This window comes from Ovis canadensis, chromosome 3 (assembly GCF_042477335.2).
Source record: "Ovis canadensis isolate MfBH-ARS-UI-01 breed Bighorn chromosome 3, ARS-UI_OviCan_v2, whole genome shotgun sequence".
In the NCBI taxonomy this organism is placed as follows: domain Eukaryota; kingdom Metazoa; phylum Chordata; class Mammalia; order Artiodactyla; family Bovidae; genus Ovis; species Ovis canadensis.
In genome coordinates this window covers 170,545,160-170,616,640 of record NC_091247.1, presented here as the reverse complement: position 1 = coordinate 170,616,640, position 71,481 = coordinate 170,545,160, and the positions used below count along the sequence as shown (strand labels likewise).

The window sequence follows — 71,481 nt, the reverse complement described above, 5'->3', positions numbered from 1 at the left end:
TACTGAATCTTCATTGCTTCTCGTGGGCTTTCTCTCGTGGGCTTGCCTTCTGTTGAGGCAAGATGGAGCTACTCTTTGTTGCAGTGCATGGGTTTCTTATTGCAGTGGCTTCTCTTGTTGTGGAGCAAGGGCTCTAGGCATGCAGACTTCCATAATTGCGGTGCATGGCATCAGTAGTTGTAGCTGGTAGGCTCTAGAGTACTGGCTCAGTAGTTGTGGTAGAGGGACCTAGCTGCTCCATGGTATATGGGATCTTCCTGTCCCAGGGATTGTACTTGTGTCTCCTGATTGGCAGATGGATTCTTAGCCACTAAAGCCTCAGGGAAGTCTCTTCACTATTTATCTGGGGAACTGTTTTTATATGCTATATAGTTTATTGAAAAATGTGAATATTTTCATTAAAAAACAGAAAGATTATTTATGGCACACATTAATAAGGTATGTCCTAATAATTTCTTCACCACCCTTATGGCAGAAAGTGAAGAAGAACTAAAGAGCCTCTTGATGAAAGTGAAAGAGGAGAGTGAAAAATTTGGCTTAAAGCTCAACATTCAGAAAACGAAGATCATGGCATCCAGGCCCATCACTTCTTGGCAAAGAGAAGGAGAAACAGTGGAAACAGTGCCTGACTTTATTTTGGGGGGCTCCAAAATCACTGCAGATGGTGACTGCAGCCATGAAATTAAAAAATACTTGCTCCTTGGAAGAAAAGTTATCACCAACCTAGATGGCATATTAAAAAGCAGAGACATTACTTTGCCAACAAAGGTCCGTCTAGTCAAAGTTATGGTTTTTCCAGTAGTCATGTATGAATGTGAGAGTTGGACCAAAAAGAAAGCTAAGCCCCGAAGAATTGATGCTTTTGAACTGTCGTGTTGGAGAAGACCCTTGAGCACCCCTTGAACTGCAAGGAGACCCAGCCAGTCCATCCTAAAGGAAATCAGTCCTGAATGTTCATTGGAAGGACTGATGCTGAAGCTGAAACCCAATACTTTGGCCACCTGATGCGAAGAGCTGACTCATTTGAAAAGACCCTGATGCTGGGAAAGATTGAAGGAAGAGGAGAAGGGGATGACAGAGGATGAAATGGTTGGATGGCATCACCAACTCAATGGACATGAGTTTGAGTAATCTCCGGGAGTTGGTGATAGACAAAGCCTGGCGTGCTGTAGTCCATGGGGTCTCAAAGAGTCGGACACAGCTTAGCGATTGAACTGAACTGAACTGAATAATGTTTTCATTATTTAAAAACATAGTCTTTTAGCAATATGTACTTTTGTAAATATAGTGCTAGATGGATCACTATTTATTTCCAAATCCCATAGTAACTCAAGAGAAGTCAGTAGACACACATATATGTAGTAGAATATGGTGAAGAAATAACCATTTTAGATATGTAGGATTAAGTTCACTTTCTCCTATTCCACATAAAGTAAACTCTATTTTCTTATCTAGCTGAAATATATACACAGCTCCTTCCCAAGTTCAGGACTAGTTTGAAACAGGGCATATATCTAAATTACTTAATCCCTAAAATATTTATTTGTTTATTTGTACCTTAAACTATTTTATAACAAAATCACTTTTTTTGTAGAAGCTAAAATCTTGATAACAAAGCAGAATCTCCCCTTTGTATAGAAAATTAAGATTTCATGTGCTAAAATACTCTTCCACTTATTAAGGCCTTGTTGCTGCCGCTGCTACTAAGTCACTTCCGTAATGTCCGACTGTGTGCAACCCCATAGATGGCAGCCCACCAGGCTCCGCTGTCCCTGGGATTTTCCAGGCAAGAACACTGGAATGGGTTGCCATTTCCTTCTCCAATGCATGAAAGTGAAAAGTGAAAGTGAAGTCGCTCAGTCTTGTCTGACTCTTCGCAACCCATGGACTGTAGCCTACCAGGCTACTCCATCCATGGGATTTTCCAGGCAAGAGTACTGGAGTGGGGTACCATCACCTTCTCTGTATTAAGGCCTTAATAGGTGCCTAAAGTATTTGGAAATGTGGGTGTATGTGTGTAGGTGTAGTGATTACAGATACCAAAATAACCCTCATTATTATAAACCACATTTTAGTAATAGAAAGTACAAACCTAATTAGTGGTGCAACATTTTTAATAATTATTAAGAGATACACACACTTGAGAGATATACCACGTTTTCTTTTCTTTAAACAAAGGGAGGGGTGAGGATGGGAGTGATGGAAAATAGAAGGGGATTTAAATGTTAAAGGGAAGTTAAGTGTGGGTTCTCCATTTCTATCTTATCTCAAACACAATTTGCATATTAAATAAGGTGAATATCTGAAAAACTTAAGGTTTCTATAACCTCTAAGCAAATATTTTCCCATCAGTAAGTCAGGTGTAAGTTCAGGTAAGCCAGGTATATATAACTTACTATAGAAATGAAAATGAATTTGTAAAGCATATAACATAATTAGCTATCAGTAAATTATAATAATGTTTATTAATATTATCCTACACATCTAAAAACTACAGATATATACAGATTATACTTTTGAGGTGATAAGAACTCTTAATATGAGATTTATCCACTTAAAAATTTAAAGACACACTACAGTGTTGTTGACTATAACAAACTTTATGTCAATTGATTAGCAATATCCACATTTCCCCTCTCTCTCTCCCCCCGGTAACCACCATTCCACTATCTGAATCTAGGAGTTTGAGAATTTTCGGTTATCACCTAAGTGAATTTGTGCAGTTTTTAACATTTTATGACTGGCTTATGATACTTAGCATAAGGCCCTCATGCTTCATCCATGCTGCTCTATGTATTGAGATATTTTTCCTTTTTTAAGGCTGAATAATAGTCCAGTACTATCCCATTAAATGCATTTACTGTATTTTCTGTATCCATCCATCCTTCCCTAGACATTTGGGTTCCTTTCCATATCTTAACAATTGTGAATACTGCTGCAGTGAACATGACAATGCTATCGCTTAGATACCCTGATTTCAATTATTTTAGATACATATCTGGAAATGGGGTTGCTAGAAAACAGGGTAGTTCTATTTTTAATTTTTGAAGGAAATCTGTACTGTTTCTCATAGTGGCTGCACAATGTGCATTCCCACCGACAGTGTATCAGGATTCTAAATTCTCCACACCGTCATCAACACTTGTCTTTTATCATCTTGATAACAGCCATCCTGACAGGTGTGAGGTGACAATATTGTCCTTTTGATCTTCCTTTCTCTGAACATCAGTGGCATTAAGCATCTAGCATATATCTGTTGGCCATTTATCTCCTTATACTTGTATGTCTTCTTTGGGAAAATGTATACTTGAGTCTTCAGTCCTCTTATTAATTAAGTTATTAGATTTGGAGGTTTGCCCTGGTTTTGTTCTACTGAGTTGTAAGACTTTCGTACATATTTTAGACATTTATCCCATATCGGATACAGTGTTTGTAATATTCTCTTCTATTCTATAGCTTGTCTCTTCACTCTGCTGTTTTTCGACTCTTTCTTTGGTGGTGAAAGTGCTTTTTATTTTGATGTAATCCCACTGTTCTACCTACTTTTATTGCTTATGCTCCTGGGGTCATATCTATTAAGTCACTGCCCAGTCCAATATCATTCAGCTTTTCTGCTACGATTTCTCCTAAAGAGTTTTAAAACTTTATGTCTTATGTTTAAGCTGTAATCTGTTTTGAGTTGATTTTGTGTACAGTGTAAGGTAAGGGTAGAATTTCCTTCTTTTGCATGTAGATGCCCAGTTTTTCCATAACTACTCTTTGAAAAGACTGTCTTTTCCCCCTTTATGGGTTTTTGGTGCCCTTTTCAAAGATCATTTCACTGTATGTACCTGAGTGTTTTCTGGGCTCCCCATGCTGTGTAATTGATTAAGATGGCTATTGTTATGCTAGTACTCTATCAATTTAATAGTCATAGCTTTCAATATATTTTGAAATCTGGAAGCCTGCTTTAGTTTTTATTCTCAAGATTTATTTGGCTATTCATGGTATTTTGTGATTCCTTATAAATTTTAGAATTTTTTTTCTGTTTCTGTAAAAAATAATGCCATTGGTATTTGACAGGACTGCACTGAATCTGTTGATTTTGTTGGGGAGCAGGACATATACATAAGTTTCCTCATCCATGAGTACTGAATGTTTTCCCATGTGTTTATGTCTTTAGTTTCTTCAAAGATTTGCATTTTTCAGGGCATGTATCTTCTACCTTTTTAGTTAAGTTTATTTGAAAGTATCTTATTCCTTTTGGTACTATTGCAGCTTTCATTTTTTACTTAATTTCTTTTTCAGATAGCTTAGTAATAGTATAAAAATGCAACTTACATTCTTAATGTTGATTCTATGTTCTGCAACTTTAAAAGTTTTTTACAAAGTGTGTAGAGTTTTCTATTATAAATCATGTCACCTGCAAATAGAGATGACTGGTTTATTGATTGATCAATTTTGTCCAATTATTCTGACTAGTACTTTCTGTACTATATTGAATATAAGGGCCTCCTTGCTTGTTTCTAATTTTACAAAAAAAAGTTTTCAGTTTTTAATTTGAGTATAATGTTTCATATTTTTGATGAGTGTGAAAAAAGAGAGTGAAAAACCTGGAATAAAACTCATTTCAAAAGGTAACAGCATGGCATCCAGTACCATCACTTCATGGCAAATAGATGGGGGAAGAAAGTAGAAACAGTGACAGATTTTATTTTCTTGGGCTCCAAATTATTTTTGGCTGTGTATGGATGACAGAGGATGAGATGGCTGGATGGCATCACTGACTCAATGGACGTGAGTCTAAGTGAACTCTGGGAGTTGGTGATGGACAGGTAGGACTGGCAGTGCTGTGATTGATGGGGTCGGAAAGAGTCGGACACGACTGAGCGACTGAACTGAACTGAACTGAACTGATGGTGACTGCAGCCATGAAAATAAAAGATACTTGTTCCTTGGAAGAAAAGCTATGACAAACTCAGTGTATTAAAAAGCAGAGACATCACTTTGCTGACTAAGGTCTGTATAGTCAAAGCTATGGTCTTCCCAGTAGTCATGTATGGATGTGAGAGTCAGACCATAAAGACTGAGCACCAGAAAATTGGTGCCTTTGAATTGTGATGCTGGAGAAGACTCTTAAGAGTCCCTTGTACTACAGGGCGATCAAATCAGTCAATCCTAAAGAAAATCAGCCCTCAATATTCACTTGAAGTACTGACGCTGAAGCTGAAATTCCAATACTTTGGCCACCTAATGCTAAGAGACGACTCATTGGAAAAGACACTGATGCTGGGAAAGCTTGAAGGTAAAAGGAGGAGGCAGTGAAAGAATGAGATAGTCAGGTAGCATCACCAGTTCAATGGACATAAATTAGAGTGAACTCTGGAAGATGGTGAAGGACAGGATCCTGGAATGCTACATTCCATGGGTTACATAGAGTTGGACACAACTTAGCAACTGAATAACAACAACAAATAATATTCACTGTGGGTTTTTCATATATGCTCTTTATTGTGTCAAGGTAACTTCTATTACTAGTTTGTTGAGAGCTTTTATCTTGAAAGGTTTTTGAATTTTGCCAAACGCTTTTTCTACATATATTGAGATACTCATGTGATTTTTATCCTTTGTTCTGTTAAAGTAGTGTCTCACATTGATTGATTTTCATATATTGAACAATTCTTCATTCCAGGGATAAATTGACCTAGCTAGTTGAGCATATGAACTAAAAGAATAAATGCTCTCTACAAGGAATATATATTATGTATAGTATTCCTATAAAACTCCAGGTAGTATAAGAATAATGGTAACTGTCTAAATATTTGTTTTCACAAATTTAAAAAATAATTATATAAACTTCAAAACTAATTGGCAGATGAGACACTATTTTCTTATTTTTACAAGTATGTAAATTGATGCTCAGAAAAGTTGTGTACTTGCATGAGGTTGTGAGCTATAATAGCCAATATAAGAAACTGATTAAAAAAAAAACACACAACAAACAAAAACGTTGTGCTTGCTTAATTTTATAGTGTTAACATTAATCAATAAAAACAGATAACTTCAAACTATCATCCCTGACTGCCGAGAAGCAGGAAAAATATATAAAGTGTTAGCGATATTATGGCACAAAAATCTTATTGGAAAGCAGATTAAAAATAATAGAGCCATTTTGTACCACAAAAAATAGTGGCTCCAGCCATTGATCAACAATGGATACTAAAGATTAAAAAAAAATCAATTCAGCATATTTCTGGAGTATCATTGCAAAAGAAAAAATATCCCCAGATCTAAACCTGGATTAAGCCTCTATCATGAGGATGAGGGTTTAATCTAGTGAAGCACTACTGTGCATGTGTCCTTCATGAATAATATAGAGTTCCCTGTTGCTTGTTAATTTAGCTCTTAGGGTAAACACATTCATCAGATCGCTATCACCACAAAGCTGATATCAGAATACTGTGTTACATAACTGAAAATTGCTGAGAGTAATCTTAAATGCTCTTACCACAAAAAAAGTAAATAGGAACTATGTGAGTGATACATATGTTTACTAACCCACTGTGGTAATCATTTCACAATATATACGTGTATAAAATTAACATGTACACTTTAACCTTACACAATGTTTTATGTCAAATGTGTCTCAATAGAGTTGAAAAAAAGATGAAGTGGACAAAGGTATCAATCCTTGTGATATAGAGAGACGTCTGCCAAAATGCTCCTTTACTGAGTTAAATAAAAACAGTACATGCCCTGTCACAGATACGAGTTATGCTACCATTTTCTTCTATTTTTCTTTGTACTCTTTCCTAATGCCTCTCTTCCAGTAAATAACTCTCATGCAGACTTCCTCCAGCAGTGCTCTAGTTCTACATTAGTGACTCTATTATTTTATTATATGAATTCATTATTGTATTCTTTATGTTAAATAAAGTTATTTCATTGTAATATATAAATGTATTTAATATAAAGTATCTATTATATGATGTGTTATTCATATATTAATAATTATATAACAATGAATGGCAGATTATTAGCTGATTACATATAATTTTCACTATCAAAGTCTTGGGGAAAAATAAAAACAAAAACAAAGGAAATAAGGAACAATAATTCAATGACTAGACCCTGAAAGAAACAAAAGATTGTATTTTGTAATGTTTCTCACTAGTATGTCAAAGACATGATAAAGACATGCAAAGGCCAAGATGAACAATAAGATGGACAAAACTGACACTGCAATTAAATATTGCTGTCGATAGTGAGGACTCAGTTAATCCCACATAACAGCAATTTTTAAAAACTGTGAGGGAATTATGTGCATTATAATAGTTATCATACAACCTAGAAATGTGAAAAAACCTTGTTTTGTGAAGTTCCAAAAGTAATAGTCAAAGGAAAAGCAAAAAAAATTGTATATGTAGAAAATTTTCATATATCAAGATTAAAAATGAAGTAGATTAAGACTGTTACTTTGTAAGATTTTACATCTATTTTATTCAGTTCTGTTAAGATCAGTCGCTCAGTTGTGGCTGACTCTGCGACCCCATGGATTGCAGCACGCCAGGCCTCCCTGTCCATCACCAACTCCCGGAGTTCACTCAGACTCGCGTCCATCGAGTCTGTGATGCCATCCAGCCATCTCATCCTCTGTCGTCCCCTAACCCTCCTGCCCTCAATCCCTCCCAGGGTCAGAGTCTGTTCCAATGAGTCAACTCTTTGCATGAGGTGGCCAAAGTACTGGAGTTTCAGCTTTAGTATCATTATTCCAAAGAAATCCCAGGGCTGATCTTCAGAATGGACTGGCTGGATCTCCTTGCAGTCTGAGGGACTCTCAAGAGTCTTCTCCAACACCACAGTTCAAAAGCATCAATTCTTTGGCGCTCAGCTTTCTTCACAGTCCAACTCTCACATCCATACATGACCACTGGAAAAACCATAGCCTTGACTAGACGGACCTTTGTTGGCAAAGTAATACCTCTGCTTTTGAATATGCTGTCTAGGTTGGTCATAGCTTTTCTTCCAAGGAGTAAGCGCCTTTTAATTTCATGGCTGCAGTCACCATCTGCAGTGATTTTGTAGCCCAAAAACATAGTCTGATACTGTTTCCACTGTTTCCCCATCTATTTCTCATGAAGTGATGGGACCGGATGCCATGATCTTCATTTTCTGAATGTTGAGCTTTAAGCCAACTTTTTTACTCTCCTCTTTCACTTTCATCAAGAGGCTTTTTAGTTCCTCTTCACTTTCTGCCATAAGGGTGGTGTCATCTGCATATCTGAGGTTATTGATATTTCTCCTGGCAATCTTGATTTCAGCTTGTGCTTTTTCCAGGCGAGTGTTTCTCATGATGTACTCTGCATATAAGTTAAATAAGCTGGGTGACAATATACAGCCTTGACATACTCCTTTTCCTATTTGGAACCAGTCTGTTGTTCCACGTCCAATTCTAACTATTGCTTCCTGACCTACATATAGGTTTCTCAAGAGGCAAGTCAGGAGGTCTGGTATTCTCATCTCTTTCAGAATTTTCCACAGTTTACTTTGATCCACACAGTCAAAGGCATTGGCATAGTCAATAAAGCAGAAATAGATATTTTTCTGGAACTCTCTTGCTTTTTCCATGATCCAGCGGATGTTGGCAATTTGATCTCTGGTTCCTCTGCCTTTTCTAAAACCAACTTGAACATCAGGAAGTTCACGGTTCACGTATTGCTGAAGCCTGGCTTGGAGAATTTTGAGCATTACTTTACTAGCATGTCAGATGAGTGTAATTGTGCAGTAGTTTGAGCATTCTTGGGCATTGCCTTTCTTTGAGATTGGAATGAAAACTGACATTTCCAGTCCTGTGGCCACTGCTGAGTTTTCCAAATGTGCTGGCATATTGAGTGTAACACTTTCACAGCATCATCTTTCAGGATTTGAAATCGCTCAACTGGAATTCCATCACCTCCACTAGCTTTGTTCATAGTAATGCTTTCTAAGGCCCGCTTGACTTCACATACCAGGATGTCTGGCTCTAGGTGAGTGATCACACCATTGTGATTTTCTGGGTCGTGAAGATCTTTTTGTACAGTTCCTCTGTGTATTCTTGCCACCTCTTCTTAATATCTTCTGTTTCTGTTAGGTCCATTACATTTGTGTCTTTTATTGAGCCCATCTTTGCATGAAATATTCCCTTGGTGTCTCTAATTTTCTTGAAGAGATCTCTAGTCTTTCCCATTCTGTTCTTTTCCTCTATTTCTTTGCATTGATCGCTGAGGAAGATTTTCTTATGAATTCTTGCTCTTCTTTGGAACTCTTCCTTCAGATGCTTATATCTTTCGTTTTCTCCTTTACTTTTCACTTCTCTTCTTTTCACAGCTATTTGTAAGGCCTCCTCAGTTGGCCATTTTGCTTTTTTGCTTTTCTTTTCCACGGGGATGGTTTTGATCCCTGTCTCATCTACAATGTCACGAACCTCTGTCCATAGTTCATCGGGCACTCTATCTATCAGATCTAGACCCTTAAATCTATTTCTCACTTCCACTGTATAATCATAAGGGATCTGATTTAGGTCATACCTGAATGGTCTAGTGGTTTTCCTTACTTTCTTCAATTTCAGTCTGAATTTGGCAATAAGGAGTTCATGATCTGAGCCACAGTCAGCTCCTGGTCTTGTTTTTGTTGACTGTATAGAGCTTCTCCATCTTTGGCTGCAAAGAATATAATCAATCTGATTTTGGTGTTAACCATCTGGTGATGTCCATGTGTAGAGTCTTCTGTTGTGTTGTTGGAAGAGGATGTTTGTTAAACCAGTCCATTTTCTTGACAAAAGTCTATTAGTCTTTGCCCTGCTACATTCTGCATTCCAATGCCAAATTTGCCTGTTACTCCAGGTGTTTCTTGACTTCATACTTTTGCATTCCAGTCCCCTATAATGAAAAGGGCATCTTTTTTGGGTGTCAGTTCTAAAAGGTCTTGTAGATCTTCACAGGACCATTCAACTTCAGCTTCTTCAGCGTTACTGGTTGGGGCATAGACTTGGATTACTGTGATATTGAGTGATTTGCCTTGGAAACGAACAGAGATCATTCTGTTGTTTTTGAGATTGCATCCAAGTACTGAATTTTGGACTCTTTTGTTGACCATCATGGCTACTCCATTTCTTCTGAGGGATTCCTGCCCACATTAGTAGATATATGGTCATCTGAGTTAAATTCACCCATTCCAGTCCATTTTAGTTTGCTGACTCCTAGAATGTCAACATTCACTCTTGCCATCTCTTGTTTGACCACTTCCAATTTGCCTTGATTTATGGACCTGACATTCCAGGTTCCTATGCAATACTGTTCTTTACAGCATCGGACCTTGCTTCTATCACCAGTCATATCCACATCTGGGTATTGTTTTTGCTTTGGCTCCATCCCTTCATTTTTTCTGGAGTTATTTCTCCACTGATCCCCAGTAGCATATTGAGTGAGTGAGTGAGTGAAGTCGCTCAGTTGTGTCCAACTCTTTGCGACCCCATGGACTGTAGCCTACCAGGCTCCTCTGTCCATGGGATTTTCCAGGCAATAGTATTGGAGTGGATTGCCATTTCCTTCTCCAGGGGATCTTCCCAACCCAGGGATTGAACCCGGGTCTCCCACATTGTAGACAGACATTTTACCATCTGAGCCACACCTACTAACCTGAGGAGTTCCTCTTTCAGTATCCTATCATTTTGCCCTTTCATACTTTTCACGGGGTTCTCAAGGCAAGAATACTGAAGTGGTTTTCCATTCCCTTCTCCAGTGGACCACATTGTGTCAGACCTCTCCACCATGCCCACCCATCCTGGGTGGCCCCACGCGGCATGGCTTAGTTTCATTGAGTTAGATAAGGCTGTGGTCCTAGTATGATTAGATTGACTAGTTTTCTGTGAGTATGGTTTCAGTGTGTCTGCCCTCTTGCAACACCTACCGTCTTACTTGGGTTTCTCTTACCTTGGACGTGGGGTATCTCTTCATGGCTGCTCCAGTAAAGCACAGCACTGCTCCTTACCTTGGACGAGGGGTATCTCCTCACTGCCGCCCCTCCTGACCTTGAATGTGGCTCATGAAATAAATAATTGTGATTAGTGAAACTGATCGTTTTGTAGATGTCATCGCTGAGGTATTTTGTGGGATGCTGCTGCTGCTGCTGTGTCACTTGAGTCATGTCCGACTGTGTGCGGCCCATAGATGGCAGCCCACCAGGCTCTGCTGTCCCTGGGATTCTCCAGGCAAGAGTACTGGAGTGGGTTGCCATTTCCTTCTCCACTTCTGTGGGATGAACATAACCATTCTCAAGGGAGATTGCTATAGAGGAGAGTCAGGAGGTTACTGAGAACACCAAGGGTGCCTTCCAGAAATCCCCCATCATCCACAGCATAACACTGATGTAGCCTGGACTTAGCTTTGTTCCTAGGAGATCAACACATGTCTTTCTTCATAGGTCAAAACAACTAGATTTGAGTATTTGGCTTTTAGTGCAACCAGAGGGACCCCAGATCCTAGTCCCAGAGACACCAGAATCTATACTTGTAAAACTAAATGTTGCCATATCCCTTGCAATTCTTTCTGTAAATATTTCTCCCTTAATCTTCTAGACTGATATTACTGAAGAGGATAGTATATTTCTACATCTTCTTAAGGTTTCTGAACATTTTTATTCTCATGAATCATCATAAAACAGAGAAAAAAATTCAATTTGATTAGTGTGATATTTGATAGTGTCTAGCAGAGAAGCAATGATTTTGCATTCTATTATTCATAGCAGAAGTATGAATATATGAAATAAGGAGAAGGGAGTTTTCACAATTTTTAGCAAACCAAATACACAGAAAGATATATACAGCAGAGCTGGGAATTAGCTGAAGAGGTTATGAATGCATAGGAGAGGTTTTGCTATACGTATCTGCAATATCCCTTTAAATCAGTCATCTCATGCACATGAAAAATGTAGAGCAGGACTACAAGGGGATAAAACATTTTTCATAATGCTTAATAGTTAAGAAACAATGATATTCAAGCAGAAAATGTACTGGGCTACAATATGAGTAACAGAGCTGCTAAGATCTGAGGCAAGGGCTTACTTTTCAATTTGTGCTTCAGTGCAAAATGAAAAGTATATGAATACTGCATATCATTTTAAGCTAAAACTTAAAACTGTTTCTGTATGTACATTCCTAGCAAATCATAGTAGATGCCAAATATTAATGATTTCAATGGAATTATAAGACAAATCATTGAATAAGTGAATATGTCCCCTATTAAATAAAGCAATTAGGTTATTTATTCTAAATACATATGTAAAATATATACATTGTTCTCATATTATCTTGATACTTACATTCATAAATGCTAATAAAATAAAATTGATAATTAAATTATTTCATCATTAAACATTTATATTATTTGCTAAGTAAATCATTAATTTCTTCTATCATAAAAGTATCGGGTTGTTACTTTAGATTTTTATGTTTCATTTTGATCTTGTGAAGGAAGTGAGATCATCCACTTCTGTTTTAGGTGGATGGACAGGAGTCTGAGTGAACTCCGGGAGTTGATGATGGACAGGGAGGCCTGGCCTGCTGCAATTCATGGAGTCGCAAAGAGTCGGACACGACTGAGTAACTCAACTGAACTGAACTGAACTGATCTTCTAATAAATACATGATAGAAGAAAAGAAAAAGATATATTTTATAGGATTATTCCAACAAAACTACAATGATTTAATTGGAAAAGGAAAAAAGCATTGATTTATTTCACTTATTATCTCTCTATAATGCAGAGACATTACTTTGGAACAAAGGTCCGTCTAGTTAAGGCTATGGTTTTTCCTGTGGTCATGTATGGATGTGAGAGTTGGACTGTGAAGAAGACTGAGAGCTGAAGAATTGATGCTTTTGAACTGTGGTGTTGGAGAAGACTCTTAAGAGTCCCTTGGACTGCAAGGAGATCCAACCAGTCCATTCTGAAGGAGATCAGCCCTGGGATATCTTTGGAAGGAATGATGCTAAAGCTGAAACTCCAGTACTTTGGCCACCTCATGCGAAGAGTTGACTCATTGGAAAAGACTGATGCTGGGAGAGATTGGAGGCAGGAGGAGAAGGGGATGACAGAGGATGAGATGGCTGGATGGCATCACTGACTCCATGGACGCAAGTCTGATTGAACTCCGGGATTTGGTGATGGACAGGGAAGCCTGGCGTGCTGTGATTCATGGGGTCAAAAAGAGCAGGACACAACTGAGTGACTGAACTGACTGAACTGAATGCAACTTATTGTATGAAGATTTCCTATCATCTGCTAGATTTAGAATCAGAGAATTAATATTTAAAGCAGGATTCACAAATAATGTCTTAAGTAATAGTGCAAATAAGATAATCAAAATAAAATACCATTGACATGAATTATAAAGTTTTAGAACTGCATTAGTAATGATGATATTGGTCACAATAAATTATACCTTTCATCTATTCCCTTTAATGTACTTTCCACTTAAGTATATTTAAAAGAAGAAAGAAAAAAAAAAAAAGGAGAGAGAGAGAAAAATGAACCATAGAGTGATCACAGTGTTTGTCCTCCTAGGCCTTTGTGATGTTCCTAACCTTCAGATTGTGATTTTCCTCTTTTTATTTATCACATATGTATTAAGTGTCACTGGCAACCTGACTACACCACCCTAACCTGGGTGGACTCCCGTTTCCAGATGCCCATGTATTTTTTCCTCCGAAATTTCTCTTTCTCAGAAATCTCTTTTACTGCTGTGTGTATCCCTAGATTTCTGGTGGCAATTATCACCAGGGACAAGATTATTTCTTACAATTGTGTAGCCCAACTATTTTTCTCTGTTTTCATGGGGGTGTGACTGAATTTTACATTCCAACTGCCATTGTCATATGTTGCCATCTGCAAGCCCTTGCATTATACAACCATCATGAGCAGGAAACTCTGGAGCCTGCTTGTGCTCTGTGCATGGCTGGGGCTGGTTTTTGACCATTTTCTCGCCCCTTATGCATCTCCTCCAGCTGGATTAGTGTGCTTGCAATGTCATTGATCACTTTGCATGTGACTATTTCCCCCTTTTACAATTGTCTTGTTCAGATAAATGGCTTCTAGATGTAATGGATTTTTACTTTGCTTTGGTTAGTTTACTATTCACCTTGGCATTAGTGATTTTGTGCTATACATACGTTATCAGGATATTTTGAGAATTCCATCTGCCAGTCAGAGAAAAAAGGATTTCTCTACTTGTTCTTCTTACATGATTGTCATCTCCATCTCTGATGGAAGCTGCATATTCATGTATGCTAATCCCTCCCCAAAGAAAACAGATCGTTGACAAAAGGAGTTCAGTTCAGTTCACTCGCTCAGTCGTGTCCGACTCTTTGCGACCGCATGAATCGCATCACGCCAGGCCTCCCTGTTCATCACCATTTCCCGGGGTTCACTCAGACTCATGTCCATCGAGTCCGTGATGCCATCTGGCCATCTCATCCTCTGTCATCCCCTTCTCCTCCTGCCCCCAATCCCTCCCAGCATCAGAGTTTTTTCCAATGAGTCAACTCTTCGCATGAGGTGGCAAAGTACTGGAGTTTCAGCTTCAGCATCATTCCTTCCAAAGAAATCCCAGGGTTGATCTCCTTCAGAATGGACTGGTTGGATCTCCTTGCAGTCCAAGGGACTCTCAAGAGTCTTCTCCAACACCACACTTCAAAAGCATCAATTCTTCAGTGCTCAGCCTTCTTCACAGTCCAACTCTCACATCCATACATTACCACAGGAAAAACCATACCCTTGACTAGACGGACCTTAGTTGTCAAAGTAATGTCTCTGCTTTTGAATATGCTGTCTAGGTTGGTCATAGCTTTCCTTCCAAGGAGTAAGCATCTTTTAATTTAATGGCTGCAGTCACCATCTGCAGTGATTTTGGAGCCCCCCCAAATAAAGTCTGACACTGTTTCCACTGTTTCCCCATCTATTTCCCATAAAGTGATGGGACCGGATGCCATGATCTTCGTTTTCTGAATGTTGAGCTTTAGGCCAACTTTTTCTCTCTCCTCTTTCACTTTCATCAAGAGGCTTTTTAGCTCCTCTTCAAAAGGAGTAGCTATTCTCAATACCTCTGTGGCCCTCCTTGCTGTACCCCTTCAGCTACGCCCTGAGAAACAAGCAAGTGAAACAAGCCTTCAAAGACTTGGTCTATAAAGCAGTTTTTTCTGCCAATAATTTTTTTTTTTTTTGTCAAAAATAAAGGACATTTAAAGAACAATCAGGTTAAATCCTGAAATTCCTAACCATCTATTCATTCACGTTTGCTCTTTATAGCCTCTTAACCTGCCATATGACAGTTATATTTCCCAATCTGTTACTTTCACTTCCAAGCTAAGTTTTTCCAGTGCATTGCTTATCAACATTTCAAAATATATAAAGTTATTCCTCCTACAGAATTTTTGTAGATTGAAATGTATTTCTTTAAGACAAAGCACATTGTGAAAAGATCATTTTAATTCTGTTAATCAGTCCCTGAAAGATCCTATGAAGTACCAGACTGTACTTCAAAGGTAGCATTTCAAAATGAGTGTATAATTTCCTATGTATTTTCAAGGTGAACACTGATAGTTTCCTATGTTGTAAAGAAGCTATATATTCTGTGTAATAGTACATGAAATTCAGTCCAAAGAGATAATATGTAGTCGTGCATTGTACTTTTAAAGTAGAGGTTTTTATTTCATGAAATTCAATATATATATATATAGAAGGTAAATATTGATCATGATATTATGTATTTTTATAGAATTTATATGTGAATTCCATTAAAATACATAGTAAATTATATTTATGATCAAATAATTAAAAATAAATGTAATATAACTAAAACACTGCCACTTTCCAGAATTTAATACTCATGTCTATGACACTTTGAACTCTTTGTCAAGTGTTCATAAACCTACATTTATTTAGGGTCTATTTTTTGAGATTCATTTTATTTGCATCATTTTCTCTTCTTTATGTCCCTTGTAAATTGATGTTGTTATGTACACATTTGATTTAACAGCCACCTCTCCCAGTCTTTTAAAGCTGGGTTTGTTCAGGGGAAACCATCACTACTCAATCCACCTAGAGACTCTGAGGGCCTCTCCAATCTTTTCTGAGTATGTCTGTCCTCAGATTTGTGTTTGGAGAGTCCTCAGCAAGCTGAGTAAAGGTGGGTTCATATCTATTTTTATTCTATTGTATCTACAGTGTCCTATAGTATTGAAGACAGCAGGTTCTCAATGCTTGTTGAAAATAACAGTGATTAAGTCAACAGATGTGGAGATCTTTTTTTGTCATTTCTAAAATTAGATTAAAGGAATCTGAATTGTAAATTTTTGCAGATTTCCTAGGTTTTATGCTACAGTCCATCGCGTTGCAAAGAGTTGGACATGACTGAGAGACTACACTTCACTTCACTCCACTCCATGCTTTCATTAATTACCAGAACCCAGCCCACCAATCTAATGAAAAGAGGCCTCTGGATAGTAGATACTTCTCAACAATTAGCACCATTATTAAGGGAAAATGACCTGTGAAAATTCTTGGAACATATTGAAGACTTTAAAATTTATTTAATCTAACTCTTCTCATGCCTTCTATGGGAATTTACTGAGCATGACATTGTATCTCATTCTTCTTTTCATTGTTCTCTATTTAATCTTTTGAATAATTTATTTTATACTTAATAGCTTAGTGAGCCACTTAATGGGGACATTTTATTACACAAGAAGGGAAATGTAGTGTGTGCACATAAGATTCATTCATCCCAATATTGCGGTCAACAAGACCAAGAAATATCTGTACTTTAGGGAAATTCTGATGTACCGAATTCAGAAAACCTCTTCCAAAAACATATTCCATATGTTTTTACCCTGCTTCTCATGCTTTTCTATCTCTTTGGACATTGCCCACCAAGTTTTCTAATTCAATATTGGTACAAATATTAATAACATATGTATAATCCTTAGAGTATTTTCCTCTTGGCTCTGTTGGCACATTTGATTCACTGCAGTGCTTCCCATGAGCCATGGGCATATGTTGTGATAAAATTGGTTGTGGCTTATGCAGGCTAAAAATCCATATAAAAATCATGTCCATGAAGAACCACAGTAATGATATCTTGCTACCCTTCACCATTTTTGCTCCCATGGCTACAAAGCAAAATACATCAAAGAAAAATAACTATAGAAAGAAGATAATTGCAAGTTTATTGAGATAGAGTATTTTTACAAATGCTAAATATCTTAACCTAAACTTGAAGTAGTTATCAATATTTTTTAATAGTTTCTGCCACTTAATGTGAGGTTTTGTAGAAATAGAGGTAAGATTGTAGAGTAAAAGCCAATGTAAACTTTCCTTTCCTTAGCACTGATTTATTAATTCTTAGCTTAGCATTTCATCAGGTGAAATAAATGATGAATAATTTGGTGTTGCCTTTCCTTCCTGTATATATCAAGGATTCTGAAGAATGAGTCTGTTTATGTTTCCTGTTTGTCATACTAATTTATTAATTTTCAGAAAATTACTCTGAGTTTGGTCCTGCTCATTGAATATATGTCTGATATGTATCACATGCTTCAGTTTCAGGAGGAAATAGTATAGAATTCCAATTTGACCTTTAACTAGCTGTATGTTTTTGTTTATAATAATTAATCTCTCATTGTCAGTTTCTTCAAAGGTAACATAAGGTTATTGCAATGAATCAATGAGATCAATGAAATAATTACACAAGCAGCACTGTCTCTCAAATAAGTTTCCTCCAAAATGGTTGCTATTGTTTATAGTGGGACCATCTTCCTCAAATGTAATAATTGATTTTATTTGTAGGCATAATCAAGAGAACATTATTGACTGTGTGGGAATACATGCTTTAAAATTTTATATAATTTAATTTTACTTTTAATCAAGTTAGCCATCACAATAATTCTATGAAATATTATCCTCATTTTCACAGTGGGGAAGAAAAAAACATATAACTCAGAGAGAGTTGTATTTTTAATCCAGATCTCTTGGAATGCAAACCCCCAATAATCCCACACAAAATAATTAAAATTAAGACCTAATACTATATTTTTATAAGAATTTCTTTTCCTTTTTAGGTTAAAAATTATCTTCAAATATAGATACTAGTTAACAAACAGACATTTAGGGAGAAATAGAATATCTCTATGGAGAAGGCAATGGCACCCCACTCCAGTACTCTTGCCTAGAAAATCCCATGGATGGAGGAGCCTGGTAGGCTGCCGTCTATGGGGCCGCACAGAGTTGGAAATGACTGAAGTGGCTTAGCAGCATCAACAGAAGCAGAATATCTCTGTGGAAACTCACAGATACAAAGAGTGATTTAGGTGATTACATTTTCTTCCTTCAGTGTTCCTAATCATACGAGTTTGTGTGTTGATCTGACTTATTTGATTTGACTCCCCTTTTCCATTAAGAAAAAGAAAGTTGCCTTTTTTTAGAGGAGTCAGAGAAACAGAATTCTGAACTAACTGTAGGACTATTCAAAAATAGTCTTAAAGTAATAATCTGAAAATAATCTAAATTGACTCTTCTTATGATTTTTTTAAATACAGTCATAATGAAGTTCTTCCATGGTATTAGATGTCAGCAAGCACAGTCAGCAGTGGAACAAATCATTCTAGAAAGCAATTAGGGTTGTTATAAATCCAAACTATTATCTAAGATATAAAATTTAACCAATATTCTATTCTCTTCTATGACAAATCATCCTAACTTATAAACCTAACACCAAAAAAGATCCTTAACTAATAGGAAAAGACAGGTAATTGGAATTCTGTGTAATAATGCTAGAGCTTCCCACGTAGCTCAGTGATAAAGAATGCGCCTGCCAGTGCAGAAGATTCAAGAGACCCAGGTTCTTGATCCTGGGCTTGGAAAGATCCCCTGGAGGAGGAAATGGCAACTCACTCCAGTATTCTTGCCTGGGAAGTCCCATGGACAGAGGAGCCTGGTGGGCTACAGTTCAATGGGTTGCAAAGAGTTGGACATGACTGGGCACGTATGCACTTTTATTAATACTGATGGTGCAAACTCTCTTGAGTTTATGTTTGTTCATAGCATTGCTTATGACTTCTTAGGAGCTTTAAAGCTAGGAATAGTAAAGTCAGTACATATAGAGAATGTGAGAAGCTAATTTATATTTCCAGTTATAGTGTGGAATTTATGGAGCTTCCCACCCATGTCTCACAATTTAGACAAAATAAGGAAAACAATCTCTCAATCCTTAATAGACGTTTACATGTTGTTGCTTTTTCAAATTGTAGCAGTTAGGGAATGCTGGTGATCTTTTCTCAAAGAAGCCATTCTTACAATTTACTGTGGAATAGCAGATGTGTCCTAAAAATAATTTCCAGTTATGTTATTTAACTCCAAATTTTATTTAACTCAATGGCAAATATTTGCTTATTATATAGGTTAATTTTCTTTTTCAAAGATCCACAAACCTAATTTGACACTGAGCTATCCAACACATTAGAATTCATTAAAAGGAAAGGGACATAAAGGAACATGAAGCTTACTAAGATCCTTGGAACTAGAAAAAACGCGAATGAGTCATTAGTAAGGAAAGTATGAAATGATGACTTAGAGACTTGGATATATTCTTTATTACATTACCAAAAACATCCCAGGAATGGTTGACACCTCACATACCAAAAATGATTTACAGATTAAAGTCATAAATAGCTGTTAACTGCAGAGGATTGTTCATTGAGAACAATGAGTTTTAAATTTTAAATATCTATCAAATACTTGACTTGCCATAAATTTGCCTAAGAAATTATGCTTGTAAGTCTTGTTTTCTTATAAATGCTCTTAAACTTTTTTCTCTAGTCATTGAGGATTAGCAAAAGGATAGGTTCATTTTAATGTGAGCATCACATTTTTTTCCCAGTGCACTGGCCACCATTGACCTCAATTGGAATTTTCCCTAAATCAGCAGCAGCTCTACTTTTTGCTATACAGAGGAGTAAATGAAAAGAGAACTCAGGTTTGTAGAGAAAAAAAAAATGTGAGAATTTTCACAACGTTACGATAAATTACATACTAACAAATCAACAAACCCACACCTTGAAATTAAGTATTCTATTGCAAAAAGTTCTCTCCTGACACTAGAATATAAAAGCTACAAGTTAATGAGAATTCACAAGATAAATGATATTGAAATTTGTTATTGTTGTTGTTATTCAGTCACTAAGTCATGTCCAGCTTTTTGCCACCCCATTGACTGCAGCATGTTAGGTTTCCCTGTCCTTCACTATTTTCTAGAGATTGCTCAGATTCAGTTCCATTGAGTCAGTGATGGTATCTAACCATCTCACCCTCTGCTGCCCCATTCTCCGTTTGCTTTCAATCTTTTCCAGCATCAGGGTATTTTCCAATGAGTTGGCTTTTCACATTAGGTGGCCAAAGTGTTGCTGCTTCATTCACCAACAGTCCCTCCATTGAATATTCATGGTTGATTTCCTTTAGGATTGACTGATTTGATCTCTTTGCAGTCCAAGGGACTCTCTTGAGTCTTCTCCAGCACCATCATTTGAAAACATCAGTTCTTGGACGCTCAGCCTTTCTTATGGTCCAACCTTCACATTCATACATGACTACTGAAAAAACTATAGCTTTGACAATATGGACCTTTTTGGTAAAGTTATATCTCTGCTTTTAAATATGTTGTCTAGGATTGTCATAGCTTTTTCTTCCAAGGAGCAAGCATCTTTTGATTCCATGGCTGCAGTCATTGTCCTTAGTGATCTTGGAGCCCAGGAAAGAAAAATCTGTCACTGCTTCCACTTTTTCCATTTCTATTTGCCATAAACCAATGGGACTGGATGCCATGATTTAGTTTTTTAAATGTTGAATTTTAAACGAGTTTTTTCACTCTCTTCTTTCACCCTCATCCAAAGCCTCTTTAGTTCTTCTTCACTTTCTGCCATTAGAGTGGTATCATCTGCATATTTGAGGTTGTTGATATTTTTTCCGGGCAATCTTGATTCCAGTTTGTGCATCATCCAGCCTGGCATTTCACATGATGTACTCTGGGGCTTTCCTGGTGGCTCAGGGGTTAAAGCATCTGCCTGCAATGTGGGAGACCTGGGTTCGATCCTTGAGTCAGGAAGATCCCCTGGAGAAGGAAATGGCAACCCACTCTAGTATTCTTGCCTGGAGAATCCCATGGAGGGAGGAGCCTGCTGGGCTACAGTCCGTTGGGTCGCAAAGAGTCAGACAGGACTGAGCTACTTCACTTCGCTTCACTCTGCATAGAAATGAAATAAGCAGGATGACAGCCTTGATGTATTCCTTTCCCAATTTGGAATCAGGCCATTGTTCCATGTCTGGTTCTAACTGTTGCCTCTTGACCTGCATACAGGTTTCTCAGGAGATAGGTAAGGTGGTCTGGTATTCCCATCTCTTTAAGAATTTTCCACAGTTTGTTGTGATCCACATAGTCAAAGACTTACTGTAGTCAATGATTCAGATATTGAAATAAACTGGTTAAATGATTTCTGCTACTGTTAGTTATGATGACAAAATAAAGACTTTATTGCTCTTTCATGAATTATACTAGTAGACTGACAAAATAGAACTTCTATTAAGGGAATATTAATGTAGATAAAATAAAAATATAATGTAAAAATCAGAATATACGCATATAGATAGAGAGAGAATGCTAATATTTAGATAGAGAGATTTGGAAGAAAATAAGTGTTATCCTGAAGGTAATGTTTTATTTTAGATATTGACACACTTTGGTTTCCTTAGCTCGTGACACAGATCCAATATACTTAATACCCACTCTGCCTCCTTTCTACTGTTGACTAATATCTGAGAAGACCATCAAAACAGGTACATGACCTGGATTCCTTTATTCCATTATCTGGGGCTTCAGAGGAGTCGGAGGTTGAGAAGTTGAGTGTGAGTCTGACTCAAAACTTAGAAATCTGTCTTGTAGCTAAAGATTTATCTTCCATGATTTTCCTTTTGGAAACATATGCACTGAGTGGCCTTTTTCCTGACACATTTGGTTTTTCTATATTACGCTAGGAAACAATCATTATATGAGAAACTAGGTGACAGACATTAGGATAGGATGATTTTACTGAGGTTGAAGAAAAGACAAAGAGTATCCCAATAGGAGGGGGTCCTGTGGAGACTCTTTTTAAGACTCAACAGGTAGCTTTTCTCTTCCTGTATTTCCTAGATTTAAGAAAAACATAGATTATAATCCTTGCTTTTCATGTGAAGGATATATTGTTTGTATAAGATTTTTAAAAATATTTTTAGCCTGATACCAATTTGTAAACTAGGGATTTTATAAAGTAGCATTCTTTGTGAATCACAAATCTGACATGTAGTAAAAACTTACTTCAAAACAAGTTATCTATTTCAATAACTTTTAAACAACCTCCTGAATTATGTTAGCAGGGCACAGTAGGTTTACTTTCAGAGACCAATCCCAGTGCTAAACATAGATAATCCCCTTTTCTGTGTCTTCTGTTTATGTTTTCTCCTGAAGGTTACTCTAAAGAAGAAGAATAAAAAATGAGAAACTACACAGAAATAACAGAGTTTATCCTCCTGGGACTGTCAGATGACCCACAACTTCAGGTTGTGAGCTTTATCTTTCTGCTCATCACCTACATGCTCAGCATCACTGGGAACTTGACAATTATCACCCTGACCCTGCTCGATGCCCACCTCCAAACCCCCATGTATTTCTTCCTCAGGAATTTCTCCTTTTTAGAAATTTCATTCACAACTGTCAGTATACCCAAGTTCCTGGCCACTATTATTACAGGAGATAAAACCATCCCTTTTAATGATTGTATGGCTCAGTTATTTTTTTTCATTTTCTTGGGAGTCACTGAGTTTTATCTTCTGGCTGCCATGTCCTATGACCGCTACATTGCCATCTGCAAACCACTGCATTACATGACCATCATGAATCATAGAGTCTGCACACTGCTTGTCGTGGCCTCTTGGCTGTCTTCATTCTTAATCATATTCCCATTAGTAATGCTCTTCCTACAGCTTGATTACTGTAAGTCCAATGTTATTGACCATTTTAGTTGTGATTATTTCCCCTTATTATACCTTTCTTGTTCAGACACCGAATTTCTAGAGATAGTAGGGTTTTCCTGTGCTGTGTTTATTCTCTTGTTCACTTTAGCATTAATAATTCTGTCCTATACATATATCATCAGAACAATTTTGAGGATCCCTTCTACCACTCAGAGGACAAAAGCCTTTTCCACGTGTTCTTCCCACATGATTGTCATCTCCATCTCTTATGGCAGCTGCATTTTCATGTATATGAATCCATCAGCAAAGGACAGGGTGTCTTTGAGCAAGGGGGTGGCTGTGCTAAACACCTCCATAGCTCCTATGCTGAACCCCTTTATCTATACCCTAAGAAATCAGCAAGTCAAGCGAGCCTTCATGGACACGGGAAAGAGGACTGTATTTTTCTCAAGCAAATGAAAAATAAAAGTCCTGTTTTATGAATTAGACACAAATGAATGAAAAGCAATTAAATGAAAATCCAGGAATTTCAAAATCGATTAATATCCACACAGCCTCCCTAGATTCATTTTTCATCATTCATGTTATTATTGCCAGCAGTTTATCAAGGATATTTGTATATGTATATTTTCTCTTTGCCATTCAAATTTGAATTCTTCATATATGTATATACACATATAGACCAATATATGCTTATACAGTATACAGTTTTTTTTCCATTCAAATCGCAACCCTTCTCTCATGTACTTTTCTTCCTTTAGGGCTGGTTTTTCTAGTCTGTAACTATGGGAGTGATTTTATTTCCTACTTTGAAACATTTTTAATTTCATTATTTAACACTAACTTTTAGAAAATTAAAGTAAGAAAGAGGCAGAGCAGGTGCACACAAGAGAGAATAGTGTTTTACAATCTCACTAGAAATCAGGTTTTCTAGAGATTAAGTGAGTATTAAATCATATTTAATCTTATTTTAATTTGCTACACAAAGACTATAAACATAATCTGACAGTCTAATTAGAATTTTGCATGCACTCATCTTTTCATACTGTGGCCTACTTTGTTAACTATGTGAAAAACAGTACAACTAAAAGAAAAACGTAAGTACATTTTCTTGAGAAGTCAAAAAACTTTTCCCTTTATCGAGTTTAACATTTTCTGTGCTGTTGTTCAGTCGCTCAGTCATGTCCAACTCTTTGCGACCCCATGGACTTCAGACTCCTGGCTGCAGAATACCAGGCTTCCCTGTTCCTTACTATCTCCTGGAATTTGTTCAAAATCATGTCCATTGAGTCTATGATGCCATTCAAACATCACTATATTATTCTTCAATTCAAAAAACTATTCATCGCAGCACTGTTTATAATAGCCAGGACATGGAAACAACCTAGATGTCCATCAGCAGATGAATGGATAAGAAAGCTGTGGTACATATACACAATGGAGTATTACTCAGCCGTTAAAAAGAATTCATTTGAATCAGTTCTGATGAGATGGATGAAACTGGAGCCGATTATACAGAGTGAAGTAAGCCAGAAAGAAAAACACCAATACAGTATACTAACACATATATATGGAATTTAGGAAGATGGCAATGACGACCCTGTATGCAAGACAGGGAAAGAGACACAGATGTGTATAACGGACTTTTGGACTCAGAGGGAGAGGGAGAGGGTGGGATGATTTGGGAGAATGCCATTCTAACATGTATACTATCATGTGAATTGAATCGCCAGTCTTATGTCTGACGCAGGATGCAGCATGCTTGGGGCTGGTGCATGGGGATGACCCAGAAAGATGTTATGGGGAGGGAGGTGGGAGGGGGGTTCATGTTTGGGAATGCATGTAAGAATTAAAGATTTTAAAATTTAAAAAAAAAAAACTAAAAAAAAAAAAAATTCAGCATTCAAAAACTAAAAAAAAAAAAAAAAAACTATTATAATGAATAGTTGCTTAGGGAAAATTATCATACAGACCCTGCTTTGGGGGAATGCCAATATTAACATATATACAATAGCAATTCTTTTAAACAGCCTGAAGAAACTGACAACTTAAAAAACTTGAGAGCTGTGTGTTAAGTTTTTAGGCGGGCAATATGACCAACACAGGAGACAGTGCCTCAAATAACTCTTGAGAAACCTGAGAAACTGTTCCAAAGAGGTACGGGGGAAGGATAGTATATATTATTTTAGAATTTCTGCTGGTCTTATGAAGCTTCTGCCAGTTATGAGAAACAATTTGCACCATGAAGAATTTTAGTACTTTTCTGGATACGAGGAGATACAAGAATTGGGCTCATAAAATCAGCTCCTGGGTGTATCCAACTATCTGAAGACCTGTCCTGGCAGTTTTCCTGGAGCAGAGAGTGCCTCATTTCTTCTCTCTACCCTCACTCCTTCAGGGAGGGTGAAGGTCAGTAGTTGCAGCAGCACATGATTTATCCTTGTAGAGGTTATATGGCAGGTACCCATGCCAATTGCCAATTTGTAGTTGCTGGATACCAACTATGACTACATTTGCTATGGTCAGTTGTATATTTAAATAAATGCTTGATGTTAAGCTGGTCTTTTGATAATCAATAACTAAGGTTTTTTTTTTTAATAACTTTCTCATATCTGTGGATATTTTGAGATAATAGCTTATGCATACAATTCTTTTAATTGCCTGTTTAAGTGATATGCCTAATCAGTAGTAGAGAAACTAACAGTAGCAAAGTTTTACTATACACAAAATTGAGATTTTCTTGTTAAAAATGCTTTTATTAAGCATTAGAGTATGATATCATATGGAAAAGTGTACTGATTAGAATTTATATGAACAACTCTACAAGATCATACAATTCTGGCTCTGAACATTTTTTTTTCTGTTTTCCATGAAGTCAAAAACTGAAATAATAATGAAGAGTGCTCAAACTCATCCTACACTTTTAAACCATTATTATAGAAAGAATGTAATCATAATTCATTGAACTAAGTTCTGATATTCATGTACTATACTCAGCTGAGAACCTTAGATACACCATTTGCTGAAACACAAAGAAAATAACTTATAAACCATACTGAGGAGATTTCCACACTGTAGGGAAGTAATGCAGTTACTTTTTCCTTCCATCATGCTGGACATCTATAATTTCTAAGCTTAATTAGAAACATGTGAAAATACTGAAGTTAGACCTGATTGGTAACTGTGACATCTTAATGACTCAAAAAAATATACCATAGACTGTTGCTGCTGCTGCTAAGTCACTTCAGTCGTGTCTGACTCTGTGTGACCCCATAGATGGCAGCCCACCAGGCTTCCCCATCCCTGGGATTCTCCAGGCAAGAACACTGGAGTGGGTTGCCATTTCCTTCTCCAGTGCAGGAAAGTGAAAAGTGAAAGTGGATTCGCTCAGTCGTGTCCGACTCTTAACGACCCCATGGACTGCAGCCTACCAGGCTCCTCCATCTATGGGATTCTCCAGGCAAGAGTACTGGAGTCGGGTGCCATTGCCTTCTTCCACCATAGACTGTAGATAGGTGTAGTTCTGGTAATTGAAGGCACTGTAAAATTATTGCAAAAGATATGAGAGAGTTTATGTTGATATTGTCAGATAATGCAGCTCCCTACATAACACTATGCAAATTCCTTGGTGGTTATTATAATTGTTTGCAGTCTGTATGAGCATTTTGATTATCAACATCACCAGTCAAGACATACTTTTTCTATAAAAGGGTCATATATTAATAATTTAGAATTTGTAGACCATAAGTCCTTGAGGTAACTAACTCTCCCCCTCTGTAGTGTGGATGCAGCTATGAACAACATGTAAATGAAAAGGCTAAGGCATGTTTAATAAAGCTTTTAATAAAAATAGTTAATGAGCCTTATTTGCCCAGTAGGCTATAGATAGTCTATCCACTTGCTGTCTTAAAATTTCCCATAAACTTTGACCAATTGGGCAATAATCTTGTAAAATATTTCCAGAGAAAAAGATAAGTTAAATATTTCTGCAAGAGAATAACAATTACAGGTACCTCATAAAGTTGTTGGTAGGATTCAAAGAGGCAATATGAAGAAAACATTTAAAATAGGTCTGCTGCTTCTGCGGCTCATGCTAAGTCACTTCATTCGTGTCCGACTCTGCGACTCCACAGACAGCAGCCCACCAGGCTCCCCCATCCCTGGGATTTAGGTCTGGACTATAGTAATTGCTGAAAAAGAAATGATCTCTAGCCTCCTCTTTCTTTTCCTGCTCCTCATTATTATCAGAAGTACTATTAATAATATAAAGAATTTATATATATATATACATATATATATGAGTTTCTAATCTTTTTTTAAGCTCAGTAACATTGTAATGGTCTGTGACTTTTTATTGATGACTTCCTTGGTGGCTCAGATGGTAAAGCATCTGTCTACAATGCGGGAGACCTGGGTTTGATCCCTGGGTTGGGAAGATCCCCTGGAGAAGGAAATGGCACTCCACTCCAGTACTATTGCCTGGAAAATTCCATGGACAGAGGAGCCTGGTAGGCTACAGTCCATGGGGTCGCAGAGTCGGACACGACTGAGCGACTTCACTTTCACTTTCTTTCACTTTACATGCTTAAAAGACTTTATAGCGTAAAATAATTTTCCTTTTTTTTCTTTTTAAAATTTTATTTATTATTATTATTATTTATTATTATTACTTTACAATATTGTATTGGTTCTGCCACACATCAACATGAATTCACCCTGGGTGTACATGTGTTCCCAATCCCGAACCCCGCTTCCACCTCCTCCCTGCCCTCCCCCCCCACCTCCCCCCCCACCTCCCCCCCCACCTCCCCCCCCACCTCCCCCCCACCTCCACCCACCACCTCCCTCCACCCACCACCTCACCGCCCCACCCCACCCCCAGCCCACACACACACCATCCCTCTGGGTCATTCCAGTACACCAGCCCCAATCATTCTACACCCTACATCGACCCTAGATTCGCGATTCGTTTCTTATATGATATTGTACATGTTTGGAGAGGGAGAGGGTGGGATGATTTAGAATAATTTTCTATAGTGATCTTAAAATACATTGCAGAATCTCATCCTTGAGTACCATAAAGCTACATTTCTTTTTAAAAATTTCATAGCATATATACTTTATTGAAGTATAGTTGACTTACAATGTTTCAGGTACATAGCCAGGTAATTCAGTTACACATATACACATATATTATTTTTCAAATTATTTTCCATTATAGGTATTACATGACATTGTTTATAGATCCCTGTGTGATACAATAAAACTTTGTTGCTTGTTGTATATCTATTTTTATAATTAGAAATATAACATTTTATCAATACTAAGTCAAGTCAAAATGTCAAATTTTTTTATTTAGAAAAAAATCATAAATTTTCTAAGATTATATATATATATACTACAAATGCTATTTATATATATGTATATGAAAACTGTTGTACTCTGCTATAAAGGCTTGAGAAAGGACATAAAAAAAAGTAGAAGAGATGGAGAAATCTGAAAACAAAAGCTAAATGAGATGGGAGTACTGAATATGAGGGAGAGGGAGAGGGTGGGATGATTTGGGAGAATGGCATTGAAACATGTATACTATCATGTAAGAAACGAAGTGCCAGTCTATGTTTGGTACAAGATACAGGATGCTTGGGGCTGGTGCATGGGGATGATCCAGAGAGATGATATGGGGTGGGAGGTGGGAGGGGGATTCAGGATTGGGAGCTTGTATACACCCGTGGTGGATTCATGTCAATGTATGGCAAAACCAATACAGTATTGTAAAGTAAAATAAAGTAAAAATAAAATTAAAAAATAAAAAAAAGAAAAAGTGAAACCAACTAGATAAAAGTAAATATCATCCTATGGCCCAGTTCTTCTTAAACATGGCTGCTCCTTAGAAACATATCTGGAGATTTGGAGGAAAAAAGCAATACCCGGGCATTTGTATTTTTTAAAAAATTCCAAGATATTTCAGATATGCATCTTTATTCTAAAATGTGATTATAGGTTTTCCTATTAAATGTTAGTGTTGATGATATAGAATTCTATTGTTGACCAATCATGATACAATGACATTAAGGAGTAATAGTTACAATAGTAATAATTACAATAGTAAAAGATGTTATCAGTTTTCACAATCATTAGCCAGAGAAAATTTAAAGATCCCTGCAATTGCAAGCTATAATGGGAACATGATTCACCTAATAATATAAAATAATTCCATACAGTTTGGGAGGTTAAACAGAGTGATACAGTAATTGGAAGTACATACATGCATATGTTTTCATTCACCCAGTCAGTCTATGTCTTTTGGTTGGTGCATCTGGCTCATTTACATTTAAGGTAATTATCAATATGTATCATCCTATTATCATTTCTTAATTTTTGGGGGTTTATTTTTTGTCGGTCTTTTCCTTGTCTTGTTTCTGCCTAGAGAAGTTCTTTTAGCCTTTGTTGTAAAACTGGTTTGGTGGTGCTGAATTCTCTCAATTTTTGCTTATCTGGAAAGCTTTTGATTTCTCCATCAAATCTGAATGAGAGGCTTGCTGGGTAGAGTATTCTTGGTTGTAGGTTCTTCTGTTTTCATCTTTCTCTTTAAATATATCGTGCCATTCCCTTCTGGCTTGTAGAGTTTCTGTTAAAAAGTCAGCAGATAACCTGATGGAAGTTCCCTTGTGTTATTTTTCCCTTGTTACTTTTAATATTTAATAATGTTCTTATATAACTTAGAATTATGAAAGAACCTTGAAGCTGCAACAATAAGGAAGTCTAAGGATAAGTAATGAAGTGTATATGTAGGAAACTTTTATATGTCAAGAATATGACTATAACTAAAGTAGAATAAGTGCTATTTTTTGTAAGATTTCACATCTATTTTATTACTCAAAAATATTAAATAATTGTGATTAATGAAAAGGATTATTTTGTAGAAGTACTCATTGAACTCTTCTGTGGGATGAACATAAACATTCCCAAGAGAGATTCACTATAGAAGAGAATCAGGAGGCTCTGAGAACACCAATGGTAGCTTCCAGAAATCCCTGATGTTCCACTTCATAGCACAGCTGTCACCTGGACTTTGTTCCCAGGAGATCAACACATGTCTCTCTTCATAGGTCACAACAGCTAAACTTGAATATTTGAGCATTTAGTGCAACTAAATGCCAGATCCTAGTTTAAAAATCTACACTCGTAATACCCCACTTTGCCATTTCACTTGCAGTTCTCGCTTTGAATATTGCTCCCTTAAACTTCTAGACCAACGTTATTGAAGAGGATGATAGAAGTTCCACATCTTCTTAAGGTTTCTGAGATTCGTTTTTATTTTCCATGAATCATCATAAAATAGAGAAAAAATAATCAAATTTGATTCATGTGATGTTTACTAATGTCTGGCAGAGTAGCAATGACTTATCTTCTATTATTCACAGCAGAAATGTGAATATCTAAAATAAGATAAGGGAGCTATCATGATTTTAGCAAACCAGATACGCAGAATGATAGATACATCCAGTGGAGCTGGGAATCAGCTGAATGGCTTGGGATTAATAGGAGAGGTTTTCCTCTACATTTCTGGAATATCCTTTTGGATTAGTCACCTCATGCAAAAGATAAATGTGGGGTAGAACTCCAAGGGAATAAAACAGTTTTTCATAAAGTTCAGTAGCTGAGAAGCAAGGATGTTCAAATGGAAAATGTACTGAGCTAAAGTCCTGGTAACAGAGCTGCTACTATCTGAGGCAAGTAGTTACTTTTCAGTTTGTGCTTCAATGCAAAATTAAAAATTGATAAATACTGCATATCCTTTTAAGCTCAAAAATATACACAGTTTTCTATACATATAAAGTTTCTATACCTATATTCATAGAAAATCTTAAAGAATGTCAAACATTAATGATTTCAAAGGAATTATCAGACAAACCATTAAGTGGATGTTATTTAATATATAAAATAATTAGGCTATTTATTCTAGTTTCTTGTAAATAATATCTAATACCTATAGTATATTTTCATTTTGATAATTATATTCATAAATACTAATATAAAAACAAAGCTGGTAATTAAATTATCTAATCATTAAACATTTTAAAGTTTATTTTTTTTTGTTAAGGAAATCATGAATTGATTTCTTGTTTCATAAAAAGTGTTGTTACTTTATTCTTCTAAGTTTCATTTATATCTTATGATGGAAGTAAGTTCACCCACTTCTCTTTCAGATGGCAGTGTCTTCTGATACCTACATGACAAAAAATGATGTATGTTTTATAGGATTATCCCAACGAAACTGCAATGACTTGCATAAATTAGACAAAGCAAAAAGTATCAAATTCATTTATCATCTCTGAATAATATGACTCATATAAAGATTTCTGACTTCTCCTGTTAGATTTAGAATAAGAAAACTATTATATAAAACATGACCCACAAATACTTTTTAAGAAAAATTGTAAATAAGGTATTAAAAGAAAACAATATGGACATGAATTAGGGAGCATGCTTTAGAATTGATGATGATATTGATCATATGAATTATATTTTTCATCTCTTCCTTTTAATACACTTTCTATCTAAATATATTTAAAAGAAGAAGAAAGGAGGAAAAAAGAGAAAGAAATGAACCACACAGTGATCACAGAGTTTGTCCTTCTAGGCCTTTCTGATGATCCTGACCTTCAGATTGTGATTTTCCTCTTTTTATTTATCACATATGTATTAAGTGTCACTGGAAACCTGACTATCATCACCCTAACCTGGGTGGACTCCCATCTCCAGACACCAATGTATTTCTTCCTCCGAAACTTCTCCTTCTTAGAAATCTCCTTTACTACTGTGTGTATCCCTAGATTTCTGGGGGCAATTATTACCAAAGACAAGACTATTTCTTACAACAATTGTGCAGCCCAACTATTTTTCTTTATTTTCATGGGGGTGACTGAATTTTACATTCTAACCGCCATGTCCTATGACCGCTATGTTGCCATCTGCAAGCCCCTGCATTACACAACCATCATGAGCAGGAAACTCTGCAGCCTGCTTGTGCTCTGTGCATGGCTGGGTGGGTTTCTGACCATTTTCCCGCCCCTGATGCTTCTCCTCCAGCTGGATTACTGTGCTTCCAATGTCATTGATCACTTTGCATGTGACTATTTCCCCCTTTTACAATTGTCTTGTTCAGATACATGGTTCCTAGAAATAATTGGTTTTTACTTTGCTTTGGTTACCTTGCTATTCACTTTGGCCTTAGTGATTTTGTCATATATGTACATTGTCAGGACTATTCTGAGAATCCCATCTGCCAGTCAGAGAAAAAAGGCCTTCTCCACTTGTTCCTCTCACATGATTGTCATCTCCATCTCCTATGGAAGCTGTATATTCATGTATGCTAATCCCTCAGCCAAAGAAAAGGCATCAATGACAAAAGGAGTGGCTATTCTCAATACCTCTGTGGCCCCCATGCTGAACCCCTTCATCTACACTCTGAGAAACCAGCAAGTGAAACAAGCCTTCAAAGACATGGTCTATAAAGCAGTCTTTTCTGCCAACAAATGATTTTTTTGTCAACTTTAAAGGGCAGTTTGGTTAATTCCTGAAGTTCTTTAAAGTCTGTATAATATGGTTGGTCTTTATAGTCTCTAAACATGCCACCTGACAGTTAATATATTATTTTCCCAGTCTGCTGCTTCTACTTCTATTCCTGTTTCTCCAGAGTATTGTTTTTTGACATGTAAAATAATAGTAAAGGTTATTTCTTATGCAGAACTTTTGTAAAAATGAAATGTATTTCTTTAAGACATAGCACAATGTGAAAGATAGTTTTAATTCTCTTAATCAGTCCCTGAAAAGATCCTATGATACCACCTTGTACTTCAAATATAGAGTTTCAAAATGAGTGTGTAGTTTCCTGTGTATTTTCAAGATGAACATTTATATTTCCTGTGGTTTAAAAAAATCTATATATTCTGTGTGATTTTACATGTGAAGTGAAAATATCTCCTGCCATATCAACAAACAAGAAACGTCACAGCCATCAGCAATTTCTGGTCTCCAAATGTGAATGAGAGCTCCCAAAACTGAGATCCAGCAGAGTCTCATTCCCTCATGGTGACTGCTGAGTACCTGGGGGTGATGCAAGAAGAAGCCACTTGCAACTCTAAGGTGAACAAGGGAACCGGATTTGGCCCCAGAGTGCTGAGGTGTTTATGAAAGGAATTAATTCAGTGAACCTAGAGGCTTGCATCTTCCCATGCCTAGAATGTTAAAGTCCTTAATTTGATACCTGATCTTTGGTGTTCAGACTGGCTGCTCTCTTTGTTGCACACTTGTATATAGTCTGACTCCCTCTCCTGTCTTCTTGACGCAATTTTCTCAGAGCTACTGAGATGCTGTTTCTTGGGCTCAGAGTCCTAAATATTCCCATCAAATAAAATAGCTATCTTTCAGATTGTGACTATATTTTTTTAGTCGACATACACTAAGTTCAGTCCAAAGAGATATGTACTCTTGCATCGGACTTTTTGATGTCAAGATTTTGTGAAATTCAGTGCATATTTAGAAGGTAAATATTGATCATTATATCATGTATTTGGTATATAATTTACATGTTATCTATTATTTTGGAAAAAAGTTTATTCAAATAATTCAGAATAAATTCAATAAAACTAAAGCAGTGCCACTTTCCTGAATTTAGTGATCATATTTATGACAGTTATTTTGATGTTTTTGTCAAGTATTCGAAAACCTCCATTTGTTTAGGGTAAAATTTTTGAGGTTTATTTTATTTGATTGGGTTATTTTCTGTTTCTTCTTTTCACTTGTAACTTGGTGTTTTTACCTACACCAAGTAACAGTTCAACTGCCACTCCAGGATTTAGGAGCTGGATTTGTTCAGGACTTCATCATCATCAAGTCCACCAGGGTTTGGGGGTATCTCACATATTTTATGAGGATGACTTTGGGATGCTTCAGAGGGTCCCTGAGACATCCCAAAGAGCTATTAAACTACCTGGGTTCCTTAGACATGTTAAGTTACATGAGAAGTATTGTTGAAGGGATGATAAATTTTCTCAGGTCATACTATATGGTTGATTTCAGTTCAGTCGCTCAGTCGTGTCTGATTCTTTTCGACCCCATGAATCACAGCACACTAGGCCTCTGTCCATCACCAACTCCCGGAGTTCACTCAGACTCACGACCATCGAGTCAGTGATGCCATCCAGCCATCTCATCCTCGGTTGTCCCCTTCTCCTCCTGCCCCCAATCCCTCCCAGTATCAGAGTCTGTTCCAATGAGTCAACTCTTCGCATGAGGTGGCCAAAGTACTGGAGTTTCAGCTTTAGCATCATTCCTTCCAAAGAAATCCCAGGGCTGATCTCCTTCAGAATGGAGTGGTTGGATCTCCTTGCAGTCCAAGGGACTCTCAAGAGTCCTCTCCAACACCACAGTTCAAACGCATCAATTATTTGGTGCTCAGCCTTCTTCACAGTCCAACTCTCACATCCATACACGACCACAGGAAAAACCATAGCCTTGGCTGTACGGACTTTAGTCGGCAAAGTAATGTCTCTGGTTTTGATTATACTGTCTAGGTTGGTCATAACTTTTCTTCCAAGGAGTAAGTCACTGCAGTCACCATCTGCAGTGATTTTGGAGCCCCCAAAATAAAATCTGACACTGTTTCCACTGTTTCGCCATCTATTTCCCATGAAGTGATGGGACCAGATGCCATGATCTTCGTTTTCTGAATGTTGAGCTTTCAGCCAACTTTTTCACTCTCCTCTTTCACTTTCATCAAGAAGCTTTTTAGTTCCTCTTCACTTTCTGCCATAAGGGTGGTGTCATCTGCATATCTGAGGTGATTGATATTTCTCCCAGCAATCTTGATCCCAGCTTGTGCTTCTTCCAGTCCAGCGTTTCTCATGATATACTCTGCATATAAGTTAAATAAGCAGCCTTGACATACTCCTTTTCCTATTTGGAACCAGTCTGTTGTTCCATGTCCAGTTCTAACTTTTGCTTCCTGACCTGCATACAGCTTTCTCAAGAGGCTGGTCAGGTGGTCTAGTATTCCCATCTCTCTCAGAATTTTCCACAGTTTCTTGTCGTCCATAGAGTCAAAGGCTTTGGCATAGTCAATAAAGCAGAAATAGATGTTTTTCTGGAACTCTCTTGCTTTTTCCATGATCCAGTGGATGTTGGCAATATATATATATATATATGTATCCTAAAATTATGTGGAATTCATATAGATCTAATATGCCCTGATAAAAATGTGGTCAATTATAATTCTAGTTATCATATTAGTGTTGCATATCACAGCAGTGGCCAGGCTACTTTGTCAATTGCAATTTAATCAGATTTTTAACATGCCTTCTATGATTTCACTGTGATGCCTTTGCAAGAATACTGCTATTTCAAGATTTATTGAAAAGACTTTTCTAAGATTAACCAATAAAAACTTTTGTTTGTTTTGTTATCTAATAAACTGGTAACAGGCTGGAATTTAGCTTATTCTCTATGCTAAGAGAACAAAGTTTTCTTAGAATGAAGCTTTCAATAACTTTCAATAATTCAATAATTATGAATTTCTTTACCTTTAAGTATTTTCTTTGTTTTTAAAATCTTTTGTTACTTTGGTAAAGTAAATAAGAATTATTAAAGATTATGGTACCTGTAAAAGCTCATTCTGCTTCTACAAAAAATAACCCTTCATTGTTAGACTTTTGCTATTCTGATATCCTCAAAACATGGCAATATTCTACTCCTAAATCAGAGAATTAAAAATGGGTTGATGATAGCTGTATATCAAAGAGTCATGGCTATGGGAAATCCAAGACGGCCGCTTGGATTTTTCAGACTCCCTGACAAACCTCATTTTTATTTGATAGGTTAAAGCCTTCCCTGGCTACAGGTTTAATGCCCTCACAATGACAAAAACATTATATTTCACTTAATATTAAGTTCTAGTTTTGTTGATTAAGGTCTGTGTTTACTATGACTCACTTCTGAGATAGTTCCTTGCTGTTATGTTATCATGCTAAAAGGTTTAATTAAGTTATTTAAAAGGACACTCTAAGTTTGTTTCTAAAACTTATCTCAATAACCAACCTTTCGAAGTACAACCAGGAGAGTCACACCTGTCTATAGTCATTTAACCAAGTCAGATGACGTGGGGTATGCTGGGCTATACCTAATGAAAGTTCTTGACTTAAATTCTTGCTGGTGACCTTATTAACATCTGCTAGCTGTACTATTTTCTATGCCTCTTGTTTCAGAATATTGCTTCTTATGTTAATAAATGTGTGACTGAGCCTGTGATAAAATGCTGAAAAAAAGTTCCATGATATCAATGATTGTAATAATGTAACTCTAGATATGAGAAGAAGCAACAAGAGGGAATATTTTCCTGGACCAAGAGGCTAGTAAGACAGGTATGGTCCAGAGACTTTTGCTGCTCACAAGGCCTGGTCCAATAACAGCACACTGAGTGGCCTATCAATAGAATCTTCTCTGGAACTGGAATGAGCCTTCCCGGCACTGCAGAGCACAATGGGCATGAAACATACCCAAAGCATGGTCAAATATGTGGACCCTGCTGACTGGGAGTTGGCACTTGCCAGCTGCCTCTACAAAGATTACATCATGACCACTGCAAGCTGCTCACCTTCAACATCCCTGAAAGGAGCTCAGGATGGAGATCAGAAACAAGGCACTCTGTGCTCTGGGAAAAGCCCAGAAGAACTGGCCTTCAGATAGTCAGAGGCTTTCAGGTAAAGATTTTATGAGCCCAAATTCTTGCATCTTCTTGTACCTAGAGAAACACTAATGTCATGAACCAATGTCTGGCCCTGGCTCTCCTGGCTAGCCCCTGAGCAGCTTTTCTACTTCTTTTAATCTTTGGGCCATGTACCTTTAACTTTTTGTTAAGTTTGTTTCTTCTAGAATACAACAAATCTCCAAGTGGTAGTACAACAAGAATACCTTCTGACCAAGCCAAAGACAATGCTGAAAGAAATCACCTTATCATTCCATGGACTCTCATCTCCCTCCATAAATGCACTCTGACAAAGAAGCAGGCAAAGGGAACCCAGGGCCCCATGACACCCCTGTACAGCCTGAAGAAGCCAGAATGGACATCGCTCCTCTTGTCCTGAGACTGGGTTCCCAAATGCCTAAGAAGGGAAATAGGTAGATAGTTAGACATGAACAGGGTATCAACAGGGGCCAAAGAATTGGCCCTAAAAATAAAGGAAGGGAGGAATGTGGTGACCCAAGGACTAAAAAGCAGGTAAAACCAAGGAGGGTCTTGTGATGCAGGAATGGAAAAACCAGACACATATGGTCCTTCCCTCCCCAATGTTGTAACTTTTAATGGATTTCAGGTCCTCCTGAGCAATATAACCTGTCTCCCCTCCTACCCCACACAGGGAAGGTATTTGCCTTACTGTTCCCCACCCAGTATACGTGCCTCATCCAATCAGCAAATGACCTGCAATACACCTATCCCATTCCTTGTACTCGTACCCTGGGTATAAAACTGGACTAAAGACTGTTTAATGTCACTCCCTTGAGCTGGCCCACTGTTCTAACAGCGTCTTCCATTCTTTTTTTTTTTTTTTTTTAATCTTTCATTGAAGAGTAATCGCTTTATAGAATTTTGCTGTTTCTGTCAAAGCTCAGCATGAATCAGCCATGCTGCTGCTGCTAAGTCGCTTCAGTCATGTCCGACTCTGTGCTACCCCACAGACAGCAGCCCACCAGGCTCCACCATCCTTGACATTCTCCAGGCAAGAACACTGGAGTGGGTTGCCATTTCCTTCTCCAATGCATGAAAGTGAAAAGTCAAAGTGAATCAGCCATAGGTATACATATATCCTCTCCCTTTTGAACCTCCCTCCCATCTCCTTTCCAATCCCACCCCTGTTGATGCAGAGCCCCTGTTTGAGTTTCCTAAGCCATTCAGCAAATTCCCATTGACTATCTATTTTACATATGGTAATGTAAGTTTCCATGTTACTCTTTCCATACATCTCACCCTCTCCTCCCCTCTCCCCATGTGACTAAGTCTGTTGCTTCTCAGCCTTTTGGCTAAGATCAAGTGTAGTATCTCTTATTATCAGCATCTCCCACTCTAATAAACTTTATTTCCCTCTCATTCTATATGTCTGGAAATTCTTTTCCAACATGTGCATGGACCACGACAGTATCTTCTATATTTGTGTTTGGAAATTCCTTGGTAGGCTGTTTAAAGTTTGGGTCATACCTATTTTGATCCTGTAGTGTCCCTAGTGCTCCTATAGTATCTAAAGATAGAAGAATCTCAATAAATATTTGTTGAATGAATAACAGTGATTGAGTCAGTAGATGAAATTTATTTAATTTTCTGTCCTTTCTAAAATTAAATTAAAAGGAATTTGAGTTGTAAATTCTTGTAAAATTCCTAGATTTTACACTTTCAGTAATTCCTGAAACACAGACCATCAATCAGATGAAAACAGGACCTCTGGTAGATCTTTCTCAACAATTAGTACAATTATTATAGGAAAATAACCTGAAAAGCTTTTTTTGGATGAGTTTGAACAGGGACTTCCCTGGTTGCTCAGAGGTTAAAGCGTCTGCCTGCAATGCGGGAGACCTGGGTTTGATCCCTGGGTCGGGAAGACCCCTTGGAGAAGGAAATGGCAACCCATTCCAGTATTCTTGCCTGGAGAATCCCATGGATGGAGGAGCCTGGTGGGCTACAGTCCACAGGGTTGCAAAGAGTCAGACACAACTGAGCAACTTAACTAACTAACTAATCTTAAATATCTCATAACTTTCATGGGAATTCACTGAGTATGATATTTTGTCTCATTCTTCTTTTTATTGTGCTCTGTTTTATTTTTTAATTTTTTGTATATTTAATAGCACAGAGAGCAACTTTAGAGAGACATTTTATCACATGAGAAAGGAAAATGTAATGTGTACACATAAGATTCATTCATCACAGTATTTTAGTCAGCAAGGGGGAAAAGGTCTATTCTTCAGAGAAATGATGATTCAGGATATTCAGGAGATCTCTTCCAAAATCCTGTACATTTAGATATCTTCACATAGATAGTAAGCAAAATAATCCATATGCTTCTGCCCTAGTTCTCATGCTTTTCTATCTGTTTGGATGTTATCTGCCAAGTTTTCTGTTTCAGTAGTAGTATAAATGTTGATAACATGTTTATAATCCTTAGTGTATTTTCCTCTTGGCCCTGTTGTCACATTTGATTCACTGGAGTATTCCTCATGAGTCTTGGCCATATGGTGGATAAAGCAACATTTGCCTCATGCAGGTTAAAATTCATATAGAAATCACATCCAGAAAGGACCACAGTAACTCCGTATCTTGCTTCCCTTCATTCACTGTGTTTGCTCCCATGGCTTCCATGTAAAATGTATCAAGGAAATTTATCTATATAAATAAGGTAATTCCAAATGTGTTGAGATAGAGTATTCTTAGAAATGCTCGATATCTTATCCTAAAATTGAAACAGTTACCAAGTTTTTAAAGTAGCTTCAGTCACTTGAAGTGATGCTTTTGTACAAAAAGAGGTAAGACTGTAAAGTAAAAGCCAATGACAACTTTTTCTTAGCATTGATTTATACATTCTTAGCTTAACTTTTCATTACATTGAGATGAATAACTTGGAGTTGCCTTTCCTTTCTGTAAATATCAAGGGTTATGAAGAATGAGCACATTAACACTTTCTGTTTGTCTTACTAATTATTTATTCATTGTTAGAAAATTACTCTTTGAGTTTGGTCCTCCTCATTGAATATACGTTTGATAAATAACACATGCTTCAGTTCAAGCAGAAAGAATTTAGAATACCAATTTGACCATTTACCAGCTATATGATTTTGTTTAATATTTAGCCTCTCATTGTTAGCTTATTCAAACATTACACAACACTATTGTAATGAGTCTGTTAGATAACTACATAAATCTTAGCATTGTCTCTCAAATGAGTTTCCTCAAAAATGGTTATTGTTTTCTATATTGAGATCATCTTCCTCAAAGGTAATAATTGATTTTATTTTTAGGAATAATGATAAAAATAGTATTTACTCTGGGAATACATGCTTTAAAGTTTTTATATAATTTCACTCTTCTTTTAATTAAATTAGCCTTCATAATAATTCCATGAAATATTATAGTCATGTTCATAGTGGAAAAGAAACCTATAACTCAGAGAGTTAAGTTTTAATAATTTCCCTTGGAATGCAAATCTCTAATAGTCTCACATATTTTTAACTAAAATTAAGTCTTGATGCCATATTTTTATAAGAATTTATTTCATCTTTAAGTTAAAAATTATCTTCAGACATAGATAATAGTTAAAGCTGAGACAATTAGGAGAGAAGCAACATTTCTAGGAAAATATACAGATTTTGAGAGTGAGTTAGGTCTTTACAGTTTTTCCTTCATTATTCCTATTCATACTTATTGATGCTTTGATTTGATTTCCTTTTCCATTAAGAAAGAAACAAGGACTTTTTTTTAATTAGAAAACTGAGAGAAACGGGATTCTGAATTAATTGTAGGACTAGTCAAAGGCAGTCATAAAGTAATAATCTGAAAATAATCTAAATCGACTCATAAGTTTTGTTTTGTTTTTCCATACAGTCATGATGATGTTCTTCTATGGTATTAGATGTCAGCAAACACAATCAGGAGTGGAACAAATCATTCTAAAAAAGATTAAGGTTGTTATGCTGTTGCTGCTGCTGCTAAGTCGCTTCAGTCTGTGCGACCCCATAGACGGCAGGCTTCCCCATCCCTGGGGTTCTCCAGGCAAGAACATTGGAGTGGGTTGCCATTTCCTTCTCCCATGCAGGAAAGTGAAAGTGAAAGTGAAGTCGCTCAGTCGTGTCCGACTTGTAGCGACCCCATAGACAGCAGCCCACTAGGCTCCTCCTCTGTCCATGGGGTTTTCCAGGCAAGAGTACTGGAGTGGGGTGCCATTACCTTTTCCAAGGGTTGTTATAAAACACAGTATTACCCAAGATATCAAATTTAATAAATATTCTGTTCTCTTCTGTGACAAATTATTCTAGCTTATAAACCTAACCCCAAGATAAAGATCCTCAAGTGAAAGGAAAAGATAAGGAAGTGGAATACTGTGTAGTATGCAAAGGGTGCCTACTGCCTTGAGAATATATGTATTCATAGAATTACTTATGATTTCCTTAGGAGTCTTAAAGTTATGAAAAGAAAATTTAGTACACATAGAGAGTGTCAGAAGCTAATTTGTTTCCAATTATATTGTGGAATTTAGAGAGCTTCCCACTCGTGTCTCACAATTTACATAAAATAAGGGATGCAATTTTTAATAGATATTTAAATATTGTCACTTTTTTAAATTGGTGAATTTGGGGAATGCTAGTGATCTTTTCTCAAAGAAGCCATGCTTACAATTTACAATGGAATAGCATACATATGTGTCCTGAAAATCACTTCCAGTTATCTTATTTAACACAATGGCCAGCATTTGTTCATCATATAGGTTAATTTTCACTTTCAATGAGCCACATGCCCGTTTCGACAATGAGATCCAAGACACCGCTGCTAAGTCACTTGTCGTGTATTGACTCTTTGAGACCCCTATGGACTGTAGCCTGCCAGACTCCTTTGTACATGGGAATTCTCCAGGCAGGAATACTGGAGTGGATTGCCATGCCCTCCTCCAGGGGATCTTCCCAACCTAGAGATGGACCCCATATCTCTTATGTCTCCTGAACTGGCAGGCATGTAGTTTACCACGAATGCCACCTGGGAAGCCCTTATCCAAGACACTGCTGCTGCTGCTGCTGCTAAGTGGCTGCAGTCGTGTCCGACTCTTCGGGACCCCATAGATGGCAGCCCACTAGGCTCCCCCGTCCCTGGGATTCTCTAGGCAAGAACACTCGAGTGGGTTGCTATTTCCTTCTCCAATCCAAGACACTATAATTAATTAAGAAGAAAGGGACAGAAAGGAATATGTAAGTTGTTATCCTAAGATCCATGGGACTAAGGGAAAAAAGTATGAATGAGTTGTAAGGAAAAAGAAGTCTGAAATGATGTTTTAGAAATTTGGGTATATTCTTCACTACTTTACCAAAAACATCCCAGGAATGGTTAACACCTCACGTTCCAGAAGTGGTTTACAGATCAGAGTCATACACAGTTGTTAATTACAGACGATTGTTGTTAACTGAGAACAATGACTTTTATATTTGTGAATATGTATCGAATTCTGGGTTGCCTGAATTTATTGAGGGAACTCAGCTTCTTTTTAACATAAATACATTATTATTACTGTTAATCGGAATGACAAAATAAAGGTTTTCATTGCTATTTCATGTTTATACTAATACTCCGACAAAATAGAGATTCTATTAAGGGAATATTAATGTAGATTCTTCTCAGGTGGCATAGTTGGGAAATAATCTGTTTGCCAATGCAAGATTTGCAAGCGACTTGGGTTCAATACTTGGATGGGGAAGATCCCCTGAAGTAGAAAATGGTACCCCTACTTCAGTATTCTTGCCTGGAAAATTCTATGGGCAGAGGAGCCTGGTGGGCTACAGTCAATGGGGCTGCAAAGTGTTGGACAAGGCTGAGAAACAGAAATGGAGGGAGAATACTAATAGCATTTAGATGGCAGAAATTTTGAAGAAAAAATATTCTCTGGAAAGTAATATTTGTTTTCAGATATTTATACACTTTGGTTGAGAGCTTAGCTGAGGAGCCAATGGATCAAAGCTACCATCTGTGGGATTATGACTGAACACCTCTAAGTCAGAATCCTGCCCATGCAGAATGACACAGCAGCATCACAGGAGCCTTGATTGGCCTTGGATAGCTGGTCCACCAACATCCTTGCTGGCAGGCCTCCACTGGGGTCCCTAAGGGAGCACCTCCCTGTGCTTTGGGACCAGGGTTAGGTGCAGAGAGCCCTTCTTCCTGGGACACTGGGTACAGCCAGAAAGGTAGTCACCCCTTCAACCATCATGGCACCCCAATGTGTAGGGAACCTGGTGCTAAACCATTCATAGATGACCTAATTCTGGTTTGGGATTTCCTATGTAGCAGAGCAGCTCCGTTGCTGTTATCTACTGAAAGCTTCAATAATTTGCCGGTTGATGCCAATAGCTGACTCATTGGGAAAGACTATGATGCTGGGAAAGATTGAGGGCAGAAGGAGAAGAGGATGTCAGAGGCATGGCATCACCATGGCATCGCCATGGCATGATGACATGGATGGCATGGGTGGCACCACCAATGCAATATACATGAACTTGAGCAAACTCTGGGAGATGGTCAGGGTCAGGGAAGCTTGGTGTGCTGCAGTCCACGGGGTCACAATGAGTCAGACACGACTTGGTGACTGAACAACAGCACATTTTGGTTTCCTCAACTCAATACAGATCCAATCTACTAAACGTCCACTCTGCCTACTCTCTTGACTGTCTAATATATGAGAAGACTGCTAAAGCAAACCCATTGTCTGGATTCCTTTATTCCATTATCTGGGGCTTAAGAAGAGGAGTATGAGGTTGGGAGGTTAATATGAGTCTGAGTGGAAACTTAGAAATCTGTCACTTTGTTAAAGATTTCATTCCAATGACTTTTATTTTGGAGACATATCCACTGGGTGACTTTTTCCTGACACATTTAGGTTTTCTATATTACAGTAGAGAATAGCAATTCAAGGAACCAGCTGACACAAACTAGGATAGGATGATTTTATGGGGCTTGAAAAAAGACAAAGTCTTTCCCAACAGGAGGAAATTCTCTAAGAGTGGGGGACTGGGGCATTTTACAAGTCAACAGGTAGAAGTTGTTTTACTGTATTTCCTAGGTTTTAGAAAGATCTTGGTTATAATCCCCGCTTTTTCAATTCAGGTATGTTATTTGGATAAGATTTTTAAAAATTATTTCTACTCTGATTCCAACCTGTAAATTAGGGATTTTATAAAGATATATTCTATGTGAAACACACATGCTGGCATATGGTAAAACTTCCTTTAAAGTAAGTTGCCAGTGTTTTATAGTTTTCTACATATAGGTCTTTAGTTTCTTTGAAAGTGAAAGTGAAGTTGCTCTGTCACTCAGTCGTGCCCGACTCTTTGCGACCCCGTGGACTGTAGCCTACCAGGCTCCTCCGTCTGTGGGATTCTCCAGGCAAGTGTACTGGAGTGGGTTGCCATTTTCTTCTCCAGGAGATCTTCCCAACCCAGGGATCGAACCCGGGTCTCCCGCATTGCAGGCAGATGCTTTACCATTTGAGCCACCAGGAAAGCCTCTTAGTTTCTTTAGGTAGATATATTCCTAAGTATTTTATCCTTTTCGTTGCAGTGGTGAATGGAATTCTTTCCTTAATTTCTTTTTCTATTTTCTCATTATTACTGTATAGGAATGCAAGGGATTTCTGTGTGTTGATTTTATATCCTGCAACTTTACTATATTCATTGATTAGCTCTAGTAATTTTCTGGTGGAGTCTTTAGGGTTTTCTATGTAGAGGATCATGTCATCTGCAAACAGTGAGAGTTTTACTTCTTCTTTTCCAATTTGGATTCCTTTTATGTCTTTGTCTGCTCTGATTGCTGTGGGCAAAAGTTCCAGAACTATGTTGAATAGTAGTGGTGAAAGCGGGCACAATTGTTTTGTTCCTGACTTTAGGGGAAATGCTTTCAATTTTTCACCATTGAGGATAATGTTTGCTGTGGGTTTGTCATATATAGCTTTTTATTATGTTGAGGTATGTTCCTTCTATTCCTGCTTTCTGGAGAGTTTTTATCATAAATGGATGTTGAATTTTATCAATGGCTTTCTCTGAATCTGTTGAGATAATCATATGGCTTTTATTTTTCAATTTGTTAATGTGGTGAATTACATTGATTGATTTGTGGATATTGAAAAATCCTTGCATCCCCTGGATAAAGCCCACATGGTCATGATGTATGATCTTTTTAAGATGTTTTTGAATTCTGATTGCTGGAATTTTCTTAAAGATTTTTGCATCCATGTTCATCAGTGATATTGGCCTGGAGTTTTCTTTTTTGTGGCATCTTTTTCAGGTTTTAGTATTAGGGTGATGGTGGCCTCATAGAATGAGTTTGGAAGTTTCCCTTCCTCTGCAATTTTCTGGAAGAGTTTGAGTAGGATAGGTGTTAGCTCTTCTCCAAACTTTTGGTAGAATTAAGCTGTGAAGCCATCTGGACCTGGGCTTTTTTTTTTTTTTTTAATTATTGTCTTTTGTCTTTTTTTTCTTTTAATTTTACTTTACAATACTGTATTGGTTTTGCCATACATAAGCATGAATCCACCATTGCCGGAGAGGGTGTGGAGAAAAGGGAATGCTCTTACAATGTTGGACCTAGGCTTTTGTTTGCTGGAAGATTTCTGGTTACATTTCAATTTCTGTGCTTGTGATGGGTCTGTTAAGATTTTCTATTTCTTGGTTCAGTTTTGGAAAGTTGTACTTTTCTAAGAATTTGTTCATTTCGTCCACGTTGTCCATTTTATTGGCATATAATTGCTGATAGTAGTGTCTTATGATCCTTTGTATTTCTGTGTTGTCTGTTGTGATATCTCCATTTTAATTTCTAATTTTATTGATTTGATTTTTCTCCCTTTGTTTCTTGATGAGTCTGGTGAATGGTTTGTCAATTTTATTTATTCTTTCAAAGAACCAGCTTTTGGCTTTGTTGATTTTTGCTATGGTCTCGTTTGTTTCTTTTGCATTTATTTCTGCCCTAATGTTTAAGATTTCTTTCCTTCTACTAACCCTGGGGTTCTCCATTTCTTCCTTTTCTAGTTGCTTTAGGTGTAGAGTTAGGTTTTTGATTTGACCTTTTTCTTGTTTCTTGAGGTATGCCTGTATTGCTGTGAACTTTCCCCTTAGCACTGTTTTTACAGTGTCCCACAGGTTTTGGGTTGTTGTGTTTTCATTTTCAATCGTTTCTAAGCATATTTTGACGTCTTTTTTTATTTCTTCTGAGATTTGTTGGTTATTCACTGGTGAAAGAAATCAAAGAGGACACTAATAGATGGAGAAATATACCATGATCATGGATCAGAAGAATCAATATAGTGAAAATGAGTATACTACCAAAAGCAATCTACAAATTCAATGCAATCCCTATCAAGCTACCAGCGATATTTTTCACAGAGCTAGAACAAATAACTTCACAATTTGTATGGAAATACAAAACACCTCGAATAGCCAAAGCAATCTTGAGAAAGAAGAATGGAACTGGAGGACTCACCCTGCCTGACTTCAAGCTCTACTACAAAGCCACAGTCATCAAGACAGTATGGTACTGGCACAAAGACAGAAATACAGATCAATGGAACAAAATAGAAAGCCCAGAGATAAATCCACACACCTATGGACACCTTATCTTCGAGAAAGGAGGCAAGAATATACAATGGATTAAAGACAATTTCTTTAACAATTGGTGCTGGGAAAACTGGTCAACCACTTGTAAAAGAATGAAACTAGAACACTTTCTAACACCATACACAAAAATAAACTCGAAATGGATTAAGGATCTAAACGTAAGACCAGAAAGTTAAAACTCCTAGAGAAGAACATAGGCAAGACACTCTCTGACATACATCACAGCAGGATCTTCTATGATCCACCTCCCAGAATACTAGAATAAAAGCAAAAATAAACAAATGTGATCTAATTAAAATTAAAAGCTTCTGCACAACAAAGGAAACTATAAGCAAGGTGAAAAGACAGCCTTCGGAATGGGAGAAAATAATAGCAAATGAAGCAACTGACAAACAACTAATCTCAAAAATATACAAGCAAGTTCTGCAGCTCAATTCCAGAAAAATAAACAACTCGATCAAAAAATAGGCCAAAGAACTAAATAGACATTTCTCCAAAGAACACATACAGATGGCTAACAAACACATGAAAAGATGCTCAGCATCACTCATTATCAGAGAAATGCAAATCAAAACCACAATGAGTACCATTTCACACGAGTCAGAATGGCTGCAATCCAAAAGCCTACAAGAAATAAATGCTGGAGAGGGTGTGGAGAAAACGGAACCCTCTTACACTGTTGGTGGGAATGCAAACTAGTACAGCTACTATGGAGAACAGTGTGGAGAGTCCTTAAAAAACTGGAAATTGTACTGCCTTATGACCCAGCAATCCCACCGCTGGGCATACACACCGAGGAAACCAGAATTGAAAGAGACACATTACCCTCTATGTTCATTGCAGCACTGTTTATAATAGCCAGGACATGGAAGCAACCTAGATGTCCATCAGCAGATGAATGGATAAGAAAGCTGTGGTACATATACAGCCATTAAAAAGAGTACATTTGAATCAGTTCTAATGAGGTGGATGAAACTGGAGCCGATTATACAGAGTGAAGTAAGCCAGAAAGAAAAACACCAATATAGTATACTAATGCATATATATGGGCTTTAGAAAGATGGTAATGATAACTCTGTATGCGAGACAGCAAAAGAGACACAGATGTATAGAACAGTCTTTTGGACTCTGTGGGAGAGCAAGAGGGTGGGATAATTATGGAAATGGCATTGAAACATGTATAATATCATACATGAAATGAGTCACCAGTTCAGGTTCAATGCATGATACTGGATGCTTGAGGCTGGTGCCCTGAAATGACCCAGAGGGATGGTATGGGGAGGGAGGATGGAGGGGTGTTCAGGATGGGGAACATGTGTATACCTGTGGTGAATTCATGTTGATGTATGGCAAAACCAATACAATATTGTAAATAGTTAATCTTCAATTAAAATTAATAAATAAATTAAATAAATTTTAAAAATTAAAAATTAAAATAAATTTTTTTCTTATGTTTCATCAAATGATGGATCTAAGACTCTCAATTGAGTAATGTATGTGAATATGAGGAAAAAATTGCCTCTGAGTTAATGGTTACAGTCTTTCTATAATAATGGTTTAAAAATGAGGGATGAGTTTGTGTACCTTTCATCATAATATAAATTTTTGAATTCATGGAAAACAGAAAAAAAAAATTGTTCAGGGCCAGAATTCCATGATCTTGCATGATTATTCATATAAATTCTAATCAGTACATTTTGCAATATGATAATTCTTAAAATAAGCATTTTTTACAAAAACCCTCAAGTTTATATATGGTAAAACTTTGCCCTTTTTATCTTCTTTACTCCTATTGATCAGGCATATCACTTAAAGAGGCAATTAAATGAATTGTATGTATAAGTTATTATCTCAGAATAGTCACAAATATGAGAAAGTTATAACACCCCTTAGCTACTGATTATCAAAAGATCAGCTTAACATCAAGCTTTTATTTAAATATGCAACTGACCACAGTAAATGCAGTCATATTTGGTATCCAGTAATATTTATTTTGTCTGCTACAAATAGGCACTTGCCATGAGTGCTTGCCATCAGCCTCTACAAGGATTAAATCATGTGCTGTGCAGCTGCTGATATTCAACACCGCCTGAAGGAGTTCAGTGTGGAGAGCAGGAGTGAGGCACTTTGTGCTCTGGGAAAACTGGCAGGACAAGTCTTCAGACAGTTAAATAGTCTGTATAATAGGTTCCTGTATAATAGGTTCCAGTTTCATCCACCTCATTAGTATTAATTCAAATGTATTCTTTTTACTGGCTGAGTAATACTCCATTGTGTATACGTACCACAGCTTTCTTATCCATTCATCTGCTGATGGACATCTAGGTTGCTTCTATGTCCTGGCTATTATAAACAGTGCTGTGATGAACATTGGGGTACACGTGTCTCTTTCAATTCTGGTTTCCTTGGTGTGTATGCCCCACAGTGGGATTGCTGGGTCATAAGGCATTTCAATTTCCAGTTTTTTAAGGACTCTCCACACTGATCTCCATAGTGGCTGTACTAGTTTGCATTCCCACCAACAGTGTAAGAAGGTACCTCAACATAATAAAAGCTATATATGACAAACCCACAGCAAACATTGTTCTCAATGGTGAAAAATTGAAAGCATTTCCCCTAAAGTCAGGAACAAAACAATTGTGCCCACTTTCACCATTACTATTCAACATAGTTTGGGAAGTTTTGGCCTCAGCAATCAGAGCAGACAAAGACATAAAAGGAATCCAAATTGGAAAAGAAGAAGTAAAACTCTCACTGTTTGCAGATGACATGATCCTCTACATAGAAAACCCTAAAGACTCCACCAGAAAATTACTAGAGCTAATCAATGAATATAGTAAAGTTGCAGGATATAAAATCAACACACAGAAATCCCTTGCATTCCTATACAGTAATAATGAGAAAATAGAAAAAGAAATTAAGGAAAGAATTCCATTCACCATTGCAACGAAAAGAATAAAATACTTAGGAATATATCTACCTAAAGAAACCAAAGACCTATATATAGAAAAGTATAAGACACTGATGAAATAAATCAAAGAGGACACTAATAGATGGAGAAATATACCATGAGCATGGATCAGAAGAATCAATATAGTGAAAATGAGTATACGATCCAAAGCAATCTATAGATTCAATGCAATCCCTATCAGGCTACCAACGGTATTTTTCACAGAGCTAGAACAAATAACTTCACAATTTGTATGGAAATACAAAACACCTCGAATAGCCAAAGCAATCTTGAGAAAGAAGAATGGAACTGGAGGACTCACCCTGCCTGACTTCAAGCTCTACTACAAAGCCACAGTCATCAAGACAGTATGGTACTGGCACAAAGACAGAAATACAGATCAATGGAACAAAATAGAAAGCCCAGAGATAAATCCACACACCTATGGACACCTTATCTTCGAGAAAGGAGGCAAGAATATACAATGGATTAAAGACAATTTCTTTAACAATTGGTGCTGGGAAAACTGGTCAACCACTTGTAAAAGAATGAAACTAGAACACTTTCTAACACCATACACAAAAATAAACTTGAAATTGATTAAGGATCTAAATATAAGACCAGAAACTGTAAAACTCCTAAAAGAGAACATAGGCAAGACACTCTCTGACATACATCACAGCAGGATCCTCTATGACCCACCTCCCAGAATATTGGAAATAAAAGCAAGAATAAACAAATGGGACCTAATTAAACTTAAAAGCTTCCGTACAACAAAGAAAACTATAAGCAAGGTGAAAAGACAGCCTTCGGAATGGGAGAAAATAATAGCAAATGAAGCAACTGACAAACAACTAATCTCAAAAATATACAAGCAAGTTCTGCAGCTCAATTCCAGAAAAATAAATGACCCAATCAAAACATGGGCCAAAGAACTAAATAGACATTTCTCCAAAGAAGACATACAGGTGGCTAACAAACACATAAAATGATGCTCAACATCACTCATTATCAGAGAAATGCAAATCAAAACCACAATGAGGTACCATTTCACACCAGACAGAATGGCTGTGATCCAAAAGTCTACAAGTAATAAATGCTGGAGAGGGTGTGAAGAAAAATAGTCTATAAAAATATACTGAAAAAAATACTGATATTTCCACTTTGTAGGGAAGTCATGGCATTACTTTCTCCTTCCCTCATACTGAAACATTCATAATTTCTAAGCTTGTTTGGAAGCATGGGAAAATACTGAATTTTAGACTTGATTGAGGATTGTGAGTTCTTATTCACTCAATAAAAAATATACCATAAACAGTAGATAGTTTAGTTCTGGGAATTAAAAGAACTGTAAAATTTTTACAAAAGATATGAAGGAGTCTTCACTGATATTATCAGATAATCAGCTCTCTACATCATTCTATACAAACTCTTTAGTGGTTAGTTTAAATGTTTGCTATCAGTATAATTATTTTGATTATCAATAGCAGGGGTCAACAGACACTTTTTCTGTAAAAGGGTCATATACTAATAATTTAGAATTTGCAGGCATAGTGTCCCTGATGCAATTACTCAGGTCTTCCTGTCTTTATTTTGGATGTAGCTATGAACAACATGTAAATGAAAGGGCTTAGGTGTGTTCCATAAAACTTTCAACAAAAATAGGTGGTGGGCCAAAGACCTCCTGTCTTAAAATTTTCCTAAATATTGACCCATATATTATTTCTTATTTAAAATAAGGTAGTATGACTAATAGGTCCATCTAGTCAAACCTATTGTTTTTCCAGTAGTCACGTATGGATGTGAGATTTGGACTATAAAGAAAGCTGAGTGCTGAAGAATTGATGCGTTTGAACTGTTGTGTTGGAGAAGACTCTTGAGAGTTCCTTGGATAGCAAAGAGATCCAAACAGTCCATCCTAAAGGAAATCAGTCCTGAATCTTCATTGGAAGGGCTGATGTTGAAGCTAAACTCCAATAGTTTGGCCACCCAATGTGAAGAACTGACTCGTTTGAAGAAACCCTGATGTTGGGAAGGAAGGTGGGAGGAGAAGGGGACGATAGAGGATGAGATGGTTGGGTGGCATTAACAAATCACAGGACATGAGTTTGACTGAACTCCGGGAGTTGGTGATGGATAGGGAGGCCTGGCATGCTGTAGTCCATGGTGTTGCAGAGTCGGACACAACTGAGTGACTGAACTGTTTATGACTAAAATGAGAAAATTCCTGACAGAGGTAAGATTTTAAAATTTGATTCCAACATTTTTTAGATGCATACGAATGATGATAATCTTATAAGATATTTCCAGAGGAAAAGATAAAGTAATATTTCCACAAGAGAAAAACAATTACAGGTACCTCAGAATGTTGTTGGCAGGATTCAGTGAGCCAACGGGAACAAATTACTCTCTTCTAGAAAATCATTCTCTAGAATAAGTCTGGAATATAGTAATTGCTAAACAAAATTATCTCTACCCTCTTCTTTCTTGTCCATCTCTTCATTATTATCAAAATTATTAATAGTATTATAAAGAGTTTGAATATGTATATGTTTATAGTCTTTCAAAAATATTTAAGTAAATATTTATATCTTATTTCCAACCTGCTAATGTATATGGTTATTTGATTTTATAAAAATGCCAAATAGAATCAAAATTCTCTAATAATATTCATTTCTGTTATCTTGTAAGAGTGAACTTTTCAGAAATCCACATTATTCCTGAGATTTCCCTTCTCGAACAAAATGGCTTATGTTGTAACACTTTATACTTCATCAAATACATATGGATAAAAAACAATTTACAGAAAATTCTGAAGCAATATTCAGCTTTATCAAATTTCTTTGGTTCAACGTGTGGGGAAGTTTAGAATAAGAATGAATAAAAAGAAATCATATAACTGTAGTGAAATAGTTTTGAGAGAATATGAATAAAGAAATCATTGACCGGAACTTTATTTCTTAATGCTACAGATATATGCATTTACTTGAGAAAAAGATAACCTTTTGGATGGTATCCTTGAAGGCTTGCCTCACTTGCTGGTTCCTCAGTGTATATATAAACGGATTCATCATAGGAGCGACAGAAGTATTCAGAATTGCTACTCCTTTCGTCAAGGATGCCTTTTCTTTTGCTGAAGGGTTGGCATACATGAATATACAGCTTCCATAAGAGATGGAAATGACAATCATGTGAGAGGAACATGTAGAAAATGCCTTTTTTCTCTGACTGGCAGAAGGCAGTCTCAGAATTGTCTTGATGATAAACACGTAGGACAGAATTATTAATGCTAAAGTAAAAAGCAGAATCACTATTGCAGAGTAAAAACCAATCACTTCAAGGAGCCATGTGTCTGAGCAGGATAGTTGCAAGAGGGGGAAATAGTCACAAGCAAAGTGATCGACGATATTAGAATCACAGTAATCTAACTGGAGAAAAAGAATAACAGGTGGGAAGATGTTTAAGAACCCTGCAAGCCAAGCACAAAAGACAAGCAATACACAGACTCTGTTGTTCATGATGGTTGTATAATGCAGGGGTTTGCAGATAGCTACATAGCGATCATAGGACATGGCAGTTAGAAGATAAAACTCAGTGATACCCAAGAAAATGAAGAAAAACAACTGAGCTGTACAATTGTTGTATGAAATTGCTTTGTTCCTGGTGATAATTGTGCCCAGAAATCTAGGAATAGAGACAGTCGTAAAGGAAATTTCTAATATAGAGAAGTTCCTGAGGAAAAAATACATAGGTGTCTGTAGATGGGAGTCCACCAAGGTGAGAATGATGATGATCAAATTTCCAGTGACACTTAATATATATGTGATGATTAAAAAGAGAAAAGTCACAGTCTGAAGCTCTGGGTCATCTGATAGCCCCAGAAGAATGAATTCTGTGGGTCTTGTGTGGTTTTTCATTTCTGATTCTTTTCTCCCTCATTAGAATAGAAAATATATGCTCTCCCTATTGGACAGAAAAAAATGTTAAAAGATATTTGAGGATAGAATACAAAAGTTTTAAAGCTTCCATCATGAAGATAGTGTTTGAAATTTAAAACCTCTGTTCCCATACAGTAACTTTCTCCAGTTTCCATTCAACCTTTCATTCAAGAAATGAATATTATCTGAAGTTAAATATTGAACTCTCATCTTCAAAAATACACTCTCACAGGCCATGGATGAAATAAAAGTTACATGTTAACATTTAAACTGGGACATTTCTTCTACTGTTTTCTTTATTAAGACTTCAAATTATTCTTTAAAATATTTAGCTTCTTTGGTAATAATATGATAATATTTAATTTATTCTTCTCCTTTCCTTAGTATTATAAAAACCAGTATGCTTTGTAGATAATATAAATACAGAGTTTATAAGCTTACAGAGGCTATGTAGCCCTCTTCCACATTTATATTTTGCAAAACTGAGGCCCACTTTATTTAGGAAACTTTCACGAGTTTAAATGACTAGTCAACATAGTAAATATCTCACTTTAGTGTATGTGTTTATCCATGGGATTTTTTTTTTTTTTTGTATTCTCTGCTTTCTTATGGGTTTGGTTGATGCAACCCTTTCCCCCACCATTGTTTTCTTTTTCTGATAAAAGGCCAGAAGGACAAGAGAGTGTAACTTCTGCTACTAAAATAAATATTGCTTAGAAATAGTTTAGTTCATGCAATGAACACATCAATTTTCTTTTGTTTTACAATATTGCTTTAGAAAGTGTCCAAGTAGATGGTCAAACTTTTACTGGGAAGCAGGTATTCCTTTACATAGGGAATGTCATTTTATATCTATAACGGAAAACCATTTAACTTAAGAAAAGTTAATGAAAAACCCAAGACTTATCACTGTGCTTGTTCTTTAGGACTCTGAATAATCTTCTTGTTAGTAAATAATCACATTTTAATAAAAAAAGGTTTGAATTCACAAATCCATAAACAAATACTATTTTAAAACATTTTCATGAGATGGAATCATATTATTATACTGGAAAATAACAAAGATACTTACTCCCTGGTTCTTCTTGACGATTTAGTCTCAAATTTTAAAGTCTGATTACTTCTGTACTTTTGCAAATTCAGAGTTGGTGAATTGAGTTAGCAATTTATTTGGTTTCTTTTGTACTCTCAAATCAAGTATGGTGATTTAACTTTGTCATGGCTCTCAAGGTTTACAGTTCTCATTATGGTTAGACTGGTAATATTTGACCCACAATATCCTTCATTCCTGCTACTGCAACATTTGAGGAATATTTTCATTATAATGCAATGCATAGTTGCTCTTTGTCTCTTACTCAAGCTCTATGTATAAACTTAGTTACACCTGGGTAGACTCATAAAGTAGTTCTTACACTTGCTCCTTTTCATATAATATGAAACACTACTTACTAAGACATTTTATTTGTATTAATGCAAAGATTTTAAATGAATATTTTGTAATTCTATGATAATCTATCTATACAATTTAAGTAACATTTTTCTTAGGCTTCAGAGCCTAACATTTTCTGCAAATTCTGCTTTGGAAAAGAGAAAATAGGAATGTTCTTTTCTATGTATGTCATACACATAGAACTGGATTTATTTTATCTGTCTCCTGTTAGCCCAGGGGAATCTAAGTAAAGAGAGGGCCAATGAGGCATCATTTAAAGATACAGGTGAATCAGTTTTGTAAATATGGATAAAAAATATAAAAAGGCAAAATAACTGAGATACATGAGTCAACTTCAGAAACAGCATGTGATATTGAGTGCATGAAAATTTAATTTAGATTTGGCTCTTGTATGATTATGTTTAAGGAATCTACTTTTTTCTCCCAGAAATTCTGGACTTAAGAGAGTTAGTGTGCTTATATCCCTTGAATTTTGAGTTTACATCATAGAAACAGAAAGTCTCTACAAATAGATTTGTATTTATGCAACTCCACAGAGGCAGTTGTTAAACATTTACCAGAAATCGTTAATCTTTCTCGTTTAGAACATCTGTCAGCCATGCAGTGGATACTCAAAAAATATTTTAAAATAAATAAACATATTTAAATAATTTATGTGCAGAGTCAATCCCTGTTAATCAACAGAACCTTAACAACTGATTGCAACATGTATTATTGTTAATGAATTTGAGAAAGAAAATATGAAAAGAACCACTAGTTGGATACACAAATAAAGGTGAAGTCTCACCATGGCAGATTTCAAGCCATCATTGTATCCTTTCTGAACTCAGAGGTGAGAAGAGACTTGCAGCTGTTGGCTCCCAGGATATGGTCCAGGCAAACTCCAGCATACCACTGCTGGAAGTGTATCAGTTCATCTACAAAGTGGATAAAGATCCCTGCTTTCATGGGGTAAAGGATGTAAGAGAATATAGACAATAAACCTGAACATAATTGACCAGTAAACTATGTATATGGTCTTTCATATTTTAATGAGTAGTTTGTAAAAGAAGAGAAAACTGGAAAATCGTGGAAGTGGGGGGATACTGTAATATTAAAAAATGTCATTGGGGTGGATGTTTGTCATTGAGGTGACATTTGAACAGAGACCTAAAGGAGTGGAGGGTGCTAAACATGCAAATATCTGAGAAAGGAGACTTTCCAGTAAAAGAAATATTTAGTGTAAAACACTAAGGCCCTAGGAAGAAACGTGTTATTTGCAATGAATGGCATGCTTTTTTTCCTCCTTTCCAATATTTTTATATATATTTATTTTTCTTATGATAGTTTCATGGATAGAACTTCCAGCAGAGTACTAAATTAAAGGAGTTATGGTGATAGTTCTCATTTTATAACTGATTTTATCAAGACTTGGCTACTGTTTCAAACATTAAAATTGTTTGCTATCATTCTTATCTTATGAATATTATCAAATATACATTAAGAGAAATGGAGAAATAAGTTTCATTTACAGATCAAGCAGACTCAATAAATATGAGGACTTTTAAAATATTTGCATTAACTGTCTTTTTAAAACGTTAAAAGAATTTTATTGATATATTTTAAACCAGAACCAAAATATAGTATTTTATCATCCCTGTATATTTTCAGTATGAATTCCTAAAATACATCTTTGATTTTTGCTTAACCATGATGCAATTTTCAAGCTAGTAAAATTAACAAAAAATCTTTGGTATTATTTATCATCTTGCAATACTCAGAGGTACCCAGTTGTCCCAAAATATCATTTTTGTTAACTTGTTCAAATTGAGTTAAACAAGGAATATATAGCATATTTAGTTGTGATGATCTTGTCAGGTTATTTATGCTACTGAGAAAAAAGATATTCTGTTGTATTTTACTAAAAGACTATTAAAATTCATGACTGGTCATTACATTTTGTTCAAGGATATGTGATTTTCTCTTTTCAAACTTTGATTTTCATCTTTAATCCTTTAATGTAACTGATTCCACAAATAAGCTTTCTAAAGATAAATTACTTTTGGGATAAAATCATATGTAACATGGAATACTAATTTTGATACTTTTAGTACTTTATTTTTTTAATATAGGGCTTAAATTGCTGATGATATTTAATTTCTTACATTATGTTTTGATATCAGGAATAAAATCTCCAAAACTGAGTTAGAAATGTTTGCCTCATCTTTTCCTCTGGAAACACTTCATAAGATTCTGCTAATTTACCTTCATAATAAAAAGAGCTGGAGTTAAATTTAAAACTTACATCTATTATCAAATTTTCACATTTTAATCAAATTAGCCCATATTAAGTAAAGAAAATAGCATATGAGTGAATGTCTATGGCAAAAGTCTAAAACAGGGGTGGGTGAACTAAGGTTTATGGGCCAAATTTGACCCCGTTCCTATTTTTGTGAAGGGAAACTGTAGTACATATACACAATGGAGTATTACTCAGCCATTAAAAGGAATACTTTTGAATCAGTTCTAGTGAGGTGGATGAAACTGGAGCCTATTATACAGAGTGAAGCAAGCCAGAAAGAAAAACACCAATACAGTATACTAACACATATATATGGAATTTAGAAAGATGGTAACAATAACCCTGTATGCAAGACAGCAAAAGAGACACAGATGTATAGAACAGTCTTTTGGACTCTGAGGGAGGGGAAGAGGGTGGGATGGTTTGGGAGAATGGCATTGAAACATGTATATTATCATATGTGAAACGAATCACCTGTCCAGATTCAATGCATGATACAGGGTGCTCAGGGCTGGTGCACTGGGATGACCCAGATGGAAGGGATGGGGAGGGAGGTGGGAGGGGGGTTCAGGATGGGGAACACATATACACCCATGGCTGATCCATACAATGTATGGCAAAACCAATACAATATTGTAAAGTAAAAATAATAATAATAATAATGTAACATAGTATTACAAAGGAAAAAAAAAGTTTTATTGGACATGCCTGAGCCCTTCCATTCACACAATGCTCATAGCAGCATTTGTATTACAAAAATGGAGAGTTGAATGGTTTCAACAGGGACACTGTGGTCTGCAAATTCTAAATCATTGATATAATGCCCTTTTACAGAAAAATTGTGTTTACCTCTGATATTGATAATCATTGTTTACATGCAGATTGTAAACATTTATACTAATCACTAAAGAGTTTGTACAGAGTTATGTGGAGAGCTACATTATCTGATATCAGCATAAACTCCTCTTTTGTAATTCATTTACAGTTCTTTTAATTTCCAGACTACAGTTTATGGTATCAAGAACTCACAATCATCAATCAAGTCTAAACTTCAGTATCTTTGTACAGAGTTATGTAGAGAGCTACGTTATCTGATAATATCAGCATAAACTCCCCTTTTGTAATTCCTTTACAGTTGTTTTAATTCCCAGACTACAGTTTATGGTGTCAAGAACTCACAATCATCAATCAAGCCTAAACTTTAGTATCTTCAAATATTTCCAATTAAGATAGGAAATAATAAATGTTTCAGCATGAGGGAAGGAAATAGTAATTCCACAACTTTCTTACAAAGTGGAAATCTCCTCAGTATTTTTTAATAAGTTGTTTTATTTGTTTTTCAGTAAATTTTGGACTTGTGTCTCTCAATTGATAATACTACGTGAATATCAGGAAGAATTTGGCTCAGTGAAGTACAGTTATACTCTTTCTGGATAAATGTTTTAAAAATGTAGGATGAGTTTGAGTATCCCTCGTTATTATTTCAAGTTTTGACTTCACGGAAAACATTAAAAAATAAAATAAAATTTCAGTGTCAGAATAGCATAATCTTGTATGAACATTTTATAAATTTTAATCAATACCATTTCCAAAGCAATGCAATCTTCTAGTGCTTAAAATACAGTGAACTTACAATTTTTTTTAACCTCAAGTAACTTTGCCAATGTGAGCTTTTTTATCCCTACTAATTATGTTTGTCATTTAAGCAGACTATTGAATGAATTGTATCTGTAAGATATTACCTCAAAATAGCCACAAATATGAGAAAGTTACAACAACTCTTAGCTGTTGATTATGGAAAAGATCACCGTAACATCAATCATTTATTTAAATATACCACTGGCCACACACACAAAAAATGTAGTCATATATGGTATCTGGTAATATTCATTCTTCAGCCTTTCTTTAAGAATTGTTAACAGCATGTATGTTAATCAAATATTTCCAAAAAGGGGGGTGTTTCACAGTTTTCCTAAATGTGTATATTCATATTAATAAATTATATGGCACAAAAGATTTAAGCTGAGTAATGAGAAAAGTTTTTTGAGTTCTTAGAAAATATAATCATATTATGTTCTTAGTTGTATTGTTTTCATGTAACTACTAGGTAGGCCACAATATGCAGAGGAGAGTATATGTAATAGTCTAATGAGATGACCATATTATGCATATGGACATTTTAGAGTAAATTAAAAATAGTGCTTTACATAATTTAATATTTCCTGAAATTCTAGAAAGAGTGTTTTCTGGTGAAATCATAAAACACAGGTCTCTCTTGAGTGCTCTTGCTCTGCCTCTTCTGTCTTTAATTTTTTAAGAAATATTGTCCAAAAACATGGAATTAAAAACATTTCAGAGAATAATTATGAGGTCAGTTCACTGTTATAGAGTGGAAGGACTAGCCTGAAGGAAGGGAAGTGTATGAGAGAAGGATGGGAATTTGAATGGGGAAAAAAATGTATCTAATATCCTTGGCAAGAGCTGGCAATAAAAGTATGAGAAATGAAAAACAACTCTAGAGATACTATGTGAAAATAATTAGATTTATCAGTAATTTATAATAATTACTCAACAATAGTGTATGGCTTCCCCAATGGCCCAGTAGAGAAAGAATCTGCCTGCAGTCCAGAGACACAGAAGACACAGATTCAATCCCTGGGTCAGGAAGATTGCCTGGAGGAGGAAATGGCCACCCACTCCTGTATTTCTTGCCTGAAAAATCTCACGGACAGAGGAGCCTAGCAGGCTACAGTCTAAAGGACCACAAAGAGTTGGATGAGACTGAGATGAGCAATAATGAACAATGATCAATAGTGTATATATGCCAGACCCAATCATCCCCTCTTCCTCTGACAAGCAGTAGTTTATTGGATAGGTTTATTTTCACTCTAAATGAACCACAAGCCTGATTCAACATGAAGACATTAGAATTCTTAAGGGAGAGAAAGGAATATGCAGGTTGTTATCCTAAATTTCATGGGAATAGCAGGAAAAATGTGGATATGTCCTAAGGAAGGATTAGTCTGAAATGAGGTCTTAAAGACTTGGGTATATTCTTCATTGCTTTATCAAAAACATCCCAGGAATGGTTGACACTTCACATTCCAAAATGGTTTAAGGATCAGAGTTATGTACAGCTGTTAATGAGAGAACATTGTTATTAATTGAGAACAATGACTTTTACACTTGCATTAGTAAATATCAAATAGTGAGTTGCCATGAATTTGTCTACAGACAATGTAAAGCCTGTTGTTTTTGTAAGTTTCAAGATATTGCTTTCCTCTGATCTTTGAGGATTAGCAAAGGATATGCTCATTTTCTCCTAAACATCACATGATTTCCCAGTAGAATTGGCCACCATTCATCTCAGTTGGAATTTTCCCTAAATGGACAGTAGCTATACTTTTCTTATGCAGTAAAGTTAATGAAAAGGCTCAGGCTTGTAGAAGAAAAAAAACACTGAGAATTTTCACAATATGATGATGCATTACATACAAAAAAAGGCTTCCCTGGTGGCTCAAATGGTAAAGAATCTGCTGGCAATGCAGGAGACCCAGTTAGATCCCTTGGTCAGGAAGATCCCTTGGTCAGGAAGATCCCCTGGGGAAGGGAATGGCTACTCACTCCAGTATTCTTGCCTGGAGAATCTCATGAATAGAGGAGCCTGATGGGATATAGTCCATAGATTTGCAAAGAGCTGGACAGAACTGAGCAACTAAGCATGCACATACAACAAATCAATCAACCTATATATTGAAATTAAATATTCTATTGCAGAAAGGTCTCTCCTGATACCGAAATGTAAATTTTACCATTCAAAGAGAAGTCACAGAATGAATGATCTTGAAAATAACTGGGTTAATTTATTGACCTTTTACAATAAATGCATTGTTATTTTTGTTACTGTTAAACAGCCAGACAAAGTAAGACTCTTTCATTGCTATTTAAGAATGGTACCAAAATACTGACAAAATAGAGATTTTACTAAGTGCATATCAATGTAGAAAAAAGGAAAATATAAAAATACAACATAGGATAGAAAGCAGAATATTCACACACATATAGAGAGAATAATAATATTTAGATGGCAGAGATTTTGAAGAAAAAATGTACTCTGAAAGATAATGTTTTATGTTTGATTTTAGATATTCATACAATTTAGCTTCCTTAGCCAATGACACAGATCCAGTCTATGAAAAATCTACTCTGCCTCCTCTGTACTCTGGACTCTCTACACAAGTTCCCCAACTTTTTGTACCAGGGATCAGTTTAGTGGATGACAACTTTTCCAAGGACCTGGGTGGAGGCTAGTTACAGGATGGTTCAAGCTCATTTTGTGTATTGTGCACCTTATTTCTATTATTATTATATCTTTGTCACATCAAATCATCAGGCATTAGATTTCAGAGTTCAGAAACCCTGGCTCCAATACTCTCGATGGTCACAATAGTGAATGCATTAGGTGTGATTCAGATAAGGAGTCAGAAGTTAGGAAGGTGTATGGGTCAGAGTGAGAGCTTAGAAGTCTTTCATATTATTGAAGATTTAAGTCCAATGACTTTCATTTGGGAGATGGACCTATTTGAGTGACCTTTTCCCTGACATATTTGGATTTTCTAAATTAACTAGCAAAATAATAATATAAGAAATCAGGTAAAAGATTAGGAAATAATGCAATCTAACTGAATTTGAAGAAAAGATGAGGAGTTTCCCATTGGGAAAGAATTACTTTGGGAAAGGATTGAAAAGATCAACAGATAGCATTTCTAGTCCAGTATTTCAAATACATAGAAAAGCCTAGGTTAAAATTCTTGCTCTTCGCATTTAGAGTATGTGATATATAGATGGCGGAGGAATAGGATGGGGAGACCACTTTCTCCATCACAAATTCATCAAAAGAACATTTCAACGCTGAGTAAATTCCACAAAACAACTTCTGAATGCTGGCAGAGGACATCAGGCACCCAGAAAAGCAGATCATTGTCTTCAAAAACAGGTAGTAAAAAATATAAAAGATGGAAAAAGAGACAAAAGAGGTAGGGAGGGAGCTCCATCCTTGGAAGGGAGTCTTCAAAACAGAGAAGTTTCCAAACACCAGGAAACACTCTCGCTGCCAAGTCTGTGGTGAGCCTTGAAAGCACAGAGGGCAACATAATAGGGAGGAAAAATAAATAAATAATTAAAACCAACAGATTATGAGCCCAACTGTAACTCCCCCAGCAGAGAAGTAGCACAGATGCCTGCATCCACCACTAGCAAGTGGGGGCTGGACAGGGAGGTGCGGGCTGCAGTGCTTTTTAAGAATCGGGCTGGAATGCACTGAGTGTAATCAGAGCGAACTAACTTGGTCTAGCAAACCAGAATGTGGGATAGCAACCACGCAAAAAGCTCTAACATAAGACACCACCAGGACCGTGCACAGAACAAAGGACGAAAGAGAATTAGCCAGCTGCAGACCATCCCCCTCCGGTTGCAGGCAGCCAGAGCCAGAAGGGCCAGAAGGGGGGCAATTGCAGCCCCACATAGACATTGTCTACCAAACTGCAAGCAGGCTCCTTTGCTAACTAAGACTTCTTGGGGTTCTGGACAGTCATCATCCGCCTGAGAAGGTGCACCAGTTGTACACCCAGAAAAGTGAGCAGCAGGGGCGGGAAAGGCGATAAGTTTCAGCGACCACGCTCGCCAAACACCTGAGCTACTCGGACCTGGGAAGGGCACAAAATGCAGGCCCAACAGAGTCTGTGCCTCTGAGGACTACCTGAGTCCCTGAGCCTGAGTAGCTTAGACTGGGGAGGTGTATGCAGCCCAGGGCTGGCCTCAGACGATTCCTGGCGGAGCAACCTAGAGCCTGAGCGGTGTGCGCCTTGAACGGGAGCAGGCCCAGCGTGGCTGAGATACTGCGAGCTCATGCCAGTGTTATTTGTTTGCAGCGTCCCTCCCTCCCCACAGCACGACTGAACAAGTGAGCCTAAAGAAAGTGTCCACCACCGCCCCTCTTGTGTCAGGGCAGAAATCAGACACTGAAGAGACCAGCAAACAGAAGAAGCTAAAACAGAGGGAACCGCCTTGGAAGTGACAAGTGCAATAGATTAAAACACTGTCATTAGCACCGACTACATGGGAAGGGGCCTATAGATCTTGAGAAATATAAGCCGGACCAAGGAACTATCCGAAAATGAACTGACCCCACACTGCCCACAGCAACACCAGAGAAAGTCCCAGATATACCTTTATTATTTTTATGATCATTCTTTTCATTTGTTTGTTTGTTTTTCTTCTTTTTATAACATTTTTAAAATTTTTAAGTTCTCTATTTCTCCTTTTATTTATATATATATATATATGTATATATATATATATATTTGTGGTTGTTGTGGTGGTGTTGTGGTATTGTTGTTGTTGTGGTTGTTGTTGTTTTTTAATAATTCTTGTGACTTTTTTTCTTGTTCTTCTTATTTTCTATAATATTGTATTTTTGAAAATCCAACCTCTACTCTCGATTTGTTATCTTTGCTTTTTGGTATTTGTTATCAATTTTGTACCTTTAAAAACCCAATCTTCAGTACCCATTTTCACTTGAGAGTGAAATTACTGCCTTGACTGCTCTCTCCTCCTTTGGACTCTCCTTTTTCTCCACGAGGTTGCCTCTGTCTCCCTCCCCCTTCTCTTCTCTACCCAACTCTGTGAATCTCTGTGTGTTCCAGATGGTGGAAAACACTTAGGGAACTGGTTACGGGCTGGATCTGTCTCTCTCCTTTTCATTTCCCTGTTTGATCCTCCTTGCCACCTCTGTCTCCTTTCTCCCTCTCCTCTTCTCTGTGTAACTCCATGAACATCTCTGAGCAGTCCAGACTGTGGAGCATGCATAAGGAAGCTCTCTCCTCTTTTGATCCCACCTCATCTCATTCCACTCACCTCTAACTCCCCACTCCCTCTTCTCTTCTCCATGTAACTCAGTGATCCTCTCTGGGTGTCCCTAAATGTGGAAAAACTTTTCATCTTTAACCTAGATGTTTTATCATCAGTGCAATATAGGTGGAGAAGTCTTGAGGCTACTGTAAAAATAAAACTGAAAACCAGAAGCAGGAGGCTTAAGTCCAAATCCTGAGAACATTAGAGAACTCCTGACTCCAGGGAACATTAATTGATAGGAACTTATCAAACACCTCCATACCTACACTGAAACCAAGCACCACCCAAGGGCCAACAACTTTCAGAGCAAGACATACCACACAAATTCTCCAGCAACACAGGAACACACCCCTGAGCTTCAATATACAGACAGCTCAAAGTTACTCCAAAACCATTGACATCTCATAACTCATTACTGGACACTTCATTGCACTCCAGAGAGAAGAAATCCAGGTCCACCCACCAGAACACTGACACAAGCTTCCCTAACCAAGAAACCTTTACAAGCCACTGATACAATCCCACCCGCAGCAAGCAAACTCCATAATAAAGAGAAGTCCACAAACTACCAGAATACAGAAAGGCCACCCCAAACGCAGCAATATAACTGAGATGAAGAGACAGAAGAATACTCAGCAGGTAAAGGAACAGGATAAATGCCCACCAAACCAAACAAAAGGGGGAAGAGATAGGAAATCTACTTGATAAAGAATTCCAAATAATGATAGTGAAAATGATCCAAAATCTTGAAAGCAAAATGGAATCACAGATAAATAGCCTAGAGACAAGGATTGAGAAGATGCAAGAAAGGTTTGACAAGGACCTAGAAGAAATAAAAAAGAGTCAATATATAATGAATAATGCAATAAATGAGGTCAGAAACACTCTGGAGGCAACAAATAGTAGAATAACAGAGGCAGAAGATAGGATTAGTGAAATAGAAGATAGAATGTTAGAAATAAATGAATCAGAGAGGAAAAAAGAAAAACAAATTAAAAGAAATGGGGACAATCTCAGAAACCTCCAGGACAACATGAAACACTCCAACATTCGAATTATAGGATTCCCAGAAGAAGAAGACAAAAAGAAAGAGCATGAGAAAATCCTTGAGGAGATAATAGTTATAAACTTCCCTAAAATGGGGAAGGAAATAATCACCCAAGTCCAAGAAATCCAGAGAGTCCCAAACAGGATAAACCCAAGGTGAAGCACCCCAAGACACATATTAATCAAATTAACAAAGAACAAATATTAAAAGCAGCAAGGGAAAAACAACAAATAACACACAAGGGGATTCCTATAAGGATAACAGCTGATCTTTCAATAGAAACTCTTCAGGCCAGGAGGGAATGGCAAGACATACTTAAAGTGATGAAAGAAAATAACCTACAGCCCAGATTACTGTACCCAGCAAGGATCTCATTCAAATATGAGGGAAAAATCAAAAGCTTTACAGACAAGCAAAAGCTGAGAGAATTCAGCACCATCAAACCAGCTCTCCAACAAATGCTAAAAGATATTCTCTAGATAGGAAACACAAAAAGGCTATATAAACTTGAACCCAAAACAATAAAGTAGATGGCAATGGGATCATACTTACCAATAATTACCTTAAACGTAAATGGGTTGAATGCCCCAACCAAAAGACGAAGATTGGCTAAATGGATACAAAAACAAGACCCCTATATATGTTGTCTAAAAGAGACCCACCTCAAAACAAGGGACACATACAGACTGAAAGTGAATGGCTGGAAAAAGATATTCCACACAAATAGAGACCAAAAGCAGGAGTAGCAATACTCATATCAGATAAACTAGACTTTAAAACAAAGGCTGTGAAAAGAGACAAAGAAGGCCACTACATAATGATCAAATGATCAATCCAAGAAGAAGATATAACAATTATACATATATATGCACCCAACAGAGGAATACCACAATATGTAAGACAAATGCTAACAAGCATGAAAGGAGAAATTAGCAATAACACAAGAATAGTGGGAGACTTTAATACCCCACTCACACCTATGGACAGATCAACTAAACAGAAAATTAACAAAGAAACACAACTTTAAATGATATAATAGACCAGTTAGACATAATTGATATCTATAGGACATTACACCTCAAAACAATGAATTTCACCTTTTTCTCAAGTACTCACGGAACCTTCTCCAGGATAGATCACATCCTGGGCCATAAATCTAGCCTTGATAAATTCAAAAAATAGGAAATCATTCCAAGCATCTTTTCTGACCATAATGCATTAAGATTAGATCTCAATTACAGGAGAAAAACTATTAAAAATTACAACATATAGAGGCTGAACAACGCACTTCTGAATAACCAACAAATCACAGACGAAATCAAAAAAGAAATAAAAATATGCTTAGAAAGGAATGAAAATGAAAACACAACAACCCCAAACCTGTGGGACACTGTAAAAGCAGTGCTAAGGGAAAAGTTCATAGCAACACAGGCATACCTCAAGAAACAAGAAAAAAGTCAAATCAATAACCTAACTCTACACCTAAAGCAACTAGAAAAGGAAGAAATGGAGAACCCCAGGGTTAGTAGAAGGAAAGAAATCTTAAAAAATTAAGGCAGAAAAAAAAAATTAAGGCAGAAATAAATGCAAAAGAAACAAAAGAGACCATAACAAAAATCAACAAAGCCAAAAGCTTTGAAAGGATAAATAAAATTGACAAACCATTAGCCAGACACATCGAGAAACAAAAGGAGAAAAATCAAATCAATAAAATTAGAAATGAAAATGGAGAGATCACAACAGGCAACACAGAAATACAAAGGATCATAAGAGACTACTATCAGCAATTATATGCCAATAAAATGGACAACGTGAACGAAATGAACAAATTCTTAGAAAAGTACAAGTTTCCAAAACTAAACCAGAAAGAAACAGAAATTTTTTTTTTATTTTTTATTTTTTTAAATTTTAAAATCTTTAATTCTTACATGCGTTCCCAAACATGAACCCCCCTCCCACCTCCCTCCCCATCACGTCTCTCTGGGTCATCCCCATGCACCAGCCCCAAGCATGCTGTATCCTGCGTCAGACAGACTGGCAATTCAATTGTTACATGATAGTATACATGTTAGAATGCCATTCTCCCAAATCATCCCACCCTCTCCCTCTCCCTCTGAGTCAAAAAGTCCGTTATACACATCTGTGTCTTTTTTTCCTGTCTTGCATACAGGGTCGTCATTGCCATCTTCCTAAATTCCATATATATGTGTTAGTATACTGTATTTGTGTTTTTCTTTCTGGCTTACTTCACTCTGTATAGTCGGCTCCAGTTTCATCCATCTCATCAGAACTGATTCAAATGAATTCTTTTTTACAGCTGAGTAATACTCCATTGGGTATATGTACCACAGCAGAAACAGAAAATTTTAACAGACCCTTCACAAGCATGGAAATTGAAATGTAATCGAAATCTTCCAGCAAACAAAAGCCCAGGTCCAGATGGCTTCACAGCTGAATTCTACCAAAAGTTTAGAGAGGAGCTAACACCTATCCTCCTCAAACTCTTCCAGAAAATTGCAGAGGAAGGTAAACTTCCAAACTCATTCTATGAGGCCACCATCACGCTAATACCAAAACCTGAAAAAGATGCCACAAAAAAAGAAAACTAGAGGCCATATCACTGATGAACATGGATGCAAAAATCCTTAAGAAAATTCCAGCAATCAGAATCCAACAACACATTAAAAAGATCATACACCATGACCAAGTGGGCTTTACCCTGGGGATGCAAGGATTCTTCAATATCTGCAAATCAATCAATGTAATTCACCACATTAACAAATTGAAAAATAAAAGCCATATGATTACCTCAATAGATGCAGAGAAAGCCGATGACAGCATCCATTTATGATAAAAACTCTCCAGAAAGCAGGAATATAAGGAACATACCTCAACATAATAAAAAGTTATATATAATAACCCCACAGCAAATATTATCCTCAATGGTGAAACATTGAAAGCATCTCCCCTAAAGTCAGGAACAAGACAATTGTGCCCACGTTCACCACTACTATTCAACATAGTTCTGGAAGTTTTTCCCACAGCAAACAGAGCAGACAAAGACATAAAAGGAATCCAAATTGGAAAAGAAGAAGTAAAACTCTCACTGTTTGCAGATGACATGATCCTTTACATAGAAAACCCTAAAGACTCCACCAGAAAATTACTAGACCTAATCAATGAATATAGTAAAGTTGCAGGATATAAAGTCAACACATAGAAATCCCTTGCATTCCTATACACTAATAATGAGAAAGTAGAAAAAGAAATTAAGGAAACAATTCCATTCACCATTGCAACGAAAAGAATAAAATACTTAGGAATATATCTACCTAAAGAAACCAAAGACATATATATAGAAAACTATAAAACACTGATGAAAGAAATCAAAGAGGACACTAATAGATGGAGAAATATACCATGTTCATGGATCAGAAGAATCAATATAGTGAAAATGAGTATACTACCCAAAGCAATCTACAGATTCAATGCTATCCCTATCAAGCTACCAGCAGTATTTTTCACAGAGCTAGAACAAATAATTTCACAATTTGTATGGAAATTAACAACAAAAAAAAACTCCTATAGCCAAAGCAATCTTGAGAAAGAAGAATGGAACTGGAAGAATCAACCTGCCTGACTTCAGGCTCTACTACAAAGCCACAGTCATCAAGACAGTATGGTACTGGCACAAAGACAGACATATAGATCAATGGAACAAAATAGAAAGCCCAGAGATAAATCCACACACCTATGGACACCTTATCTTCAAGAAAGGAGGCTAGAATATACAATGGATTAAAGACAATTTCTTTAACAAGTGGTGCTGGGAAAATTGGTCAACCACTTGTAAAAGAATGAAACTAGATCACTTTCTAACACCATACGTAAAAATAAACTCAAAATGAATTAAGGATCTAAACATAACACCAGAAACTATAAAACTCCTAGAGGAGAACATAGGCAAAACACTCTCCAACATACATCACAGCAGGATCCTCTATGATCCACCTCCCAGAATACTGGAAATAAAAGCAAAAATAAACAAATGTGATCTAATTAAAATTAAAAGCTTCTGCACAACAAAGGAAACTATAAGCAAGGTGAAAAGACAACCTCTGGAATGGGAGAAAATAATAGCAAATGAAGCAACTGACAAACAACTAATCTTAAAAATATACAAGCAACTCCTGCAGCTCAATTCCAGAAAAATAAACGACCCAAGCAAAAATGGGCCAAAGAATGAAATAGACATTTCTCCAAAGAAGACATAAGGATGGCTAACAAACACTTGAAAAACACTCATTATCAGAGAAATGCAAATCAAAACCACAATGAGGTACCATTTCACACCAGTCAGAATGGCTGTGATCCAAAAGTCTACAAGCAATAAATGCTGGAGAGGGTGTGGAGAAAAGGGAACCCTCTTACACTATTGGTGGGAATGCAAACTAGTACAGCCACTATGGAGAACAGTGTGGAGATTTGTTAAAATACTGGAAATAGAACTGCCTTATGACCCAGCAATCCCACCGCTGGGCATACACACCAAGGAAACCAGAATTGAAAGAGACACATGTACCCCAATGTTCATTGCAACACTGTTTATAATAGCCAGGATGTGGAAGCAACCTAGATGTCCATCAGTGGATGGATGGATAAGGAAGCTGTGGTACATATACACAATGGAGTATTACTCAGCCATTAAAAAGAATACATTTGAATCAGTTCTAATGAGGTGGATGAAACTGGAGCCAATTATACAGAGTGAAGTAAGCCAGAAAGAAAAACACCAATACGGTATACTAACACATATATATGGAATTTAAAAAGATGGTAATGATAACCCTGTATGTGAGAGAGCCAAAGAGACACAGATATATAGAACAGAATTTTGGACTCTGAGGGAGAGGGAGAGGGTGGGATGATTTGGGAGAATGACATTGAAACATGTATAATATCATGTAAGAAACGAATCGCCAGTCTAGGTTCAATACAGGATACAGGATGTTTGGGGCTGGTGACTGGGATGACCCAGCGAGATGATATGGGGAGGGAGGTGTGAGGGGGGTTCAGGATTTGGAACTCATGTACACCCGTGGCAGATTCATGTCAATGTATGGCAAAACCAATATAGTATTGTAAAGTAAAATAAAGTAAAATTAAAAAAAAGAAAAAAAAAGAGTATGTGATATGGATAAAAATTTTAAGCATATTTTTAACCCCATTTCAATCAGTGAAATAGTTATTTTAAAAGAAATATTCTATGAAAAACACACACTGGCATCTGGTAAAAAAAAAAAATCTTTAAAGATAAGTTGTTTCAAAGATCTCCAAAGTTAAATTAGTATGGCATAGCCCTTCCAGAAATAAATTCCAGTGCTATCTGTAAATAGTTTCCTTTTCTTTAAGCTTCTTTGTGTTTTACCCTGAAGGATACTCAAAAGAATAAGAAAAGGAGAAACTACATAGAAATAAGAGAGTTTATCCTTCTGGGACTGTCAGATGACCCATAACTTCACGTTGTGAGCTGTGTCTTTCTACTCACCACCTGCATGCTCAGAATCATTGGGAACCTGACCATTATCACCCTAACCCTGCTGGATGCCCACCTACAGACCCTCATGTATTTCTTCCTCAGAAATTTTTCCATATGAAATGTGTCATCCACAAATGTCACTATACCCAAGTTCCTTATCACCATTATTACAGGAGATAAAACCTTTTCTTTTACTGATTGTATGACTCATTTTTCTTTCTTTTCATTCTCTTGGGAGTCATTGAGTTTTGTCTACTGGCTGCCAAGTCTTCCAACCATTACACTGCCATCTGCAAATAGCTGCATTACATGAGCATCATGAATCATAGAGTCTGCACACTCCTTGTCTTGGCTTCTTGCCTGCTTCATCCTTAATCATTTTCTCATCACTCATGCTGTTCAGACAACTTGATTATGTTATTGATAATTTTAATTGTGATTATTTCCCCTTTCACATATTGCTTGTTCAGACACCAAATTGCTATAGATGATGGGCTTTTCTGCTGTGTTTACCCTAATGTTCACTTTGGTTAATAATTATGTCCTATCCATATATCATCAGAACAATTTTGAGGATCACTTCCACCTCTCAGAGGACGAGGGCCTTTTCCACGTGTTCTTCCCACAAATTGTCATCTCCATCTCTTATGGCAGCTACATTTTCATGTACATGAATCCATCAGCAAAGGACAAGGTGTCTTTGAGCAGGGGAGTGGCTGTGCTAAACATCTCAGTAATTCCCATGCTGAACCCCTTTATTTGTATCCTAAGGTATCTGAAAGTCAAGTGAGCCTTCATGGACATAGCCAAGAAGACTGTACTCTTCTCAAGGAAATGAAAAAATAAAAGCCTTGTTTTATAAATCAGAGGCATAAAAATGA

At 36.7% G+C, this 71,481-nt stretch overlaps 3 protein-coding genes and 1 pseudogene across 3 annotated transcripts; 3 read left to right on the top strand and 1 right to left on the bottom strand.

The window, feature by feature from the left end:
* Positions 1-22,590: 22,590 nt before the first annotated feature.
* On the top strand, positions 22,591-23,529 carry LOC138438288 (olfactory receptor 6C1-like). Its single transcript, XM_069586461.1, has one exon. The coding sequence runs from the start codon at positions 22,591-22,593 to the stop codon at positions 23,527-23,529; it is 939 nt and encodes a 312-aa protein (XP_069442562.1).
* Positions 23,530-31,680: 8,151 nt separating this feature from the next.
* Positions 31,681-32,616, top strand: LOC138438287 (olfactory receptor 6C3). The gene has a single exon (XM_069586460.1). It carries the CDS (start codon positions 31,681-31,683, stop codon positions 32,614-32,616), a length of 936 nt encoding a protein of 311 aa, XP_069442561.1.
* A 5,515-nt stretch (positions 32,617-38,131) lies between these two features.
* On the top strand, positions 38,132-38,240 carry LOC138438526 (U2 spliceosomal RNA; annotated as a pseudogene).
* Positions 38,241-52,398: 14,158 nt separating this feature from the next.
* On the bottom strand, positions 52,399-53,349 carry LOC138438286 (olfactory receptor 6C3-like). The gene has a single exon (XM_069586459.1). It carries the CDS (start codon positions 53,347-53,349, stop codon positions 52,399-52,401), a length of 951 nt encoding a protein of 316 aa, XP_069442560.1.
* Positions 53,350-71,481: the final 18,132 nt, after the last annotated feature.

Excerpts from the sequence above, each read along its gene's own strand:
- LOC138438288 (XM_069586461.1), top strand. The coding sequence starts at position 22,591 with ATGAGAAACTACACAGAAATAACAGAGTTTATCCTCCTGGGACTGTCA.
- LOC138438287 (XM_069586460.1), top strand. The coding sequence starts at position 31,681 with ATGAACCACACAGTGATCACAGAGTTTGTCCTTCTAGGCCTTTCTGAT.
- LOC138438286 (XM_069586459.1), bottom strand. The coding sequence starts at position 53,349 with ATGAAAAACCACACAAGACCCACAGAATTCATTCTTCTGGGGCTATCA.